The sequence below is a fragment of the Larus michahellis genome, chromosome 2 (genome assembly GCF_964199755.1).
Source record: "Larus michahellis chromosome 2, bLarMic1.1, whole genome shotgun sequence".
NCBI lineage: Eukaryota > Metazoa > Chordata > Aves > Charadriiformes > Laridae > Larus > Larus michahellis.
Window position 1 is genome coordinate 35,867,373 of NC_133897.1, and position 60,868 is coordinate 35,928,240.

The window sequence follows — 60,868 nt, forward strand, 5'->3', positions numbered from 1 at the left end:
AACCAGAGCCACAGCACAAAAAACGTAGGACCAAGCAGAGCAAGGCACTGCAGAAAGCTCAGAGCTTGCATGCCGAAAGCTCTGGTTCCACGAGGTATCTCAGTGCTGGCCTGAAAAAAGCAAATTTGAAAGCCGTTGACATTCAGGTAGTAATCATGCGAGAGGTGAAAGTATATATCCAAAGGAGGAAAGGTAAGGTGGGTGCAATACAAAACACACAATCTAAGATGAAGAACAATGTTCTGCTCTCATGGGCATCAACACGTCCACTCTTCCTGAATTCCAAAGTCAAGAAGTTTGCTGACAGAAAACAGAACACCCACCTTCGTGCCAGGTAAGTGGAAATACCATGAGCAGATACCGGAGCCTCCCATTAAGTGGTGTAAACAGTGACAGGAGCAAGCAATACTGTATCTGAACTACACCGCGCTGGTGGGGCTACGCTGATGAAGTGTTTGGTTCCTGCCTTACATCACGCATGCTGCAATGTCTCCAGTGAGATTCTGATCTCCTGAAATGAGATTAATTCTGTGCTGTCCTTTAGGAGCAAACCTTTCTAGCTGCAGCTGTCGTGAGGAGAATGTGGCATCGAGGGCTCTGGTCTAAATGGGCAAAGTGTTAATTATCCTTTAATTTCCCATCCATGTTGAGTCCTCAGTGTGAGCTACTGCAAACATTTAGACAGGTACCTGACTCCCTGTTTGCCAGACACAGGTGGATAAATGAACGTTTAAGTGGTGTGCTTGCTCCTCTAGTTGAGGGTAGCTGGGTGCTTTCTCACCTTCAAGCAACCAAATGTTGCAAATACTCAACTCCCCTTTTCAACAAAACACCTCATTTTACTCACCAGTTATTATTTAGTTAGTAGGGAATAAAAATTATTAAACACACTGTCTACCATATGCCCAGTCTAATAAACTGTCCTAATAACAGCTTTCCTGGCACCACAAAACGTCACCTTTTTGCGTGACGTCCAATATTGAGCTATCTGAAGCAGAACGGAAGACACGATTGATCTGTGTTGGAAAGTGCCTCCCTTCCACAACTGGCGTCGCTGGCTTCATTAAGCCTGCTTCTCTACCCCGCCGTATCGCCCTTCACGCCAAATACATGCTGTTACCTTCTGGTTTATCCTCACAGATTAGAAGCGCTTACTTGGGGGAAAGTCCGAGGAATGTCTGGCAATATATTCTACTGTGTATATTCCTTACTGTCCTTTTTAAATATTGTTGTAACTACGCCATTATCTCCAGTTCCCAGCGGCTGCAGGCTGCGGCCCCAGCCTCTATTGCACCAAACAACTGGCCTCTCCCAGGTTTAAGGCTTTTGTCTTCATTCCCAGACTCATTTGTGGTATCTGCACGTACGCAGACCCGTCCTCTGGCCTGAAAAATCCGTCAGGAGAGGTGAGGTAGAGGAACGATTTCTATGGCACCCTAATCTAGAAACCACGCTCGGTTTCTAAGCAGTATTTTAAATTGGGCACAAGTATATAATCAACTAGGAAACAAACGTTTGAGAAAAGCAGCCCTTTGGACAGCTCTGCATTTTTATTTTTTTTTAGTGGGCAACCAAAGCTGCCATAGATTAAAAGTAGCCAGTTTCCAGATACCTGGAGACATTAAATCACTTTGGGACAGCTCTGCTTAGCTTCAGGAAGCCTACAGAAAAATTGCACTTGGCAACAGCTCCTGTCTCAGTAATTCTGTGCCTGCTCCTAGGGGATATTTCTGCCACTTCATCTCTTTCTTTTATATTTAAGTCTATTTACAGTAAATAGCAATAGTAAAAATAAAAAAATAAAAAATAAAATTTCACACATTAATACAACACACTAAATATATGTTAGATTCCGGTAGAGATCTGTTAGATGTATATGTTAGATTTCTGTAAGGCGTTTAGTGCAGGGGTGCAACCGCTTTCGGCTCCACCAGGGCAGCGATCAATGACGTGACACGTTACTGTTCTGCCAGAGCAAGTGACATACGGCCACGTAGCTGCACATTATAATTAGCCACTGATTTACAACAGAAAGAGGATAGACTGTTACATTCAATTAACTCGCCCTCCCTTCAGCTGAGAGGCAGCTGAGTGCTGAACACTTAATATTCTTTTTTGCAAATTTCCTTTTCCACAAGCATTCTAATTGCTGTAATTAGCACAGATCAACTATGACAGCAAAACTATCATTTCATCTATACAGTGCAGTAGCTTATAAAAAGTTAGGATTTATCAGTTTTATTAAGTAGCTAACCAGTATTTCTCTTTTACCATACATTCTCATATAGTTCCATGTAACTTTTTTCGGGTAATTCGGTCACCTTCTCTATAACTCTACAGAAGAAAATATTTTCCCCAAGAAATATGAATTGGGATGAGTTCAGTTGATGACAGTCACAGTAGAGCGGTACGTGAAAAGTGATACAAGTGCTCCATGTTTGCAGTTGAATGAGAGCCGGTATTTTCTGTCACGCTGTTTCTTTTCCTACAAACTGTGTATTAGTCTTTTGGAAAAGGGCTGGCTGAGGACCCTGAACCTCCTTTTTTGACTGTGCTCGGTTTTCCATGTGACAGCCTGCTGTCGTAGGTGCTCAGTGCTTTATGCGACTTGACATTTTGGTTTGCCTCTCCGAATATTGTGGATGTTAGAAGAGGTGACTGGCAAGGCTAGGGGAGTTTGGGGGAGTTAATAACTTGCCCACTGAGTAAATACAGAGAGATTTGAGGAAATGTGGTCAGATCAGATCACTATGGGACATCTTCCTTCTGACTGCTAGAAGGACCCACGCAGTGCCTTCAGGACAGTAACCCTGCCATGCCTCACATCATCTGCCCAGGTAACGAAAGCTGCAAAGGAAATGTTTAATAGTATTTCCGTAGAGCACAGCCCAACAAACCACAGGGAGGCTTCTGTTACCTTTGCTTGAAGGAAACGTAATCTGCTGTGATAACTAAAAGCTTAAAGGAGGTCAGCAGCTGCCCTTGTGAGTCACTGGATTGCTCTTCCTGGCATAAAGCATCTGCTCTATTCAGACCACGCACGGTGGTGTGTAAATGAACCTGTGGGGCTGACCCTGGTGCCTGCGGTGGGAATGATGAACAGCTGGGGCCGTGCGCTGCCCAGGACGCCCGGCCTTTCACTGTCAATTCAGAGCAGCAGTTGTGACACTGCCTGTAGGAACGTAACCCCGCCGTACCTTCTGCTTCAGCCTTTGGATGGCCATCGCTGTGTCCTTGTACTGACTGGCCGTGGGGTGGCAATGTCCATCTTCTTGAAACATTTACTTTACAGTCGCTGGTCTCAGCCCCGTTCCTGCTCCTCCCCCATCGTGCTTTTTGTCCTTTTTCCCTTGTTCTGTTTTTATAGTTAAGGAATCTGTACATGTATTTTAATTCCCTTTGCGAAAGTTAAACTCAGTTTTGTCTTCCGGTAATTCACTGCATCACAAAGGCTTTCTGATCCCACTAGACCGTATGTTTTCTTCTGCTCCCCCTTCTTTCAGTTCCTCACAGGTGCTCAAGTACATTTTTAAGGGGAATTTTGTTTCAATGCCAGCTTTCTGTACAAGATTTCTCCTCTTTTTAAGGTGCAAAGGACTCTGTCCCTTGACTAAAGTTTCTTGGAGCTTTTGGGCGTTTTTTTGCTTTCTCTCAGGCCCATAAATGTCTCTGTCCAGCCATCTTCCTTTCTCAAAGTTTACCCTTTTGAAATAAAAAGTCCTTTCATTCCATGTCTATTTTTTATTGCCTCAAACAACAAAGTTACTTCATATAACTCTCTCTTACTCCACTGTAAGTCTTGCACAGTGGTACAATAAGTCTCATGTGGAAGTACCAGAGCCCCAGCTGAACAAGGTGGTTTACGCGCCAGAAGGGTGCTCTGAACAGCCAAGTTCCCACCTAGGGCTGACTTACTTCTATTCCCAGTTTCAGGAATCCACTGCCCACCAGTGCGCAACATAAAAATGCTCAAAGCCTGAAGCAGCACACCCCGTTCTTGCTTCAGGAACATTTTGTTGAATAAGAGTGTCGGTTATGACTTCCAGAAGCAATAAGGACCTGCAATTATTGATAGGATTAGTCCTCCAATCTATAGCAGGAAAATCTAAGTCTCTCCTAACGACAGATTCTGTTAGCATTCCTCTGCCAAGATTCCAAATGCCTCCCCAAAAGATTATAGCAGACCTGGAACATGACGAGAGGGAACGGGTTCAAGTTACGTCAGGGGAGGTTTAGATTGGATATTAGGAAACATTTTTTCACTGAAAGGGTTATTAAACATTGGAATAGGCTGCCCAGGGAGGTGGTGGATTCACCATCCCTGGAGGTGTTTAAAAAAAGGGTAGATGGGGCACTGAGGGACATGGTTTAGAAGTGGTTTTTGTCAGGGTAGGTTAATGGTTGGACTTAATGATCTTAAAGGTCCCTTCCAACCTCAGCAATTCTATGATTCTACGATCCCACTAAAATGTTTTTACTTCTCTTTTCCCAAGAGATTTTAGCTCAAAGACCACATAATCATTTCCTTTTTTGTTTTTTTTTTTTTGTTTTTTTTTTTTTTTTAAATCTGCAGCATTGCTCATGTGCTGCACTAATCCACCAGCCTTATCCTTACCTGGGCCTTTTCTCAGTCCTGTGGCTCTCTCCGTGCTCATACTCCACTTTCAAAAGCTATTCCAGTGTATTATTTCCACTGTAAACATTGTCACATACTGCTGTGTGAGAGGTCTGGGTTACTCCTGTTATGCAAATTCCTTGCGCTATTAAAAAGACCTCTAAGTCACATTACTCTGGCCAAATCAGTGAGACGATCAACAAATATTTTTTTATCGAGATCTCTTATAGTCAGACCTGCACCTCATTCTTGCTCTGGGTGGACAGATCAGCTGTGCCATGCCACATAGGCAGCTTTGTTCCTCCATCACATCAGAGTTGCTGTTTCCATGTACCTTGTGAACTGCAGGCTCCTCATTCTCCCCTTTGGTTGTTATCTGCAAACCTTGAGATGTCCAACTTCCAACCCTCCATCCTTATTGATGCCTCCTTCACACCTCGTAAGGTCAGATCTGACCAAAGGCTGAAGCCTTTGCACTGTCTCTTCCATAAACTCCCTCAGTTATCCAGCTGATGGCTAGTACATTCACCAAGTCCTCTCAACCCCATTGTCTCCTTCATAATGGGCACCTTTGACAGCCAGCCTAGTGGCCACCTCCTTTAAGAAAGAAAAAAATTCTTCACACCCTCGCATTGTCTCTCCTCCTTTTCTTTAACCCTCTGCTAGAAACAGTCCAGAAGTCCCTGACGTTTTGGCTTCAGGTACCAGACATGCAGCCACCAGTGCTGCCCCCAAATGCCCTTCTAGTCCCACGTTAGGTTGTTTCAGCATTAATTCCCTGTATTTGTTCCTGTGGTAGCGCCAGCGCTCAGGTTCCTCTCCAGGAAGGAGACAGAAATTTCCTCCAAAAGCTCTCCCCACTCCAGCGAGCTCTCAGCTTTATGCCTTTCATTTTGCGCGGCTTCTTCATTCATTCAGAACTGCCTACAGAGAGGAAGCGTACTAGACATTTTGAACTGCTTTTAGAGCTTCTGGTTTAGCCTCTCATTCACCTCTTTTCCCACAGCTCAGTACAAAGTGCACTTTATGCGGCGTGTTCCTCCTTTCAAGCATGAAACAAAACTACCCCTCAGTACTTGTGCTGTATAGTGCCTGCTCTTATTAGAGTAGGAAGGAATAATTACAGGGATTCTGAATGTGGTACTGAATGTCAAGCGTACTAAAGCTCTTCAATATTTCAAGATTGAATAAAGATTCTTCCAAGGCGCTGCTTTTCTGCCTGAAATTAAATTATGGCATCAAATACGTTATAAGTGGATCTACCTGGTAACCAATTTTGTTGGCGCATTTAAGAAGTTACTCATCTCACCATTACCAGAATGCGTCAAAACTCTGTGCCCACAAGGATCACAGAGGTTTTTACCCCACACTGCTCCTTTGGTACAGCCCCACTGTCATTCATCGAGAATGGAGCACACGTACCATGCTGCAGTACGTATCACGCAGGCCAGGCTTTACGAAAAAGATGGGTCATACAGCATGGGATCTTGGAGAAATCCATCGCTCAGTAATTTCTTCTTCAAGTTATTTTCCCGTAAGCATGTTTTGTTTTGGGTAATGATGTCAAAGCAGTGAACTAATCCGTTCAGAAGCTGGATCGCAGTGTTTCAGGAGATTGGCAGCTGAAGTGCTGCTTGGCTTCAACACAGTGTCCAGTCCGAGACTTCTGGAATCGCCTCTCCAGCTGGCCGTTTGGGAAGTGCATCCGGGCCCCTGCGATTCCACACCATCGAGGTCTGCCCACGCAAAGGCTGAGTATTGGAGAAGCTGGTGGCCGCGCTGGCCTCTGCCCTCACTCCGATGGCTGCAGCAGGGCTGGCTGCCGTGCAAATGCCTCTACACGACTGGCAGCATCATCACACACCTGACGTTCGGCAGGGAGCCCATCTTGGGCAAAACCTGAAGAAGTGATGAAAATCTCTCCTCAGCTCTTCGCTGAGCTGGGGAGGACCTGAAACACATTCAGGTTCACACTAGATTCAAGGGCAATGCTTTTGTGGCATGGCTTCCTGGTAGCAGGAAAAAGTAAGTTCTCACGGATAACTAAAGAAGCTTAAAGTTACGAATTTGATGCAGTACACGAGGCAGTCGAGAAGCTCCTGCCCAGGCTGAATAGTTAAGAACCAAGCCTCAGATTTGTCAGAGGATTCAGCTACAGCTGAACAAGCGTCATTCCGTTGTAAGGAAGCTTTAGCAGCCTTGCTGCTATTCTACCTTTAAATTCAAAAGCTGCTAAAGCTATTACATACTCCTAAGTGTGATCCTGAAGCGAGAATGGCAGGCACAGGAATGCTATGGAGAGATTTGTGCCCCAGTTCTTTCCTTCTTCCCCGCTTCAGACATTTAGAAATGCAACTACTTTATGATTACGCAAATAATCTGAAGAGATGCAGGTTGAATCTTAGCTCCCAGCACCTGTCAACATTATTTCAAGCTGATCTTCACATCCTGGCCAGCAGAAGTACTACACCAGATCTGTTCTTCCTAGACATCTGCCTGCTTGTAGGGCCTTTGGCAAGGATAGGGCAGCTGCCGGCACTGGGAGCTATGCTGGGGTGACTGATGCCGTGCTAAAGCTTATTTTGGCTTTATGCAGCATGAAGGGAGACGTGCGGATTCAGCTCAGTAGGAAGCAGCACGGAGGCAGGAATGCTCAGCCGCTTGTTCAGGATAAGAAGGAAGCGAGAGACGGGATGAACGCTTTCCGGGTGTCAGAGAGGATCTCCCTGCCTACCTCAGGATGTGCTGAATCAGCCTGACAGTGCCTGTATCCTTCTCCAGTCAGTACAGGCAGAGCTGAAATGAGTAGCTTAGCTAAACAGCAGTTGGATTGGTTTTCTTTAACAGCTGAAATTAGGAATATAAACCCCAATGAACTAACAAGTAAACAGTCTTCTGGGGAATATCAATGCTCTTACCTTGCAAAACTCTTTCCATTTTGTGATTTATTATAGCAGATTTCTCAAGTACCACCATTTTAGGGGCAAGACAGCCTGCCGAAAGCTGACATTTGGTACGACAGTTGGCTCACACTTGATTCCAAAATGTTACCCTATATAATGTTATCCCAATTCAATTATTCAATCCAAATTATTAGCAAAGTCTGAACTGCAGGTTATTAATGATAACAAAACCACAATGCATTTTAATAACAAAATAAATCAAAAGAAAAAATATGAGTATTGTGATTTTTTAAAAATATATATAAGGAATAAGTGCAAGGTCCTTTACCATTTATATTCCAATCAATTTACTCTTGGCAAATAATACCACAAAGAAAATACACCATTGAGTACAACTTTCTAGTGCCTAGTTACGTTTGTTTGAGATGGTATCATCGGTCGTTGACATCAGTGCTGGTTCAAGGCTTTGCCAGCTCCAGTAACGTCCCCAACAATTCTACAACCCCCATACTTTGACTAGCTGAAGAGGAAACCATATACGCATGTATAAATGTATATACATACACGTACATAACCTATATGTGGCTTTATACATATGCTTTAAATGAATCATTGTTCTGTTCCTACTTCGATAGGAATCGAAGATGATATTCAAGTTTCATGCGCGAGTGAAGTCTCTGTTCTGAGGAAGCACTGATCATTTTTTCATTATTTTCGTTCATTTGTATTGCAGAAACTTCAGAAAAATCACATCCACACTGAGGACTTCTTGCGCCCATACCTGACACTCCATTTCCTCTGCTCTGTGTTGTGGAGGTAAAAGCTGGTATTTCTTCTCACCTTCTCAGAAATCTACCCTCTCGCACCAGAAAAATCCACCATCATAGTCCAGACAAAGAAATTCGACACAGCGGACTGCCAGCGTTCGTCAGCGCTGACAACGAGAACAAGAAGTAGGCAGCTTGTCAGAAGTACGGTGTGACTCAGACTAACTTCCACAAGTCTTTCCGCACCATTAAATTTCAGTATTGTCCCAGCATATTTAGAGTAACCGATGATTAAGCACAACCTTGTTTTAAGAATCAAGTTAATGAAGCAAGCACCATGCAATGTAAAGGCTTGTTTCACAAAGGTTTCTGGAGTCACGGTGACATTTTTCCCACTATTCTGAACTAGCAGATGTATTTACTACCTGGCAGCTGTGGGTTGGGAGAAAACCCTCATGCTGAAGTCACCTTTAACACAGAGCTAGATTAACATAAAACATGAAAAATAAGTATTTACAAGCTCAATGTGGGCAACTAGCTGTTGCCTGTAGAAACAAACGTCTTTTCTGTAACTGGTTACTAATTGCTTGTATTACCTTCAAACATCCCTCTCACTGCCAATTGTCCAGCAGGCTGTCGGGTACTCTTATCCTCCACTAAGGGCTGTATTTTGGGATTACTTTCTTTTGTACTCTGCTACACATTTTGGGAAGAGAGAAGGTATTCAAACTCACGTTTTCTTTCACTAATCAATAACAATTCCTGTATGAAACCATGTAAGAGCCCATTCTAGGCATTGCCTTTCACTCACTGTGACTGAAAGTCTCACACGCTTCCAGGACAGTCGCAGCATTGAGTCTAATTTGTACCTTCCGGTAAAGAAAATGGTTATCTTGTTCAAGTGAAATACAAAGAATCTGAGATTTCCTTTTTCACCCATTCGTATAAAGGGAAAATGAGCTTTGCCCACTCAAAACAACAGCTTCAAGATTGACATCTGAGTTTAAAAAAAAAAAGAAAGAAAGAAAAGAAAATGCAGCATTCCCAAAACATAAGATCTCCCACTGCTGCCAGCTACTACAGGTCTTCCATTCATCCAGGTCTCACTACACCATTGCACCAGAGATTACATTTGTAAGGGTAAAGGAAAGAAACCTTGAACAAAATGCAAGATCACAACCCTGGACGTACAGCAGAACAGAACTTGTCACTCAAGGAAACTGCTCAGTAGAAGCCCATGGGAGACCATCCTAGGAGAGCTGGTTGGTGTTCAAGAACCATCTCCTCCAGCCTCAAGAATCCCAACATGCAGGAAAGCAAGCAGCAGCGGCAGGAGGCCCAGACGCATGAACATGGAGGTCTTGACTGAACTTAGACATGAAAGGGAAGCATACAAAGGGTGGAAGCAAGAGCAGGGCACCAAGGAGGATTATAGAGGCACCATCCCTGCCCCCTCACCCCTTCCCGAAGAGGGGGTTTGGAAAGCCAAAGCCCAAATCAAGAGGAATCTGGCAAGGGTGGTGAAGGGCAACAAGAAAAGCTTTAGCAGACGTATCATGAGCAACAGGAAGACTAGGGAAAAATAGGGCATCACACAGCTGAGTGGGGCAGGGGGACTTGGTGACAAGGGGTAGGGAAAAAGCCAAGGTACTCACTGCCACCTTTGCTTCTGTCATCACCGGCAAGCGCAGCCCTCAAGGAATCCCAGGCCTCTGAGCACAGAACATTGCCTCAACTGCCAGGCTCCAGGGGCTCTGACCAGTGGCACAAAGCCCAGATGGAGACCTGGCCTTACTGGGGTACGCCAGGGGTAGGACAGTTTAACCTGGGCCAGGACAGCTTAACATCTTCATTAATGAAGATGGGCGATAGCACAGCACTCACCCTCAGCACATTTCCAGGTAACACAAAACCAGGAGGAGACGTCAGTACCCCAGAGGAGTGTGCTGCCGTTCACAGGGACACCAACAGGCAGGAGACGTGAGCAGACACACGGACCTCGGGAAGTTTACGGGGAAAGGCCAAGTCCTGTCCCTGGGAACAAACCACCCCAGGCACCAGCACACACAGGGGCCAGACAGCTGGAAAGCAGCTTTGCAGAAAAAGTCCTGTCAGTCTTCATGAAAAAGGGGAACATGAGCCAGCTACACACACCCTTGTGGCAGAGATGGCCAACAGCCCCCACATCACCAGCAGGTCACAAACACAGCACAAGTTGCTGGACAGGAGATCTAACAAGAAAGACACATTGCAGATAATGGCTGTGTGTCAAACCACTCTTATTTCAAGACGGTCAAAACTACCAAGTTGCCCAAGTAGTGCCACATCGCTGACAGGAGAGTCATCTACTTCTGCCATCAACTAATTTACAACTCCCCTGCTTGAACGCTCCTTTCACCCGTCAGTCAGTGTTTCTCAGCCAAGTGGTTTAGGCGCCGTGTCTTACCTGACAAGGCTGCATTTGCAGAGCCTACGCTCTGTAAAATGAGTATTCAGCATATTTAAGTCATGTGGGCAACCTTACTGTGGCTTATAGACTTATTTCACTGGACAAATATATTGCTATCTAACATGTATCTCAACAAAGCCTGTAAAGAGGCAGCAAAATTTTCCGCTGTACAAACTATTTACAAAAGCACACAACTTCAAAAAAAACATTTTATTTTACTGCTCAAATTATTGAACACTAAACAAGACAACTTGTTGTTTATACCTTAGGAATGTAAGTTCTCGTGTACAATTAAGAAAACACTGTAAAAAAAAAAAAGGTGAAATACCGCATTACTAGCACAGAAGAGTATCACAGGACAAAGTGAAGAACATGAGGAAGAGGGGCACGCTCATTTAAACTCAGGTTCTCAGGTGAAGACAGACATCTATAAACTGATGCAGCTATTCCACAGACTTTGATGAATATTAAGAAATGTAGACATCTAGTCTTAGAATTGTACAGATACAAAAGGCAATATATTACACACCTATATACAGCACTGTAAGCCTCAAACACTGCCAAAAGATATCAGACATAATAATTAAGTTAGAAATTTCTAGAAACCTCATATAAACCAGAAGAGACCTCTTTAGAGAGAAGTGTGGCTAAAATAGCTATGTATTTCTGTACCTGTCAGGTATTATTCAAGGACATTTGCCTCCTTTCAGAAGAGTCACCGCAGCTCTACAGCAAGTGGTTAGAGACCATATGCTTTTTGCACAAATGTTACAGATTCTCACAATAGAAATAATTCTTCTCCGTTTCAACAGAGTCTTGAAAGCATTGCTGTTCAAAGCCATCATTGGAAACAGCGCCCTTTGATTTAAAACAGTAAGGTCAGTTATAAATGTCAGCATGAAAACAACTTCTCTTATTATAATTTGAGATGATTCACTCCTACATAACATTGTTCCTGCAGAATGTTGCAGCTGTGTATGATGTTTGGAATGGCTTCATCAGAACTACCCACTCCCAGGTAGGCTGTAATATGGGATGTCTTAATAGGTTTTCCTTACGCTGTTAGGAGAAATATACATTTTTTTAATAATCAGTATAAAGCGATCAGTTAATTAATGCTCAAAAGCCAGGAGCTTGACAATTTAAGAAATATCGTGGAAGAATATATCTGCTTCCTGTTGTATTTCACCCCCACTCCTCCTCCCCCAGTCCTGCACCATGGACATTTGGACAACACATAATTCTGCCTTCCCTCTCCCCCATCCTGCCTTTTTTTTTTTTTTTTCTTTTCCATATTTAGGAAAAGAAAGAAGCACAACTGAAATTTTTATTACTCACATCAGGAAAAAGTTCTTTAGACTCAATCAGTATCGGGGCGTGATGTCAGTTCACAAAAAACATGCTCATTGTGTAAGTTACTCCAGAGACCAATACATACATATTTATATGAAGCCACAAGTGTACAGAAACAGCAGCCTTTAGTACCAAGAACCTTTCCTTTCATAATTTTCTCCCCAAAATATGAAGCTTTAATGTAATTGCAGTTGTACCAATATAAGTCCGTCTTGAGTTCAAGCCAGATCAGTTAGAATAATTAGCTGGACAAAATAAAAGGATAAACTAACTTTAACACTGTTTGGCTGGTAGCCAACAGTATTGTAAACATTGTTACATATCTACATTTTATGGCATTTTAGATCCATCAAAATTCTAATTATTTATAGCTGAAGTGACTAAATCTTCCCAGTACAATAAACATCATTAATACCGACAGCCAGCTTGAAAGAGTGTCTACTGTGGAGATAACTGAAAGAGTCATGAACTAGATGAAACAAAACAAAACCAGTAGAATGACTTAAAAATTCTAGTCCCTTAACACTTACTCACAACTAATACCGTCACAACAAACATTTGTCAATTGCAATTTTATTTATCTATTCTAATTTATGACTCAGTTTAAATTGTTGTAAAGTGTTTCCAAAGTATTCTTAAACACTACACTGCAAGAGCAGATCAGGAGGCAGCTGGAAGTCCTGTAGGTTATTTCTTTGTAACACCTAGAACAAATTTCAAGGAGAGAAAGTGCCCTACACTCAGTACGTGTAGTGCTCGCCAATGTCTGCTCTCAGCTGCCTAAACCCCTTCTATGGCCTGTGCTTATGTGTGCTCCAGCAGCCACGCGTACTAGTCAGTCTCAAACAAATACGCTGTCTAATATGTATTGCAGAAAAACCTGCAAAAAAAAAAAAAGAGGAAATTTTTTTCTACTGTACAAAGTATTTACAAAAACATACAACTTCGAAAACCAGTTTATTTCACTGGCCAAAGTATTAAACACTAAACAGGACAAGTGTGGAGTTTATTCATTAGGAATGTAAATTTGCATGTACAATTAAGAAAGCGCTTCACTGTGAAAAGGTGAAATACTGCGTTATTAGAATAGAAGTGTCACACAACAAACAGGAATGAGAAAGTGTGGCACGTTCATTTAAACTCAGACTCTCAGGAGAAGACAAACATCTATAGACTGATGCAGCAATTCCACATACTTCGGTGAATCTCAAGAACTGTACACATCTAGTCTGCAGTTTTAGGAGCAGAATTATACAACTTATTTGTCCCTATCAACTATGTTTCCTCATCTCTTTTCATTAATTAACCAGCTTATTGATTGCTATAAACCTGAACAACATTAGCTGCTTAAAAGTTACTTCTGCTTCGGTTTAAGTCAAAAAGGGATATCTAAACTTATCTCCAGGAAAATAGGTAAGTCTACCAGAATTTTAGTGTTTGTTTTGTTACAAGGTTCTTGATAATGAGGGATCACAAGCTGCAGAAATCTGGACAGCTGGGAATGACTACGCCTTAGATCTTCATCCTATTTCTCCACTCATAATAATATATTGTGTGTTTATCAGCTAATCACTGCTACTGAAGTGGTTTTGTCAACTATTGCTTCTACAAATTTCTGCATAAGAAATTTTAATGCCCAGTTTTAATTAAAATCTTAACATTATAAAAGTTGGTATCACACAAGGTCACCAAATTAACCGAGCGTTAAAGGCTAGGTAGCCTTGAACAGGCTGCTGTTTTTTCAAACTAGAAAAATAATAGATATAAAAGACTAGGAATTACAGTGCTAGTTATATTTACATTGTAATTTCCCTTTGTGCTTGCAAGTTACTGAAAGTACATATCCTTTGGTAATATTCTCTTAGTCTCAGGTAAGAAGTTCATGTTAAACAGATTCACGCTCCTGATTTGCTTCAGTCAGTTCAAAGGGCTCACACCTTATTTCCTACATAACACGGTTACAGAAGCACACCTCTTCCCCATAAATCATAAAAATACTGATGACAGCGACTTTTCAATGGGTAGCTTTGTGCCTGATATTTAAGAATCTGAAAGAAAGACAGTGTCTGTCACACAATTCAAAAGTCTAAAGACTCCCATCCACAAGTACTGCTGCTGTATGGCTTTTTGGCGCAGTTTCAAAGACATACAGACAAACCAAAACATATCTATAATTCAGACTCACATAGGCATAAAGAAGTATGAACATTGCAATGTGTACTAGCTACTGTTACAAAAACCGCCATCACATCAAACACTGAACTGATGCTTCTAGTTTTGACCTTACACATAAGCACAGTTCTCTCATGGTTAACATAAGAGAATGTTTATGTTCTCACAGCGCTGTTCCAAAATTCCATGCCCATACTGTGAGACTCCTCTTAAATAAAACAAGTACTTGCAGTTTTGCCTATGCCAAGCGGTAGAAAAAAGCAGAACCTGGGGAAGAGGCTCTGTTTGTTCCCATACTCTGCACTTGTAAAAAGCCACACATCTTGGTGGCTGGCTAAAACAACCGATCAATGTCTGTTCAATTGGCAAAGCTGTAAACTTCACATGAAGCTGTAAGCAATCGGGTGTAGAAATACAGTAAGTCAAAGAGGAACTTTCCAAGCTATTAAAGTTGATGCAAAATAATTACAACTGTTGTCTATTCACTATTACTGTCAAATGCGAGCCAAACAAGAATTTATGGGCTGGAGTTTTAAGAAAGTAATGTATAGCATATTAAGGAGCTTAATGTACCAATATCAGCATAAATTCTCAATATTTTATTTTTCACACTTGCCAATTTAACATCAATCTGTTGACAAAGTTATGCTAATACTAGGAGGTCGCTGCTGATTAGGTTGTTTGCTTAAAATTGGAAGATCTGTTCTTTCTGTTCCATATATCAGTTTTTCCTCCTGAAGACTGCAAGCGGAAAACCTGTTTGCCTCTGTACCAGACACACCACCGCGATTATTTGGAACTGTGACGCCACTGACCTGTTCAAAGGATTTACTAAAGACAGTAGTGGTCGTTCTGGCCAGACTATGGCTGCCAGGCTTAGGCAGGGACTGGCTAGTTGTCAGTGTCAGCCTCTTCAGAGAGACGAGCTCTAGATTCTCGCTCATGGCTCTCTGAGTTTGTTTTCGTGACAAGTGTTCTCTGCAGGTTTCGCCTTCTTTTTCTTTTCCTCCAGCTTTGCTTCCTCCAGACCTTCGCTGGCTCTTCCCTAAGAGGTTCTTGCTGCTCGTGTTGCTGCTGTTAGATAGGGCAGACTGACTTGTACTAGAAGTAGCCCTAGAGTAAAACCCTTCATCGGGTTCAGATACTTCTATCAGTTCTTCTTGAATTCCTAAATCAGTATTACCTGCACGGTAGGAAAAGAAATAAAGAATTAGCAATTGACTTTCTCACATTTATTGATTTTGTGTATTGCTAGGTTGATATTTACAAGCATGAAGCCATACAGCAGCAGAACAGAGAACAGAAGACAAAACACTTACCTATTCCATTACATTTTGGAATTAAGGTTCATTAGGATAGAGAGTTACAGCAAATAATGCTGCAGTAACTAGATCAAAAAGCATGCCCACAATCTCATTTTGCAGTGATTTTGTAAAATAAAAAATAATGCAGTCTTGTTAATTCATGCAGGAGATTAGAAATTTATAGATCAGAAGATACCACACAGAACAAAAAACTGTAAATCTTATTTTGAGCAAGTGCTCCAATATCTGATTTTGCAAAGCTCATTAATTATAATGACCAATGTCCAGGACACCCAATACGGCACCTCCATGTTTAGCAACGCAAGAATGCTTTAGGACTGAAAGGTCACCTTCTGCATCACAGGTCTGGTGGTATGAGCTGGAAACTCAAGCACAACACCAGATCTCCAGTATAGCATGAAAGATGGAATTTGGGAAGTCTGAGGTACACAGCGAGATACTTTTCACATCCATTTTGATGGATTCTTCATACCTTTGATCGCTGGCTTTTGTAAAGCAAATAAATATGCTTAATAAACTCAAAGGTACGTTGAGTCTCACAGTGTATTTTCTCCAGATTAAATAAATCTCCTTGTAAGTATGTCATCATTGTCCGTGGCACAGACAAAGCTGTGTGCAATACATGCATTTGTGTTATTACACATGCAAATATATTAATTGCATACTTTAATTCTCCAAACATGCAGCAGTGACCCTTTCAATCAACAGTGGTACCTTAGAGTGCAGCTACAAGTGCTCTGCTAAAACTGCACTCTGCCAGATGAGTTTATTCCATCCTCCATCATTTTTCTTACAGATTTTTGCCTCCTGATTTCTGGCATGCCTTTGCTGTCAGTTCTAGGATCTGTAGCTGTCTCCTGTACTCCCTGTAAATGCTGAACATCATTCTCTGCTAGTCCTCTGCTCTTTTCCCCATTCCCGGTCCTTTCTCCAGCCACACTTGTGACACTAATCTCAGGTATGATAAAGTTGCCCAATTCAGTAGCATCATTACCATTCTCTGGTTGTTCTAGAATTAAAGATGGATAAGAAAAAAAAACAAAAGATGTTTGAAATGAAACAAAAGCCAACAGATACAGATGACTAAAGCATTATGAATTAAAGCAGATGTTCATATATTAACCTCTTGTTAATTAGCAACATTAGCAAGTATGGAATTTTGCTTTATTTCTAAATTGCAGGCTTCAATCTTCCAATTATTGGCCTGCACCCACATACTGGAAAGTCCCATGGCTTGATCTTTCAAAACTGAAATTTCTGAGGATCATGAAACAAACATCCAGAGAACTATCAGAAATCAAAGAAGTCTCCATAATTCACTTTTACAACTATATTCTCTGTATCACCATGCTAAAGTGAAGCTTCTTTTTACAATGAAATAGTATCTCATCTTCATGTGTTATCATGTAAGACTAGAAATTCTACAATGTGATGCTGCATAGTGGTCACTCTGAAAACTAATAGTGAAACAGCTAAGCCAACTCAAGCACATTTTGACTTCCATTTTCTTTCTTCATTTCAAAAACCTATTTTCAACCAGAAAGATATTTACATGTAGGAAAATTCTCTAGTTACTAAAATCAACTTATTCAGATAAAACCTATGGAGTTTTACTGCAGTTTTTGCCACCTACTAATAACATAAATGTTGATCTCCTCAGCTTTTTTAGGTTTCTTATATGAGCTTACAGCTAAATTAGTTTACAATAAACTTATTTGTGTCACACAAGACAGTAACTAAGTAACTGAGAAAACAGGGATTAAGCTGGGGGGAGAGAAAGCACCACAACTTTCTGCAGCACCGGAGGGAAGGGGGAAAAAAAAAAAAAAAGAGAGAAATTAAGGCAAAACCCAATGTAGCTTGGTTCTAAGATTACTTCTTTTCATTTGGGTAGGTTATCAACAGCAGATATACAAGTGCTCAGCCTGGCCTAAAAACTATTTCAAGACAGTCAAATATGCCTGCAGCCATAGCCAAACAATCCCCAAGCAAACAGAAAACTCCACTGCTACTCAAAGTGTGAGAACGATGGCTGTGTGTAAACGCAAGAGATTTAATAATGATATTTAGTGATAAGAATGCAATAGTTCTAGAAGGTCCTGGTAAAACAAATCCCAACTGAAAAGATGCATGTCTACATTAGATGAAGACAGGTTTGAAAAGGATGAGCTCTTGAGAGGAGAAAAAGTTAAAACAAAAATGGGAATTGAATCTTTATAGAAATTCCATGTATGTACAAGTAACAAGTCACAATCCTAGCAACCTGTCAGATCCACAGTGTTTGAAGTATTCTCAGTATCTGATGGTCCTTTATGAAGTATTCATAATTGCTTTATCAGCACTAGCTCTACAACCACAAAACTGCATTTAGATAACCTGGCGAAGAAAGAAGAGAAGCCACAACTTTACAGATAGCCATGGCACATCCTCCATGAAGATGTGTACCACAGAAATGTGAGTGAAGAAAAGCAAGAACTGCGCTATATGCTACATAGTTATATATTCTATATGTGTTATACGTGCAAACTATATGCAAACACTATGGCCACAAACTAGACTAGACTAAAAATGCAATAAAAGCACAGCTTGGAATAAAGTTCAATGGAATCCCTGTGTTTTATTCATAACACAGTTCTTTCAGACCTGAGGATTAAGTAAGGACTGCCCAGACCATAATGCCAGTTTGCTACTGCACATGACAGAAGTTGGCAGTACAGACATTTCACTGACAGTATGAAGTCCAAAAGCAGAGGAATTTACGATAAGATGATTTTTCACAGCGACACTCTAATGCTTTTTAGTTGGAGGGGATCCTCTCTGCCCCCATCCCTGCGCTGAGGACCCTTGTGCAGGCACAGTGTACTTCTAGGTCAAGCGGGCTACAGCGCTGGGCTTTTCGTTAGCATTTGTGCTGCCTGCAGTTATCACAACAATGAAATAAATCTCAGAGCTAGAGGTTATTGTGGCAGGGATGGACATCATTGTCTGCTGGTGTAAGAGCTATCCCTGATTTTACCCACAAATGCTAAGTATCATGATTCTTTCTAACTGGTCAACTCCTAGTGAAAGTATCAATTTAACAAGTTGTACTATCCAAAGGCAATGGATTTCTTTGGATTAATGGATTAATAATTGCTGCCATTAGCCAGTAACTTTCTGATTTTTGGCAGGAAACTCAAGTTAGAACTGTTTCCAAGTGTCACTCCTAACAGCGCTTTCTGCAAAAGTCTTATCATCAGTAACAAAGGTAACAACTGAGTACTGTGAACTGCACTAGTCATAATAATAATAATACCACCACCATCAAGTATAGCCTTTTTTCTAAAAACATAGGAGCAGAAAGCTTAGCGAGGAGAGAAGATCAATGCTCTGCTTGGCCTCATTAGTCTAGTTTTACTAGGGTGAGGTACCTGTGTCTCTGCTATGCCAATCTTGAAACTCGTTCCTGCTACCCTGTCAGTGCAGGCACCTACAGGCACCTTATTTTAGCAGAGCTTCTTCCTGGGATCTAATGATCTCCATATGCACAAGTCAACTCTGCTAGTAACTCCATTGAGAGTCAGGACACCAGAGAGGGGAGGGCAGAACAGAGCTTACTGTCAGACCCTTCCCCACCAAGGGCGGAAAAGCACTAATTAACAGCATCCAGCTCCAAAGAAAGGAGACTCGGAGTGCACAGCAGAAATCAGAGGAGCAGAGGAAGATTTTTTTTTGTTACAGATTTTGTATAACAGCGATATTTAGTTATTGTTTGGTGGTGTGCACTTCTAAATGTAATATCCTACTGCGATATCAGCACTTTAATCACCATTGCTGCATTCCCACAGCCGTGTAACCACTACCACAATGAACTGGCAAAAAAACAAAAAAAAACCTTAAAGAGTTTTATTCACCATAATTATGTCTTACCTTTTAGTTAAGTGCTATTAACTACTTCTAATGAAAGGGAATATACTTTTCTCTGAGTTTAACATTGAGCTACAGGATGAAATTAATGGGAAAAATGGGCTACTGGGTATCTCAATTCTTATTAATACTGTCTACCACAGCATCTACAGTCTCACAGCAGAGATAAGACTACACAATCCATGTCCTTCATAGTAGCATCCCCTCCCTATTTTAAAACTTTTAATAACACCTAAAACAAACCTTGAGCTTCGTAGTGCTTGGTTTTGAAGATAACACTGCTTCAAGCTGGACAACTCTGGGGTCTATCCTTTGAGAAAGAGATATTAATACCCAGTGCACAAGGCAATGTAGCAAAAGAGAAAAAGGACACTGCTAAATAGTGCAGACAAAACTTAATAATTATGTCAGTTTGAAAGTTTATACAAATATGCCCATAGTAACTGAAGGAAAATGCAATTGGAGTCACATTTCTGAATGCTTTGAGTAGTACAACCAACCCTGATAAATGCATTTCATGATTATTAGCTACTAAGAATTAATTCAAAAGATATTTCAATCATCGTCTACCTTGTTATGGTTGCCTACATCATTTACCTCAGATTGCACAGGGAAACTGCCCATTTGGATTGTAATTCAATTTTAACCACCACAAGCTCAAGCTGCATATCCTGCACAACAATGTCAGCATTTTTAATTATTCACAAAAGCATCAAGCTTATACTTCAAAATTAACATTCATTCCAGATTCCTGAAAGTTATAACTATTTCAGGAACTAATGCTGTTTCAAAAACAGTAAGAAAATTCTCTCCAGAGATTCAAAGACTAATGTTTCTAAACTTTGTATATTACATGAAAGTCAATCTTTGCAATGGGGAAAAAAAAAAAAAATCTTGTCCTTCTCTCGTTGATGTCTTTGATTTTATGTTATGTATCTTACCAACATCTGCTTAGTTCTTCTTACTCGGTCTGTTACATCTGAGTCTTACATGCGTTACCTTTACGCACAGGAGTTTTTCCTGAGCAACCCTTCTATGGGGCAGTTTGGCAGATTTTACATTAATAAGGAATGTGTTGCTAGGGCTTGCTTTGGTTTTTTTATCTCGCTTCCATAAATAACCATTCAGTTAGCTTTTTACATCCCTTACAAACTGTATGGAGATGCCACTCAAGGCTTGTTTTTAAAACAGAAATACTATAAAAAAAACTAATGCTAGATAGAGGAGCTAATGCTCCTCTTTTTAAAGCTTTATGATTTATAGGTAATCCAATTCAATAGCACTAAATAGTTTGTTGATAAGTCGTGGCTAGTATCAACTAACTCTATAAATACTATTAATTTGTGATTAGATGGATCGTTTTGCAAGTGACCTTCACCTTTAGTACCTCTAAAGTACCTACCGTAGAAGTCCAAATTCACAATACCAATTTGATTTAAAAAAAAATAAAAAATTTTTCAAAGTAGCAGCTCTAACTAACAAGTTACAGGGTCAAGTATCACAACAAGACTAAACGTTAAGTCGACTATTTTTCAGAACTTACTTCAATCTAGAGTTCTAGCAAAGGCTCACACGATACAACATCTGCAGACTTTTAAAGTAAACTGAATTTTTTAGAAGAAAAAAGAAATAAAGCCCGTGCTTCTCAGCTGGAAGTGTGATTGGCTGTAATTCTTTTATTTTATTCACTTTGCACAAATAGCTAGTTATTGAAAATTGCTGCCCTTACTTCACCGAGGGAGACTTTGCTTCATCAGGTCTTTGGGTTCATGTAATACATAAGACCAAACTATCTCTCAGCTGTCTCCTTCTAGCTTCCTAATCCATTTGTACAGCTCATTTTTATTATACTGAAGCACAAAAATAAAACCCCTGAATAAGTTTTTCCCCCTTACACTGTGGGAGAGAGAATAACAGTCAGGAGGTACGAGGTTTGTCATCTGATTACTACCAATTCCAATATTTATTTTAATTCAAACAAGCATCTGTAAGCACAAGCCGTGTTATTCTTCTTGCATGCTGACCCTGAAGATCTACTCCATATCTTTCTTTCATCAGGACTTGTGGGGCACTGAATGTTGTTATCAGGAATTTTGAAATAAGAAAACCATCCACTCTGATTTTAAAAAGGCTTTTTGAGTCACAAACAATAATTTTGTTAGTATTTTATAATGTAAATTTTGAGGAGATTAGCTGCAGTGGTATATGCATGGAACATTTATAATTTAAAAAAAAACCAAACAACATAATTGAACTGTCAGTTAGTCAAAGATACCATAGACTCAGTTTTGGCCTTTAAACTAGCCTGATGTTTCCATAGTCTTCAAATTTACAACTACTCCCACAACCTGCTATACAAGTTCCCCTCCGCCCCTGACCTACATCAAGTGATTTTCTTCCTCTTCATTAAATCCTGTACCATTGAGTCAAATACAAATTTTTCCCAATAACCCAAACAAAATGTTTGGGGTTTTTTTTGTAAGAATCCTTAATCTTTCAATCCTCATCCTTAAACACCGACTGCGCCTCACTTGGGTCATACTAACTAGATTACCACCGTTTCTCTCAACTTGTCCTGCTTTATGACACCCCCATAAAACACATCATTCTCCCCATTTTCTGAGTCCTATAATTTCCCTTTCACCCTACTGTTATCTGTTGCAGGGCACACTTGTCGCACCCATTTTTCCTTGAACTTCAGCAAGCTTCACCCCCTGCAAGGCGGCAATAATTGCAAAAGCTTCTAGATTTCTGTACTTGCTGAAAAATTTGCATTCTTATAAGGATGGTTCCAATATTGATTCTTTAACATTTTTGTTTCATTTTTTCTGCAAACACAAAGGGGATGTTTATTTTAACACTTTCAATTCCTCTGAATGAACTAGCACTCAGTGTCCTTGATTTGTGTTCCCCTCCACCACCTCATTTGAACAAGCATGAGAACAACTCAAAAATGATAGCTGACAAAATTGCCAAGCTTCACAGAGCATTTGTCCATTTAAAAGCTGATCTATCAGACAGTTTTCCTGCATCTGGTCAATAATCCCCGCTTAACAACTGTAAGCCTGAAGAAAAGAAAATAATAAAGACTAAAATGGTTAGTCCTTAGCAAGTCTTGAGATTTCAGTAGTGACTTGCTACTGGACCTCACTCAAGTTAAAGACACTAATGTTTTGATCCTCAGCTTTGTATGACAGTTTTAAGCAGTTTTTAATCAATTTAAAAGAAATTAGGTTATTTTACCTTTCTTTGCCCCTCACCCCGTATGTCAGATTACTATTGGTACTACCACCACCAGCAATGTGTATCATTACTGCTAAGAAAGCTCTATCATTATTTCAAAGTCATCTTCTACCAGCATATTTATAAATAAATTTTCTCAATGCTTACCTGAATTACCTCTTGGTCCTTTAGAAGTAACCTGGCAACATTCTTCTAACCAAATTGTCCATATACTACAAAAGCTGATAGAGTGCACATCATACAGAATTTATGATACTACTTCAAAATCTGTATTGAACCTATTAAAAAAGCATTCTTATCTACACTCACTCAGCCTGTCATCAGAATTACGAACCCAGCAGAGCAAGCCATTGTCAATTTTTATCGCTGGTCCAGTGTCTCTTCCCTCATCTGAAGATGGTAGAAGTGGTGGAACATAATGTTTCTCCTTTTGTAGAACATTCATCCATTCAGCACCATTTTTTCTATGCCTCAGCCCAGACCCGTGTTCTACTTTGTGGAAACCCTTATATTAGTTTGCCCAAATGTGCTGGTTTTGGCTGGGACAGAGTTAAATTTCTGCACAGTGGCTAGTACGGGGCTATGTTTTGGATTCACGTTGAAAACAGCGTTGATAGAGGGATGTTTTTGTTATTGCTGAGCAGGACTTATACAGCATCAAGGTCTTTTCTGCTTTTCACACCATCCCACCAGCAAGTAGGCTGGGGGCGGCACAAGAAGTTGGGAGGGGACACAGCCGGGACAGCTGACCCAAACCGACCAAAGGGATATCCCAGACCATATGATGTTGTGCTCAGCAATAAACGCTGGGGGAAGAAGAAGGGGGAGACATTTGGAGTTATGGCTTTTGTCTTCCCAAGTAACCGCTACGCATGATGAAGCCCTGTGTTCCTGGAGATGGCTGAACACCTGCCTGCCGATGGGAAGCAGTGAATGAATTCCCTGTTTTGCTTTGCTGGCGTGCACGGCTTTTGCTTTACCTATTAAACTGTCTTTGTCTCAACCCACGAGTTTTATCAATTTTACTCTTCTGATTCTCTCCTCCACCCCACCAGGGGAGAGTAAGCAGGTGGCTGTGTGGTGCTTAGTTGCTGGCTGGGGTTAAGCCACTGCACCAAAATGTAATAATCTATCCCTCTACCCTTAAATCCAATTTTTATTTAAGTAATTTAAGACAGATGAGGTTCTGTGCTAAAGTTGTTAAGTATTTGCTTAGCTTCAGGTACTATACAGTACTTTTCAGAAGAAAACAGGAATATCAGCTTCTTTAAAGGATCAATAACTTTGTACAGCTCCCTTTAACAAAAGGGATTTTTGTGGGTGAGGTGTGGGTTTTTTTTAAACATGATCAGGGAAATAAAGAATACACTTCATCATTCACCAGTTAAGAAAATAAAAACCTCCAAACTGCTACTTGCTTACTAGTAATGAAGATATGCAATAACAAAATGGTCCATATTATTTTAAACGTGTGCAAAAAGCTGAGAATTTATTGCAAAGTGTGCTTCTTACCATGCCTTTTCCATCTATGCCCTCGGATAGACATGCTAGTCACAGCATTTCTGGATATTCTGGATGAAGTAGGCGTAATTTCAACCTGAATGCATCTTGTACCTTCTTTACTAGATTTCATGGCACCCTGAGGCAGTGAAGCTTTTATTGCATTAGCAACCTAGAACAGAAAAGATGAAGTTAAATTCTTAACATGAAGATCCAAATTTTAGAAGAAAAATTCTGTCAGGGGATTCTTACTACTCCAAGAAGAATACTGCGTACAATTCCAGTTTAAGGTCAAAAAGCACATTAGCTTTTTCCATGGGTTATAAAGAATGCTGGTTGCAATTACCTCTCAGAACTAAGTTACATTTAATACCCACCACTTTTTAAAACAAAGTTTCCAGTTTAAAGATGTGGCTATTACTTAACATGAACTTCAGAGTGCTTCTGCACTATTATCTAAACTTTAAAGACGAAGAAGCATTCTATTGAAAAGAGCTTGTTCACTAGGGAAGATAACAAAATAATTAAGTACATGAAAACACCTGTGTGCATGTATGTATACCTGCAGATCTAGCTATTCACATGAGCACGGCCACATAGACCTCACGGGATTTAGGTTCCTGGTGTGATGTCACATCATGCACATTCATAGGAAGGATTTCCTAAACTAAAAATTCTACTAAAAAAAAAATATGTTGAAATACAACACCTACCAGCAGAGGTTCTGGATAGAGTTCCAGCTGTGCTCTATACAAAATGTCATCCATAGCTTTACGAGCCAGATCCCATTCTCCGTTATAACTACAAAGGTAAATATATACATAATAATAAGCATCTATATCAACAGATGAACCTTCTTGATCACATAACCGTCACAGAGTCCTTGAGAGCTCAGTTTAGAAGAGTTGAACTACTTGTATTCATTAGGAGTAAGCCTGCTATATAGAGAACTTGTTCTGAAGTAGCATCTGTGGAAACAAGGTTTTATTTTCATTGGCCACCCTGAGCAGTTCAAAAAAATGACATAATTAATTATTGATCAGCTAGTCATGAAATACTCTGAAGTTCAAACTGGATTATTTTAATATTACTCCACCTTTTGAGTATGCCTGTGTTACTAGTCTCTAATTATTTCAGTTAATAAGACAGCTTCACACATTAATATGATTATCAAAGGGTAAATGACACCAGCATTTCAGAGAAAGAGTAAGACCTTTTTTCTTTAACTAGACTGATGTCAAAACTTAGCATGCAAATATGTGGAGAGTAGACAACAGATGGAAAAGGTTTGGTTGTGGGTTTTTTTGGGTTTTTTTTTTTTTTTTTTTTTTTTTTTTTTTAAGATTTTTTCACATCAGCAGTTGTCTGTGCTGTTCTAGCCCTCTCTCCCCAGTATAACTTCAGCTAACTAGTTGGAGAACCATGTTCTCTTCCTGAGGGCCTTATTGCTAGAGACGCCATCTGCCCTCTAGCAAATAAAATGTTTCAAAGGTAGCATACCTAAATAAGAGTAGAAATTAAGATGAAATTTCTTTATTTTGTATGCATATAAAAAAATAACAACTTACAAGGCATAATAAATCCCTGTTAGCATTTGCACCATGAATTCAGATGAAACTGGAATCCTACTGTTGACTCCCTTGTACTTTCTCACTTGTTGGCGAGGATATCCACAGACACAAATTCTAAAGAAATCATGCATTTTTTCATTAGCAAATGACGTAGAACACAGTCATATAGAACTCTACAAAGCTAGGTGTTTAATATATGTTTTAACTACATTAGACCCACAGGAAGGTATCCACCATCAAGCCTGTGCCGAAGCGGAATATTTCTTATAATGGAAGAAGGGTATGCCCTCTACTGGCAGAGTTCAAATCCTTCAAAACAGAGACACCCTAGACACTCATGTTACATTTTCACATTACAGTGGAACATGAAAGAAAACTGCCAGTATAAGCCATTCTAAATCCACTAACTTGCTGCAGAACAGACAAAAAATAAGTTAACAGTATTTAAGGAAATAAAGTAGTACTCCAACTATTAATATTACATACAGAAGCATGTCGTTGCATATAATATGGAAGTTGCATACAGGTTTTCAAGCAAAGAGACCAGAAGTGTCACACTCATAAAAATAGATTCTAAAATCCAGTAAGAGTCAGCTTTAGAATTTACTTCTGAACTAAATTCCACATCAGGTTCCATAGCTAAAACATTTTGGAAATCAAAGATATTGGGTAGTTAAATATTCAATTCATTGGCTATTACTGGACTTCCAGAATGACCTTTAATGACATTAATCAAAGTATTTCCTTGTCCAAAGCATACACTAGAAGGTTTAGTCTCAGAAAGCTTCAATACTGGAGCGTTTATAAAATTTATCTTAAATCTATTTTTTTTCCAGGAAAAAAAAAAAAAAAAAAAGAGTTAAGATTGCATCGTAGTACCTTTCAAATTACATCTGTAATAGAGATTTCAGGAGCCATTTTTTATTAAAATTAACTTTGCCACTAACCTACTGCACTTTTTTCCTGTCCTTCTCTATACTGCAACTCATCTTCTGCTTTGGCTACTTAAAAAAAAAAAAACAAAACAAAACAAAAAACAACGCCAACCACACCAAAAATGCAGACAGTGCCCCCAAGATCTCTATAGCTCAGCAACTCTCTCAGTATGCACGTTATACCTAGTATAATCTAAATTTAACTTTCATGCTGATATCACCATACGTCTAAATAACAACAAGAAAACCATTTTAAACACTTCATCAGGAAAGACAGGAAGCCACGCTAGTGACAACATGCAAGGAAATGAAAACATTATGTTTATAAAGGAAGAATCATAGAACGGTTTGGATCAGAAAGGACCTTTAAAGATCATCTGTTTTCACTGTCTACGCCATGGGCAGGGACATCTTCCAGTAGATCAGCTTGTTCAAAGCCTCATCCAACCTGACCTTGAACACTTCCAATGATGGGGCATCCACAACTTCTCTGGGCAACCTGTCCCAGTGTCTCACCACTCTCATCATAAAAAATTTCTTCCTTATGTCCAACCCAAATCGATCCCCTTTCAGTTTAAAACTGTTGCCCCTTGTCCTGTCACTACAGGTCTTGGTAAAAAGCCCCTCTCATCTTTCTTATAGGCCTCCCTTGTATATATTGAAGGGCTGCAATAAGGTCTTATGGAGTTTTTTCTTCTCCAGGCTGAACAACCCCAACTCTCTCAGTCTTTCTACATAGGAGAGGTGTTCCAGCTCTCTGATCGTTCTTGTCTCCCTCTTCTGGATCCAGAGGTCCACAAAACAGGTCCATGTCTTTTTCTTTTACTGGGAACCCCATAACTGGATGCAGTACTCCAGGTGGGGTCTCAGGAGAGCTGAGTAGAGGGGGAGAACCACCTCCCTGAACCAGCTGGCCATCCTTCTCTTCACACAGTCTAGGACACAAGTGGCTTTCTGGGCTGCAGGTGCATACTGCATTGTATCCCCAAGCCCTTCTCCCCAGGGCTGCTCTCAACCCATTCATCCCTCAGTCTGTACTGGTATCAGGGATTGCCCCAGCCCAGGTGCAGGACCTTGCACTTGGCCTTCTTGAACTTCATGAGGTTAAGATACCTATAGGTATAGGATACGTACCCTCTATGCACTCATCTAGTATTGAAGGTAATTCCATAAACCCTAGGCTTGTGCTGCCACTTGATAGGATTGGTCAACTGCTGAGCATCAGTATTTAGTTATAATTCTCACTGAAATTTACAACCCTAAATACAAACTTCATAGACTGGCCTAAACCAAGATGTAAGTGTCTGAATTCAACAATTCAAAATTATAAATTATTCTAAAAAAAAAAACCCATAAATTATTTTGCTTAGTTTTGAATTTTGATTCTCAAGAGTACCCGAATATGCTAATTTGTAAGTAACTGCAAATTTTCCCCTAGATTTGATATTGTTACTGGCCAGAAGCACAGAGTATTTAAGTACTCCTTGCTTATTCATTCAGATTTTAAACTCTGATTTTATTATTGTTAGGAATACATTACTTCAGATTGCATTGTGATTTGTGTCTCACTATTCAAATAGCTTAAAACTCTAAATTTCTAGAAACGAGAATGCAAATAAACTTGTTTCTTAAAATATAAAAAGTTCACCTGCAAAGTATATGCACAGCTAGCTAAAACAAAAGTCTTGCTTCCAAGTTAAATGAGACTTCTGTTAAATATACTCAGGATGTTGGAACCGAACAAGTTAATCCTCTCATATTTCTTTTTGTCCATACATGGTAAAAGTTAAAGCATCAAAGCTCTTTTTCTGACTCTTACCTAGTCCTAAACCACATGAGCCAGTTACTGAAATTAACTAGGTTGAATAACTCCCTCGCAAAAATCCCATCCTGTTTTCCTCCTCTTTATCCCCCAGAAGAGGCTATTATTATGCAACTTGGGCAACACTTTAGTTCCAGATAGTCCATGATTTCTACCAATGGTTTGGCTCAAAGATAACACTTATAATCCACTAAAATCATAAGCATTTCAGTGTTGTGTAAAGCCTGAGGCGGAGGCAACAGCAAGTAAGTGTCTAGTTTAAACAAAAATGCTATTTTACATAAAAACCATTAAACCAGGTCATTTTTAGGCCAATGTATACATCTATGCATTTACTAGATGCATAGAGATGTACAGGGATGTATATGGATATAGTAAGCGTTTTGGGGGGAAAACAGTGAACTCACAGTAGGAATGTGATCAGTGAACACTGACAGTTATATAGAAAAGACCTTAATACAGACAGTCTATTAATGCCAGTATTAATTGGTTTTTAAAAGCCCTACTCTAATCTGAGTTACTTCCTTTAAAAAGGCTACAACGACATCCGCAGAAGTGCTTTGCTTTACATCACAGTAAGATAATATTCTTATGAGAAGAGACTTAGTAACTGAAGATGCCCAAATACAAAAATATCTGAATTTACAACACTTGAGATCAACGCAAAATGTTTTGTGCTGCAATTGTCACATTTACAGTTCATGTTTGTAAATGAGAAATACTAGAAGCTTTTGCTTCTTTAGAAAAGTCATAAAAATTGAATTAGACTTACTAGAAGAAAGCACATTCACTGTAGATTGCTTTCATACAGATCTTCCAAAAGAAACCTGAATTCAACACTGCTCAAACCAATTAAAGGAGTTATTCTATAGATTCTTCTGAGAATTTTGTCAGCAACACATCCAAACAGGATACTGAAAGACATTCTGGGTCTTCTGACACATATTCCCTTGAATCCCTAAAATGCTGTTAGGGCGAGATTTTCAGTAAGCAGAGAAACATGGATGCCAAAACCACTAGGGAATGAAGAACTAAGATAAAAGTCGAATTGTAGAGTATCAAATAATTCAGTACCCAAACGTTCAACATTTTGAAGTAGAAAGACTTGCTTGCATCTACTGGTAATTTGCTTGGGATTTTTTGGAGGCCTTTTAAATATTATTCATCCCAAATATAATCAAAACCCAATCAAGCAGAATAAGCAACATCAGCCTCATGTCCACAATGGTTAGCTTCTAAATATTTTTTCCCCTTAAAATTTAGACCTGCGTATCTAACAAATACCTTGTAAAGCCTCTTGTAAATATTGCCAAGTGCTCCAAAGCTCTCTCTCTTCCTCCGAAAAGGAGAGAATCTTACAGGCATCCATTGCCATGTTTTGTTTGCGTAAGAAACCTGGGAACTATGACCGGTTAAGAGTTGCTGTAGTTGACTTCTAGGTCTCTCTTGGGTTTCCTGGGTTAACTGGGACATTCTAATTTTTTCCTTAACCCAAAGTCCACTTTCAAAAAATCTAGAGACAGATATGTTTACTACCAGTTCTTCCTCTTTGAAAAAAGAGATGCATCAAAAATAGACACGGTAATCAAAGCTGAGGTGGGTTTGTTTGTTTGTTTTTTTGAAGTATCAGAAGATTTTGGAAATACCCAACGTACCTGTAAGAAATGGATATATTTCTAGTTTCAAGATCTACTATAATTTCAAGAAAGTTTCAACTTGAATGATATTCAAATATATTTAGTAAGCTTGTAATGCAACATTAACCAAGATTTTAGAACACATTTCTGATTTTATTTAGTTAACACACCTAAAACTACTTTGATTAAAAACAAACAGTTCCCTTGATTTGACTTCTCCACTTAACAGCACTGGGTATAAACCAGGTCATTGTTTCCCCTTTTTGAGATCTCAACCCAAAGTTATATAAGAGATACTTTAAAAGTAAATAATGCAGCTGTAAATACTTATGGAAAAGAGTCAAGTTTACAAGCAGCTTTCCGGAATCTAAGCTTTTTTTTAAAAAAAAAAAGTTCAAACTTATTGCATTTCAACTTAAAAATGCCATTTTAAGTGTAATCAATCTACAGAAATTACCTTGAACAAATCTGACACAACGACTGAAGAGAAATTGCAGGCATGTAGCTTAAGGCAGCATTGTAACAGAGCAGAAGGAAAGTCAGCACTTCAAACCTGGGATTTACAAGACACATTAGAATTACATTACCAACTGTATTTTTGAAAAAAAAAAAAAAAAAAACAACAGAACGACCAACAAGCTTATACAGAAATTTGCAAGAGTTATTTGTACAGATTTAGTACTTTGTGTCAATAAAATGGACAATTAAATAGTTTGGTTCTGTAAGCATTTCTACTTAAGACTAGCAATATGCATTGCTAGTCTTTCTGCATCTACATTTAAACATGTTTAAAGACAAAACAAAAAAAAACAAAGCACAGCATACACATATCCACCTTCAGCCTGTAACTATATTAAAAACCCGAGAAGTTAAGATTCATTAGTGATTCTCAAGAAAAATACTATTATACAATTTCACCTGTTCTGTGCTGTTAACATCTCCCTCTGAGGATGAGGTCCACTGTACACAACCCTGGACAAACCATGCTGCGACAAAGCTCCTTCAGTGAGAGCCATGGAGCCAATGCTGGAAGGCTAAAGGAAAAAGGGTCATTCAAAACATGCCCACCTAAGTCTTGCTACAACGCAAGTGAAAATACACAATGATCAGCATCACTATACATGTACATAAATTTTCAACAGGCTTAAGGTTATCCAACTGCTTAGCTGTCTTAGATTTGAGAAGTTATTTTACACCAGATGAGGTATATGACTTCAGAATAGAAAAAAAAAACAACCTAGTTGGTGCATTGAGATGGTGTTAGGATTATTCAGTCTTGAAGAGGCCTCGGAGATCAGTTAGTAAGAGAAATGACTGAGAAGACTGAGAAACGACTGAAGAGACTGAGAAATATGTTCCTATGTCATCAAGCAACACGTTAAAACTACTCTTCACTTTTATGCTTAACAAATAGGCTTCCAAAGCATACTGCCTTTCTCAATCAGTAACTTTATGTTGTACATGTCACTTACTTCATGATAGACTGAAGGTTTGGACAAAGACGGAATTGTGAAACTCAGCACTTTGCTATGTCCCTCTTTGTCAACTATCTCCTGAAAAAGACAGAGGATACCAATGGTTACACTGTACCACAGAAACCAGACATTCAGAAATGTTAAAGGCTGGATGGGGCTGAATGGATAAAGAAAGCCAACAAATTATTATAGGGACTGACAGGGATACTATAACAATGCAAGCTACATGCTAGAAGTTATGTCCGTATTTGCTTTCTATCAGTGCATTCGCTTTGTTTCTGAAAACTATTCAAACGACTTAGCAAAGGGCACGTGCATTTGCATATGTAGTCCACTTTATAAAAACACCAACTGCAAATCTCAATATGTTTAAACAGTTTTATCTTCTTTAATTATATGTTATTTGCTAATTGTGAAGGTTAATGCTTAATAATTCTGTTCTGAAAACTATTTACTCATCAAGTAATGGCTCTACAAGTAATTTGTTTGGAATGATTGCAGCCTCATATAGTTTGATAGTAGCAAACATCATAGCATTTGCAAAAGTCCAAGCCTGATAATTCCACACTTATAGATACAGTTGGATGCAGAGCTCTAGAGAAGCTACTTTCCTGCAAGATACCACCAGAGCACTATGTTAGCAGACTTCTCACTCCTGCAAGTTAGTGGAAGACTAACGGATAAGGCAAAAAAAAATGTGCTTAAGTATCACAGAAGAAAACTAAAATGCTTCAAATAAAAAAAAAAAAACTTCGTAAGTTCCAAAGCAGACCTGATCAATAACCAACACTGCACACACAAGAACTTTTTTTTTTTACCCTCCCTAAATTTCAGCAGCAGATTTCATATATCTAAAGGTAGAGATTAGAGAGGAGCATCACTGTCTCCTAACATCCATGCCTTAGAAGGCAGAAGGACTAACTTCACATAGTAATTATTAAAACTCATGTCTTAAAGTAGAATATGAAATGGTAAAGGAAAACTGAGAAGTATCAAAAAGTCATAGAACTGTTCTGCCTGAAGAGTTACACAGCTCCTCCACTCAAACCACTTTTACTTTAATTTTCAATATTGCTTCTGGATCCATGTGGAAAACAGTTTCCTCGATATATTGGAGGAGAAGGGAAAAGCAACTGGCTACATCCAAACTTTTAAAATCTAAAAATATCAATATTTTGACTCTTCATTCTAATCAGATTTGTAATTAAATTTCAGGAGTGATTTCAAGATCTGAAGCATATTAGAAAAAAACTGATACCTACACCCAAGGAACGCCAAAAATATCAACTGCATCCACTACCACTGTATGTCTCCAAGCTGAAGGTAAAACAAACCAGTTCGTGATTCTCAAGGTTCAGCCACAGTAATTCCATACCCCTGACAATGTAGTGAATTTAAAATTATTCTGAGCAATACTTAATTTTTCTATTTCCTTCAGTAAGAAGCTGCAGGACTCTGAGCCGGTTAATTTCCTCAAGTTCCAAGAGACCACCACACACATTTACAGAAGGATTACTATTTGTATTAGGCTGTATCTTTCCTCTTGCTTTTGAAAACAAAGTAGCTGGTTAAAGATAAAATAAGTATCTAAGCAGGTTACCTACTACTTTTCAACTTTGTATACTGAAGGACAGTACCTTCTTGATTGTTAAAGTTACAAATTTTATACAACATCAACAGAGAAGTCAGTATCATGGCATTACTTTAGCATAAGCAGAAGCCGGGGAGAATATAAATGTTTCCAAAAATCAGGTTGATCTACAGCTTCCTACAGAAGCTTGACATAAAATTCTTATGACCCCAAGTAGCTGGTAATGGACGGCTACCTTACTAATTGAGGAAGAAACTGTTCATAGCTAAGAGAAGACATTACTGGACTGGTTTCGAGCTTAATGGTAAATGTAGTCTCTTCTAGGAGAAAGACAAGTGATGATAGTCACATCTGTCAACCATTTTAGATGACTTCATCATGAAAATAAAGGAGTGAATTGAATTAAGGTATAAGATATACCAAATACTTTTCAGGAATGTTTTTCTTCTGATATACAACTAAGCACACATAAAGCACCAGAAGTCTGTACTCTGCCTGAAGAAGAGATGAACATAAGGGCTCAGGTCTTTTCAACTAGAATCCTGGGTGAAAAAATGTTTTCACTTGCTTATTAAAGATATTTGAGATCATTTTTAGGAGAAGGATGGGAAGAGGAGACAAATTCATCACTGTTGCACTTCCCCAAAAGCCTTCCTAAAACACCCAGAACATACAAACTACACTGAAGAGAATTCCAACGGACATAATAACACTAAGCTTTTTATAATAGCCATAAAAAGACTAAATAACTAAAATATGGTGCTCTTAAAAGTTCCTTCATAATTCTATTCTTCAAAGCAGTAATTTAGTAACAAACATTATCTTTTCATACAAAATATGAAAAAAGATGTCCAGGTTATTACAAAATGAAATGAGACCTTTAATTTCTCAAAGCTAAGCAATCAGTTCAGCAGTTGAATAGTAAGAACTTGTTGAATGTGATTTTTTTGTGTTTTCTAGGCAAGATAAACAATACCCAGAAAATACGGGCAACCAGTTCAAAAGTATCTTCTCTAAAAGCTCTTAAGCAGAATGTAACTTTAATCACCATACCAACAATTAACTAACAAAAAAATTAAAAAGACTCCTTTGGGTCCTTCAGGCATTAATGCATTAATACTTTCTAGGATCCACAAAAAGAGTGGAGGTATTATTCACCAAAATAAAAGAATAAAAGTTCATGTTGCAGATTTCTGACAAGGATACCGGTTTGAAGAGTCAAAAACTGAGATACTCAATCACTTCATTTCAATTCTGAAACAAAATTGTTAATGATTTCCCAGTAAAATACTCCACAGTATCCCCCAAAAGCACACTAATATTTTTAGGCCTGAATAATTACATGCGAATACAAACCAAGTTATAAACTCCTAGGAGAAGAGCCTCTATGCATCCACTGCTCTGCAAATCTCTGCTGGCAGAGACAGCAAGATAGCACCACATCAATTCCGGTAGGAACTGCAGCGTAAATCGTAGCAATTGTTCCTCACCACTGCGATAGAACTCAAAGAGCTGATGGCAAACTGGCTCCAAAAGCTGAAACAGAAATTACAGTTGTGAATGAATAAAACATTACAAGAAACCGCAACTTTGTGTGAATCAATCCTTTGGACAAAACTGTAAACTGATAAATGTTACATTTTAGCTAGTAGGGAATGACTGCTGAAATAACTGCCCAAGTCACCTTTCATCCCTTTTAAAATACTTTGAGACGATAAAAGTAGAGCCCCTTCATCCCATGTGAAAAAAGAATTCCAGTGGCTCCTTCCCCTCAATTTTGGTTCACTTCCTCCAGCCTCAAAGGCATAAATAAAGGATACTTGTTTGTTATCACCACACCTCATACCGTGCCCTCAAACCAGGACAGTATGGAAGTCATATTTTTATTTTGTCACCTAGATTGGAGATTTCCTAACCCAAGTGGAAAATACTGTCAAAACCAGTCGGCACTTTCAAAGCCAGCTGAACTGGACACTGCACTCTCAAGCAAAAACTCAAAAGCACATACTCAAAAATACTTTTTGGCAGCAAACACAGAAAACCATTGATAAGAGTTTGTAACTGTAAAAGGATTTATTCTTAAAAAAAAAAAAGTGGGGTAGGGAAGGGAAAAAACAGGATTTTTAATTAAATCTTCCAAATCATGTATTTCCAAGTAATAACAAGTAGGAGGACCCTATCATATAAGAAACTACTCCCTGAAAAAGAATCTAGGCAGCTGATGCATTTATATTAGTGAACTTTACAAAATGAAATCTGAGATTCCAGCAATTTAGAATTCATTTTATCAGCTCCAGATAGTATATAAAATAAAACCATCACATAAAATGGGACATTCTCTAATTGCAAATTCTGAAAGACACGATTCAAATGTAACATGCCTAAAGGATTGTTTGCTACCTTGCTTCTTACCTCCAAGATTTAACATCTTAACAGATCATCTACTTATCTAACATCTTAACAGATCATCTACGTGAAAAGGGGCCGCTTGGCCCCTTTTCACGCAACAATGACTCACAGAAATAGACTCAAAATTCATTTCAAAACCAGGAATGTTCAGACTAATAACAGACCTTCACTGAAACATATTCCTGCACAAAATCCCCAAAAGTTTCAACCTGCAAATGATGGAATCCCAAACCAGACATACATTTTAGAGTATTTTAGAGACTGCACTCAGAAAAGATCCCTGACTAACTGGAATTGTCACTGCACTTCAGAAAGCAAAGTATTAGTCAGCATCTTTCTGAAGATCATTAAAAACTTGAATATAGATATGTACTTTACTGCTAGCAACACGCAGATCACATTTTCCAGTTTATTCTAACTACAACACTCAGTTTGTCTGCTATTTGTCTAGGTCACACTTTCAGTTTTTCAATGGAGCAAAGCTTTCAAGAAGGTAAGAAACCCATTCTTCTATATTTTCCTCCCTTCATTGCAGCATAGGAGGCACCACCACCAGAAGAGCATGCTAGAAAAAAAAAGTTATCTGCTTGCTTTCCTAAGTTTTTCCTCCTGACTAGAAAGTTGAGTCAACGTTTCTCACCTCCAAAAGTTACTTCTGAACCCAAAGGATCTGAGAAGGTTTTGGTTCTTTTTAAGTAGTAATTTGGGACAACCTGATCCATTAAAAAAAAAAAAAAAGAGGAACTTTTAGCTTCTGACAGATACAATTTCTCTTTGGAAAAATAATTTGTGAAAAACCTACAGCAAAGGCAAAAAAAATCACGCCAAGCTAAACTAGTTGTCAATTTTAAGAGCAGAATAGCAAAGATCCTTCTAGAAAACTTTATCAGCCCAAGTGCTTTCCATTTTCAGCTTACATATTTCGCACAATTTGCATGCTTCCTTTAATGAAGTATCAGTTCAGAATTATGTGCTTGAACTTTAAAAGGCACATAAATAGCTATGACAGGTATCCATGTTCACATCATTATCTCAACTGAGACAGCTTTATATCAGCACATTTAAATGCGTAATCAGTACAAAAACAGATTTTCTTCCTCAAAATGCCACCACATGGTACAACTAATATCAAAATGCACTAATGATTGTTGCTGTTTCACGACATTGTTTTATGCTAAACCAGTTCTAAAAAGTAGGTAGACTGAAACAATTTTTAATGCTGGAACAGAAGAACATTGAAGCAATTTCATCCCTCTTCCTTTTAAGCTGCATCCAAATGTGTTAGACACTCCAAACACTTTCTATTTCCTAATGGAAATGCCTGCATGGCTACTATCTAAAAGGGCAGCTTTAGTAGAAAGTAAAAAGTCTTGAGAATCTGCGAAGAAGCATATCTCAGAATGTTATTATTATTTTTTTAGCTGTTGGGCTCTTGAGTCCATTAAAAGTCCTTTAAATCTTTGCATATACCGAAGATTCTCCTTGTATTGAATTACATTTTTCACCTATCAGTGGCCCAGAAACCTCAAAAGTAACCAACAAACTCTTTACTAACACAGCTACTTCGGATATTTCTATGCTATAGCAAACAAGTAGTTCGTTTATCTCACAAGTTGATTATTAAATTTTTGGAAAAGCAAACCAAAAAAATCCCATATGAAGAGCAAACGCGAACCAGCAGGAAGATGCAGTCACAGATGCAAATACACATAGTTAATTTTCAAATGCTGAAAAAAAGAACACATCCATCCCTCAAAACAAGATTAATCACAATTTTAATTGTAGAGATAATTGAATATATGTACTTCTAATATAATAAAAATATACAGATGGAGTTGGTTAGTTTTAATCTCAGCAGTATTCATAGTGTTCATGCATTAATCTTTCCCCTTTGCATGAGGTAAGAAAAGACAGCACATATCCTACACTGTAAAGCAAGCTGTCATTACAAAATGCAGTCAACAGGTCTCAAATAAGAGCTGAAAGAAATTACTTGTCTTTTTAACTGCTAGTTTATAAGTATTTTCACAATGTGGAAAGCTCCAAGTAGTCCTTTCCACAGTGACAGGTACTTGGAGAAAAGTCCAAGTGGAGACTTTAGGACTGTTCTCCCAAGGCAGCACAACACTCAATGTCAGCACTGGGTTTTCAATTCAATTCAAAGTCTCACCGACAGGGAAATCTTCAATATTTTGCCCCCACAATTATCCCAACAACCTTTTTGAGCAGAATTTGCAGGGCCTTGACCACTCTGCTATTAAGGTCTCTGAGAAACCTAGTATAGCCAAAAGTAGTAAGAAATCAAAGAACATATCAATTTGGCTATCGACAGGGAGACTCAGCAGATTAATTTACATGTTGATGCACATTCTGAAGACCAGACAGGCTTGACTCAGCAGTTGGAATGACTCAGAACGCCTTTATGAGCAGCAAAGTAAAATTACATTTCTTCTTTGCTGGACAACCTGGGAGTTTTTCTACCAGCATTCTCTCTAAAAATGTATATACTGAAAGCATTTTATCCTATAACCACTGCTGGCATCATCTCAAACTTTGGAAAGGTTCCTTATGCTGGGTCTTTTCAGAAGGAGTGCAATTTTGAAACAATACACAAAGGTTTGCTGGATGGTAGAAAGCAAGACAATTCAGTTAACAAAACACAACTAAAACCAGGTCAGTATGTTCGGAACTCACCCGGACACTTTAAAATAAAGTGCAGACATGGGGTATGGAACCATTCCTGACACAGGTACAGAGCAAACCTACCCCCTCCCCCCAGTTTTTTTTCTTTTTTTGCCATAATTTCATCAAGGGTATATCCACTGTAGAAATGCATATACTTACGTTGTATGTATTTAAAATAAAAACAAAAAAACCCTAAAACCTAAGAAATAACTTAGAAGAATTAGAAACCTATCTAACATTGTTCTCTTGGGTTGTAATAGACAAGCTTCTGATAGCTATAAATTCACATTCAAGCGATACTGAATTACAGAAAGAATTCTGTGTCAGTCTCAAACACCTTTTCAATCCCTTAACATATTTCACAATTCTATACCCAAGTCCTGAAGCCCAGGAATATGATCTGCAAGCTTGGCTATGATCAGTAGGTTACAAAACTTATTGTTTCCATGGTAGTATGTCATTGCTAAGAACAAACATTTTGACAGAGACTCTGCATGCGGTTCTATAGTTCACATAGTTAGAACAATTAACTAGCACACAAGGTCTTATTCTGCTGGTGTTATGTCAGCCATTTTATGCAAGAGATCTGATATACTCACTTCACTCTGCGGCTCCTGAATTACTTTGTAAAGAGATGAAATCAAAGCACTTTTGTCTTTCAAGTTTGTAGCATAGCTGGGTATGGATGCTTCTGGTAGTGTCTGAAATAAAAATATTATAACTACTAGAAAAAGCATTTTTGTCATTAAAATATAACAGCTATTTGAACAACAATTTTCCATTACAAGTTATTACTTATCAGAGTTTATAGTAAACTAAAACTTGTTTCACAATGAAAACCTTACTACGGAAATCACCATGTTTTCAGGACAACAAAATTGCCAGAAGACACACTTCATTTTACTATTTTGCAGGCAGTGTCATACAGAATGTAATGACAGTAGATGGGATAAAAATCCAAGACTACAATCCAGGTGTAATCCCAATGAAATTTCACTGTGAAATTTCAGTACTGTGAAACTCAGCAGTTTGCAGCCCCATACTTAAAGGGCTATTCTCAAGGCTGACTGTACCCAGCTAGTGAGCTTTATTACAGGATATAGTATTACTTTGAAAGAACACAAATGTCAGTTGATGTGAACAGCTCTTCTCTAACACTAGACAGATTTTCTGCCAGTACTTAGGAGGGTAAAAATCTAACCTTTTCAACAACCCTTTGGAATCTGTATATTTAAACTTACTATTCATAGCTCTGACAGGACATCATACCTGCAGTCTTTCAGAGGAGTTCATACGCCATTATACAGATAGGAAAACACATTCCCAGTGTATCTAAGCAGATCAGGAGCAAAACCTATAGTCAAGTCTAGTCCATACTCAAACCAACAAGACCATTCATCTGTGATACACATTTTCACCGCTCTCTATCAGGAAGTATGTAATCCGAAAGAGGACAATGAAAAAATTCCTTTCAAGCAGGCATTTGCACATATCACATTATCTCAGCAAAACCCAAGGTTACTATTTTTCTTTATTTTCTACAGCAACCAAGCACTCTCGCGCACTGCTCTAGCAGCAATTCAAACCCTACTGGCTAAACATCCGAGAGCATATTACCTTGAACTCTGATAACCACTCCTCCACAATCCCAGTATCCACAGCTAACATCTTCCAACATCCGCTCCGAAACCTTCAGCCTGAAAGAATAAGCAAACACAGTTTGTGAAAACTATGTAGTCACTGCATTAAACAGATAATGAAAATTAAGTCCCTGGGAATATTTAAAGAATCTTATCATGCTTTTACTTGTTAACATTTCACATGCTGACATTACTTTGAACTTTTATTCTACCTCACTTAGCAAGCTGCTGGAAGCATTAAGCATGGGAGTCTTCACATACAGCAGTTTAATAAATTCCAAATATGTATCGCGTGGGAAGCTCAATAAGTCAAAGATTTGCAGAAATGGCATTTTGAAAACAGAAAAATATTACCTTCTTGATTTCAATTTATTTTTCAGCTTACAGAACTTGAGAGAAAACTGTATGGATTCACTGAAGAGAAATGACTGTTTCGGCTTTTCCTAGTCAACTGCTATTCCTAACTTGGAAAAGGTCACTGAAATAAAGACTGATGGAAAAACCTTTCAATCCTCCCCCACCGTGGCAACTGCAGGACAACAAGCCTGCTGCCTCAGCATGTAGCCTAAGATGGACTCCCCTGTCCAACATCCCGCCCCATCTCAGACAGAGCAAGATCATCAGTACTAAGACCTGAATGCAAGAGATGCAGAGTGGCTTTACTTAAAGAGAAAGTGACCAAAATCTTTCAATGCACAGGACATGTCTTTGAGGAAATGACTATTCAAACATGCATGGCAAAAGCAATAAAATTGAACAGGCTGTCCAGCAACTTCTTGAATCATTTTAATACACAATAATAGTGTAAACAGGCAGAAATTTCCACCCCGCCTCACTAGCACTATCATTAAATAAGTGACCTGGTCAGGTGAAACCATGGGGAACCAGGTAGAGCAATCTCCTCTTATAACCCCAGAAAGATATGCAAGTCTATGCAAACATACAAGAACAGCACTTTCCGAGGATGAAAGGGGAACAAAGAAGGGCTAAGGAATTATAAGCCGCACAGGGCTTCATTTAATTTCTGGAGAGAACAGCAGTAGTAGCTGTAAACACCTCAGAGGTACAATGCAGCAGCAGCTCCACTAAAAGGCTTCTCCTGGCAGGTAGAGGGTTGGGGCAGCTCCATGAGAAGGACACCAGCAACATCAGGGGAGGTAGATGACAACCCGCAGCCAAGTGAGGAAGTGGCAGACCAGGTTGGTAAGCAAAGGGTACAGAGTGACATAGGCAACAGAGACCTCGTAACAAAAAGCAGAGCAAACGAGGGCCCCACCTGAAGTGTAAGCACATATATAAAGTGCTGCCTGCAGGACAGCTTGATGGAGGAAGCTCTAATACCTTTCCAAGCAAATAAGCGTGACTGGGTGCCTCTCTGAAGCCTCCATACACCAACACACACACAGAATGGTGACCAAGCAGGAGGAATTAGTGGTCTGCATGCAAGCTGCAGGGCTAGGATCTCAATGGGATCACTGAGAGACAGCAGCACAGCTCACACAACCAGACTACTGTCATGTCGTTACCAGCAAGCGCAGCCCTCAAGGAATCCCATGCCTCTGAGCACAGAACACTGCCTCAACTGCCAGGCTCCAGGGGCTCTGACCAGTGGCACAAAGCCCAGATGGAGACCTGGCCTTACTGGGGTACGCCAGGGGTAGGACAGTTTAACCTGGGCCAGGACAGTTTAACATCTTCATTAATGAAGACGGGCGATAGCACAGCGCTCACCCTCAGCACATTTCCAGGTAACCCAAAACCAGGAGGAGACGTCAGTACCCCAGAGGAGTGTGCTGCCGTTCACAGGGACACCAACAGGCAGGAGACGTGAGCAGACACATGGACCTCGGGAAGTTTACGGGGAAAGGCCAAGTCCTGTCCCTGGGAACAAACCACCCCAGGCACCAGCACACACAGGGGCCAGACAGCTGGAAAGCAGCTTTGCAGAAAAAGTCCTGTCAGTCTTCATGAAAAAGGGGAACATGAGCCAGCTACACACACCCTTGTGGCAGAGATGGCCAACAGCCCCCACATCACCAGCAGGTCAAGGGAGGTGATCCTTCCCTGTGCTCAGCCCTGGTGAGACACAGTTGGAGTGCTGGGCTCCCCAGCACAACAGACACATGGACATACTGTAGAGAGTTTGGGAAAGGGCCACAAAGCTGATAGAAGAACTGAAGCATGGCAAATGAGGAGAGGCTGAGAGTGCTGGGACTGTTAAGCCTGGAGAAGGCTCATGGGGATTTTATGAAGGTAGATAATTACTTGAGGAGAGGGAGTAAAGAAGATAGAGCCAGGCACTTATCATTGGCGTCCTGTGACAAGAAGCAACAGGGACACATTGAAATGCACTAAAAAAAGTTTAAATATCATATAAGGGTTATTGAACACTGCAACAGATTGCCCAGAGCAGCTGAGGAGTCTCCATCATTGGAGATATTCAAAACTTAGTTGGACCAGGTCCTGAGCAACCTATTCCAATTTTCACTACTTCAAGAAAAGGAGGTTGGACTTGATCTCTAGAGGTCCATTCAAACCTCATCCATTCTGTCATCCTGCATCAACAAAGAAATAGGAAGGATTGTCACGAAGGAAACTCATCTAGCCAAATACCAACTCTTTCTGACCAACGTTGAGGGTTTCTAAAGGTATAATGATGACAATATGTATTAGTGGCCGCTGAATGGTATCAGTTGTGTGTCAAACCCTGCTGCGAAGTGAGGCTTTTAAGGATAATATTGTGTGCTAACAAACACAAAGGCTATTCCTGCTATAATTGTTGAAGCAACAAACTCATCAGTTCCTACAGGTCACATGATCTACCAGCCCTACTTTCACTCCTGTGCAGGCAAAGGCTTTTGCAATGTCTCATGCTTCAGCAGGGTTAATAGTAACTATTCCCTACAGAGCCCCATTAATAGCTCAAATGCCTGTGCTAATATTGACTGTTCAAAGCAAGAAACCCATGATTTTAAAGTGTCTAGAAGAGTCCTGGACACTCCAGTCCATAGTTGACACCACTTATCAGAGATAAATTTTTTTTCCACCTATTTCTACTGATCCATCAAGTATTATTTTCAGATTAAAGCCTCCCAGAGAACACAGGATTCATTTGACCAGTAAAAACAGTAAGAGCACCCTTGGCTGGCATTATCCATTGGACTAAGGACAATACTTCAAGCTTTTATGACTGTGTATTTGAAGGCAAGTCTTTCTTTTTTTTGGCAAAAGCATGAAATGAAATGAAATCTATAAAAAGCTAAACTAAAGAAACAGGACAAAGTTTTAGCTATTCAATCTTTGATTTTTAAAGTAGCAGAGGCATTCCATTGAGAGTTAAGGCATCTGAGATGCACAGAACATAGACTGTCCTTACTTTACCTTCATGCACTAAAAAATGCACATACCCTTCTGAATGCGCTGTTTAACCTCAAGCACATACGCATCTACAGCAATACACATTTGAGCACCATAAAGAAGAAATCTAATTTTATAATTATTTCCCTTGAAGACAAAGACTACGATTATTTGTTAGACTGACCTCTCCCTTGAGGGAAAAAAAGCCTCAATTCCACACATCAGGTGCGTGGGATCTATTAAAACAGGCAGACAACCTACTGTTTTGCTAAGGATTGCCACATTTGTTCTAGTTAAATAATAGATCAAATTGAACTGCAACAATGTATGGACAGAGACAGCAAACCCAAGACTGTTCTAAAGGAAGGATTAGCAAATTTCAGTTAACACCACAACTTTTTCTGAAGCCCATAGAAAGTTTACAAACAGCAACTCTAAAATGGAATTTTTAACACAAAGTAGGCCAAAATAAGGCCTAATTTATAGCATCTGTTAACCTTTTACAGAAAAGAATCCCAAAAGGACTAAACCAGCATGCCTTAATTGCAACTCCATTTGAGTGGATTCAACTGCAAGATATAGGCCACTGTAAGCATTAGATGCCCCCGTCACTATGGAATTAACGCAACATAAAGTGGATGAAGTAAACACATGCTACTCTGAAAAAAAGCTGTAAAATTATATTAAGAATGTACATCATAAATACCAAAACTGTAATGAAAATTCAAACAATACAGCAAGCACTACACAGCATTTCCTCAAAAATGTCTTATTTTAAGGTACATCAGCACGTTATTCCCTTTGAATAGACTTTTTTCTTGGTCTCTTCCTCTTAAGTCCCTGCAAAGAGTTCAGATCAGTGGAGTTTGAGAATTTCTTTAAAAACAGGCTGCTTTTGTCCACACAAATCAAACAATACTTTGACAAAAACTGATGATCAACGTCAAATGTCCCCATGCTCCTCATTCCAAGAGATTAGGACACAGAGTCATTTGGATGTCCTGATGGAAAACAGTTGCAGGAAAGAAGTAGTCTCAAAGATTCAAATGATACCACAAAATTATTTGTGATGGATCTCAGCAACAGTCAGATTGTCACATCTCTGTTCATCTTTTATTAGACACATATATATTCTTAGTTTATATCATACATGAAGTAAAGCACCTTCAGGTGACACTCTTTCATTGCAGGTCTTATCACATTACTGCACATTTGCCACATGATGAAAGCATGCACAGCTACTGCAGCCCAGTTAACACGTGGCAAATTTATCTGTGTTTTTATGCCTTGTGAGTTAAAAGCAATTTTGAGTATTTTCCACGAGACTCCCAACTTGGATTAGCAGCAAGAAATATGATTTACACTAAACAATAATTTACAAACTTGCTTTCCTAGTAGAACATCTACTTAAAGTAAGCATACATAAAGCCATACAGCCCTTACTAATCTCTAACATTGGAACCCTAGGAGATATGCAACTTGAGCTCTAACATCAACAAGAGGAGAATAAGTCTAACTTACATTCCACTCAAAGTCTGCAATCTATTTTGATATAGCTTGAAGTAAGACTGTTCTCTGGATCTGTTCCCAAGTAATAAGCAGCCTCTGAGAGCTGTAAATTGATCTTTCTCTATTCTAATATGACAATAAAACTCTCCTTACATAGGAGATATCAATTTTTGCTTTGTTTCAAGATGAGTAGTACAACTGGAATAAGATATCAAGCAAGCTTAGATGACAAGAGTGAGTCTTGTTTGGAAGACACTTCTACAAAGTCTCTACAAAGACCATTCATTTTTCCATTACAGCACAAATACAACAGGATCTTACCAAACTTACTGATTTTAATAGAGAGGGGAGAAAAAGTTGCTACGCACTCAGCTGGTGGTGAGCAAGCCAAGACAAATTAAGATGTATTCTCTTGCGAACTTACTAATGGATCCATCTACTTAAATTGCTTCAGTTTTTCATTCCTGTCACTCAAGACTTTTTTAATACAAAAATATCAAATCATAGCCTTGAATGAAGTCACAGACAACACATGCACAGGTTGATATTTAAAAAAAAATTCTCACAATAAGTGACTTTCCCATTCTTTAAAGCTACCCAGCCTTTGTAGCATTCATCCACAGAATACACGCGTCTAAATGAAATCTGGATTAAGTACAAGGAGGCTGGACTTGGACGAAGAATATACTCTTGAGTTCTGCAGAACTGACCTTCTGGAACCACAGTATGAGGCATTTACTAGTGGAAGTCACAGAGCTGGAAAAAAACAAAACCAGGAGCCAAAAACTGCTCAAGTCACATCCTCTGGGAATTGCTGGAAAAGGAGGGAAAGCATATAGTGTACCCTTACCTAACCTGAAAAGTATCTGCTTGGAAGTTTGTACTATTTGCTAAGATTTTTTTTTTTTCTTAGCCTAAGGGAAACATGAAGCAGAAAGTTAAGATGAACCAACAGAAAAATTCGTCAACTCATCCCAGAAGAGGAACGAAGTAAATGTGTGAGCATTCTGTTAGGATGTACCAGACCCATAAAGGAACAAGTCCCTGGTACGTGTTGATCTTGTGTTCTATAGTAGTTTGTATACAAAAGTAGGGAAGAGCCAATTAGGACTCCACTTTTATTACCCTTTGAAGTAGTACAAGTAGTATTAAAAACTTTTTAATCAGCTCTACATCATACATCAGGTTCAGTTAAGGACTACATTCTCTGGTTAAAATTCACTTTGCTGAACCCCTTTTCTCTCCCAACTTGTTTCAGAAACAAAGACACAATCCTTGGTAAACCTCAGAACAGAAAACAGCACCCAGGCAAATGTATTTTCCTGATGTTAATGCACAACTCATTCTAGTGATACAGTGATCTGTTCATTTACGATACAATTTTGAATATGATCAAGCTATCCTGTTCAAACAGATACTTGTAGGTGCAGTAATGGCTAGCAAATTATTCAAAGTCTCTTGAGAAAAGAAACCAGTACTACCGTGAACTCCAAAAACCACTCTGGTAAGCTTCAAGAACCACAAAGGCCAGGTCTGACTTCTTCACATTTTTCAAACTTGCACAAAGAAACAAAACCTCCATTGTGCTAAGCGTGAAACAGTCACATGTTCTATTCAAATAGACAATGCAAGCAGCGCTCAAAGACTCAGTATCAAATATTCTCTGATAATTGCCATCTTCACTGTAAAATCAGGCAGTGTCAACAAGATAGCTGCAGTGCACCGAGCATCACTGACTCAGGCTCAAGCAAATTGTTAAAATGACAAGAGATGGGTGTTCAACCTCATCTAACAGGAGAACCAACAAGCATTAGTGGAACTATAGGTGACACCTCAAAACAAACAGAAGGAGTTACCAAAAACAACGCAAAGAAAGTATGTGTTGAGTCCCAAGTCTGAGTACTTGAACTTTACATAAATGCACAGGAAAAAGAAGCCTGGACACATTAATGGAAGAATCCATCCACAGGCACTAAATACATAAGCACTTCTCCCAGTTCAGAAAGCTGAAGTCAGAAGTTGCTTCCCCAGAACACTCTTCCAGCTTCCCCTATCAGTTCCTCTCCAGGCCTCTATTAACACCCACTATTAGACAATGAGGTTTCAGAAATTCTGGTGATTCAGTATGGTCATTATTTCACAGTACGGTAATGAACCTACACAAAGGTAACTATTTTGAACATGTTTGTTCCCAGGGGTTTGTAAAGGAACTGAAACCGCAGCCAATTTGAATTTCATGTTGCCAAGGGCATTTTTCAGTTTTGCCACCTCCCTCCCACATGACCCAAAACATTCATGATGAAAGCTTTCTAAAAGTTCTTGAGTAGATGATAGGATCCCTACAAGCATAGGCTTTGGAAGATTTTAATCCTGATCTTTGACTCCTGGCAATTATATTTCCTCAATTTCAGATTAGCAAACAACAATTACAAATCACCTTTGTACGCAACTAATCTCATACTTGCCCTTTACCAGCAAGGAAATAACTCTTTCAAGACAAGCAAATGAATCATGCCAGTTAAACAATTCACCAAGACAGAGATACGAGATTAGACATTGATATACTCAGTTGAATTTATAGAAGCCATACTAAGTCAGATTTATATTGTTAAAGCAGTACAAAAGCAGCCCTAGCAGTACAGTGCCAAACTGAAGTAAGATGAAGTAACTTCCACAGCTTGATTACTTATTTTTTTTAAATCCTACTTTACTATTTCTTCCTTGTTGCTCTCTGCACAAGAGCACGCTGTTAAGTACAACTGCCTTACTGGTAACCCCAGAGCAAGTCAAAACTGACCACCTGTAAGCCATCTCACTCCAGTTACATCCCATTCTCCAGCTTGCACAAGCCCTAGTCTCTTTCAAGCTATTTCATTTGCAGTATATCCTCAAGTGTTAGCTTTTCTATCATCTGTAATATACCAACAGTTACATTCATTACAGGAAATTAAAGTAAGAGCTATTACTTTTTAAACAGTTTTTCTTAGCAGCTGAACTATATTTGCTTCCTCTTTCATTTTATTCCACGCAAACACTATTGTTTACATCTTATTAAATCTTTAAGAAAGAACAGATATAAACAGTCTTGTCTTAGTTTAAAATAAAAATAAAAAAATAAAATAGAAAAAATCTTGTCTTACAGTATGCTCTTACATATTCTGGATTAATATAGTTACCAGTTTAACATACACAAAGAAATAATTATATGCATCATAAGGAAATAGAATTTAAATTAAAGTAACATTGAAGTGAGTACAACTACAAGCTCAACCAAACATAACTGAAATGACAAAAGAAATGTGTAAAAGGGAACAGTGTGCCAACACTACAAGAATCACCTAATCCACACAGGTTTTCCAGTTTTTGCTTTAGGCACAAAACTCCATAGTATTAAAATAAAGGTATCTTCTTTATGCTCTGATAAAAACAAACTAGAAAGCTTTAAAAATTTTGTCTGCTTTCTATGTATCAGCGCTGCTGTAATTGTGGTCATGCGTCTATGAGCAGACAATACTGCAGTACATGACACGGTGCTCTTACCACTTCTGTAAGGGAAAGCAGTGCTGCAGGAGTTATCTACTTACAGGAAACATTCTCAACAGAACCCCAAGCAAAGTAAACTTACTGTTCTCCTGTGCCCTAGTTTCCCTAAGACCAAAGTACACTCATCCCTATGAAGTCAGGAAGTTTCCCCAAAACTCAAAACCAAATTTAAAATACTGAAATAGAATAAACTATGCTGAGAATCATTATGGTGCAGCTCTTGTTTCAGCGTTGCATGTAAATCTTGAACCAACCAATGGTCTTTTCAAGAGCACAGAGCATTATTTTGGTAGCAATGGTATGATATCTAGTTCCTTGCCTCCTCAAACTACTTCCGTGCTACTGTAGTGTACCTGGACTAGTAGTTATTCATTTAATCTAGCTGTTTGTGAAGTCTGCTGCAAGTGAATTTTAAACAGAAGCTTTCCTTTCTAAGTGAAAATGGCAAGTCATCTCAAGCTAGAGTTTGTTCAGAACTTTCAACCACACATCACAAAGAAAGGCGTCAGGCAATTCAGCTGTTGGAAAGACTCAATGTAAAGCATGCATAAGCAGATGCTGCACAATAGCTTGAGTATGACCTAAAAAGCATGTGGAGAATTGAGCAGAGGCTGTACTTCATCTATGAGCATCAACTGTTAAAGGCACATTTCCAACACCTTCTACCATTACAGCATGTAGTTTCAGCTGGAGCAAGTGGAGAAGCATTCGTCTGACAAGTAGTTTAGCAGTGACTTACCAGAAGAAAAAAGTCTCAGGTCACAAATAAGGACAGGAGTTTGAGCATTGAGTTCCATTTTTCATACTCTTCACCTTTTACTTTTTAGTAGCAACATTAAGAATGCAACACTTTTTGGCCAAAACTTCCCAATTCCACTGGCTGAGAATGAAATTTCAGGAGATTCTGCTTATTTCCAACTCCATTCTATGTATCTGCACCTCATTTAATTTGAAAGGCAGAGATGGCTACCTGCAACCTAGGGACTGACTTTAGAAGATACTACACAAGCTTCACATGAGGAAGAAATTTTGTAGCAGCTTGGGACTTCATTTCAACTGAATGTTCCTCCTGCCTCCGTGAAGTGAGACAAGCTCCACAAACTGAGAATTAGGTTGCAAAAGTTACAGATGGTTCAGAAGTTACTTATTTGCCCAAAACTAGTTGTTGTAAGTTCTAAAAACTTTTCAAACTAGTATTAGTAGCATGAAAACCATTTAAAGATAATTCTGTCTGCTTTGAAGTCATACCCTCCTTCACCAGACCGTTGCCCATGTCCAGTTAAAACTTGCCTTTAAAACCTGGACTCCTATTTAGCAAGCACTCATAAGTTTTCATGTACCCACAAATATGAACTATCTTTTCAAAGCATTTCCACTTGTAGCTGAGAAAGTCCAACACATTGCATTTGAAACAAGCATTTATGCTTTTGGCATAAATCCTGGGAAAGGTCAGTGATTTGGATGTCCCAGAAACAGGCTTTAAAGAACTTCGTATACTGCAAGAATAACCATTATGGTGTGCTTACCCAGGGCAGATCTACAATATAGTGTACTATCAGACATGATCAAATACAAATGCAATGGAAGGGTTTGATTTTACTTTCACTCCAGAGCATTTATTTTAAGTGAGTACTATGATATGTCCCATCACCCTAACTCTACCAATGCAGCAGCATTAGCATTATTGATAACTTAGTATTTGCAAAGTATTACCTACAGTATATCATTCTAGCATTTCCCCAAAGTTCATGAGAGAAAAGTAGGAACCTCGCTGTTAAGAATACACCAGAGATTTTATAGCAAAAAGAGGTTTATGGTGGCCTATTGATATGTGGTTTAGTAGCTCATTTTGACAGAAAAAAAACTATATGAAGGTGCGTTTTCCAGAGGAGGGGGACATCAATACTGAAAATCTTAGGATTTAGTTTGCTTTGAGTGGTTGGTGATTGCTCCCTGTTAAGTTACAGTATTAAAATGCTCCATCAATATATGCACATAATGCTGTGTTAAACAGCTTCAGGAAAAATATGGCAGTTTTCTCATTCTTCCTCATCCCTTCCTTTCCTCCCCCCACAACAGCCCTCCTGCACAAGCCTGTTACACTCATAGGACTGGACATGTTAATTTGAAAAACATCTCAGAGCATCCAAGAACAACTTTATAAGCAACAAGAAAACATGACTACTTAACTAAATTTTTTAAAAAGTAATAGCAGGACCTACACTTCTGTCTCATTCAGAAAAGGTACACGAAATGCTCTGTGGCTACATATAATTTCAATGTTGTAGTACAGACAAAACTTGTGCAACTTGAAGTCTCAGACAATTTACTACCCTGTACGTCTTGCTCTGTATTGGAATTTAAAAAGAAAAAAGTCAAATCCCAAAAGCACAATAGTGGCAAAGCAGAAAAGAGATGTTAATTGTCTTACATCGTAGCGCACATTAATTTAGGTTAAATTCATATGAGATGAAGAAGCTCTTAAAGTAAAAAATTCCCACCTCATGAAAGCATCTAAAGTTCAGAATATTAATTATGCCAAGAAATATAAATCTAATTATTTACATGATTAATTAGTAAATTAATAATTAATGATTACACAGGTTCTAGAGGGACTCTTATTTGAGCAACTCATGTACAGATTTCCAGGGTAAATGGTATCACCAAGTAATCTGCCATTGTTCATAAGATCAGAAAGTTTCTAATGAATTTATATTGATACCACTTAGGTAGCAGAAAACAGTTTAAGATTAAAAATAACAGAGCATGCATTCATTTTCTTTTCCTGTTTCTTTTTATTTGCATTCTTATTAAATCTCAAGATGTCTTCTGCTCAAGACAGGCCTTATTTCCAAGTGCATTCTTTAAGACCCACATATCTAGTATTTCTAAAATAAGTGAGTGATACTTCAATATTCAGTTACAAATTCAGAGCCCTGGTTTAGAGCACAGACTTCATGATTTAGAGCCTGACAAATATTTCTGTAGCCTAACAACAAAGTGGTCAAAATTTGTTCCTATAATAATCTGAAGTCTACGAACTTGGAACTTGATTTAGTGTATTCTGCTTACAAGCGGCAACTGAAGAGTCACTTGGATGGCAGATGCAATTATGACAATACATGGAAATTGGTCATTGACTACACATGCATTTGGGACACAGTGGACTCAAATGAACCAGAGCTGAACAACATCAATACAGATTAACAACCTTAGGAAGAAACATGTCATGTTTGTAAAAACTGTCATATCCATAGGAAAGAGGAGTTGCAAAGAACCAAGAGCAAAACAAGCTATATCACATGGGAGAAAAAAACCAAATATAATCTTGGTGAACGGCCACTTTTCAAACAGTATGCACTGCACAACACAAAAAGATCATATATCTACCATTCAAAATCAGTAGACGCAATTAAGGAACCTCTTAAAGGGTAAATGTGGCGTCGTTTGGTTTCTGTTTCATCACTTCGTTAACTTCCTATTCACACTTTTATCAGTTCCTCTTTTTACTGTACAAGCAGGGACCTTCTTTTAGGTGTTCCTTTTTCCCTTGACATCAAGTATACCCACATCCTACTGCTGCTACTGAATTTATACAGGACTTTATTTTCCCAAACCTAAAAGCAGTTGTAAATTATTAAGTTAGTCCTTGTTGCTGTTTCACTGGATTGCAACTTTGTGAATATAGGGGAACAATCATCCACTTCTCTGCCAGCATAGGACAAAACATCTAAGACACTTTTAGATACCACTAAAATGGGAACAAACCAAAGATTTTCATTACTTCCTTAAGGAATGAATGAATGTATGCATTATGTATGCAAAGGAACTGCACGGTTTAAAGATGCTCTCTGATTATGTCAAGTTTCAGCTGGAAAATCCTTATCAGTTTTCCCTGTACAGCTATAGCTTGCCAGTAACAACAGTTCGGGATAAAATACCACTGCACAAAACATCATTACATTCTAGTAAGAATTCTTGGTAACCAGTGCAAATGCACATGCTTCAGACACTCAAATTTTGGCATAAGACAAAAAGAATAATATTGAAAATATGTATGCCAAACAGAAGTTTCTAAGGCAGAAAAAAAAATTAAAAGTAGCAGAGATTGCTAATGTACTCAGTCAATCTAGCATGATGCAGAAGTGCTGGAAGAGTAGTTCTGCTATATTTGCACACATTACTGAAAATTCAACAAAACATCAACCAATCCTAGCTGAAACAACAAAATTCTGATACTTCAAGCAGTACCATTAAATTCCCTGCAAAACAGATGTTCCCTTTGTTGTGTTTCACTAAGTAACATGACAATTTGATTGTCTGAAGTATAGTGTCTCATCACAACATCACTGTGGTGAAAATACCCATCCTTTTCAGTACTGACAAAAAATGCTGCTGAGAAAACAGGAAGGGGGGAAAGATACTTGATTTTTTTTTTCCCCTCAGCTTTACAATTAAATGTAAATCACATTCTCTCAAGACAGGCAGGAATTGGTAAATACAATACCAGCACCAGCAAAGCTACAGAATGTGTAAGCAGACGTGCAGAATTACTGTCAAAAGCCTCTCACCTGCTCCTCTGGCTGCTGCACTGGGAATTTAGTTCAAAGCAGGAAAAAAATGCAGGAGCCTATTAGTCTTTCTAGACCTGACACATGGAGTCAATATAATTGGGAGAATGAGAGATGCGAGTGGAAAGACTACAGTTTATTGAGCCTAAAAGCTGTAACTGAGTAAAAGCAGTAGCATGTCTGCAGCACATGACATGAAGCAGGTAGGTATTTTGGCACAACCTAAAGAAAGGCATTAAGAAAGGTATTATTTTAACTGAGTAGACAGCAGTTGGTTGAGCCAGATGTGCTACTAACCACAGACTGTAGGAGAGAATACTCAGAATTTCACCGGCAAAATCCAGTGTAAAGTTACTGAAAGGAACACAAAATTGTTGCTTTGGAACTAAGTACCAAGAGCTAAGGAACTCCTTACTATCATTCCTCCTCATGCTTTAAAAAAATTTCCCTTCATCAGCCTAACACAAAATATATGACATTGCAGTCTGATTTTGCAACCTACTTCAGCTCTGGAACAGTAACACGATTTCCCTCAGGCAGCAAACACTGAGCAGGAGTGTTACTGGTGAAAAACTTTTTCATTTTTTACCTGAAGATCCTATAGCCTGCTTTCTCAGACAGAGATGTTATTATAGCATACCCACAATGACTTACATGATAGACTTTGAAAATATTCACAGTAACCTAATTTTCAGAGGTGGTGGGTGGTATTAGAAACCTGTTAAATGCAGGTTTTTTAAGATTTTTTTTAGGTCAACTTAATGCTTTTACCCATATTCCAGTCACTTCCTTTAATACAGCACATACTGTAGGATTAAAAAGAATTTTAAATACAAACCAATTGTCTTTATGTATGAGAATGGGATTCCAGTACTTGAAAACAAACCACAGTGATATAGTGCAGCCTTGTCCATTAACGAGAAGACCTTATATTATCCAGCACTAGCTGCTATACAATACTCAGACTGCTAGACAGCTTAATTATTGAGTATTAGATTTAATTCTCTATCGCATATTTAAAGCGTAACAGGCTTCTTCCCCATTTTCTAAAATAAAAAAAAAAAAAAGAATTGCAATAAAATATAGTAATAGTACTGAATCATGGTGTTTAGTATTAACAAAAATATTAAAGTTGTATGCACTATTCATCAGGTTGAAGTTAATGCCTTGCTGAAGCATAAATATTTATCCAGTGCAAACAGCAGGAAACCTTAGGAGACAGCGTGGCTTTAAGCACTGAAGTGAGTTAATTAGTATCCAGTGCAGCTATAGAGCATACTATGCTATTTTTAATTAAAGGTTAGCTTCCAAATAGAAAAAAGTAACAAAATGCAAAAGATACTTTATCTCTTACCTAAGAGGGCAGTCTTCAGTAGCTATCAAAAGTACCCAAAATATACAGTTTCTGTTGCTAAATTTAGAATGAGAGCTCTTATGCCAATCAGGATAGAAAATAAATACTCAGCGACTTTTGCGTTAGCAATAGGTGTGTTTTACCAGTCAGCTACTATTGCTTTTACCGAATTTCTTTGCTATACTTTGATTGCTACACAGCATTCCATATCATCAGGGGTTGGAGACAGAAGAACACAAACGTACACCTGTTTTGGAGAGATAACCCCTTTCCAGTCTTCCTCTCAACAATCAGATGATTCTCCAGCAATGCCAGTCATATAAAATAAACTTAAGAAATGGTTTTTTGCACAACCTCACTTTTCATGGCATCCTCCATACAGAAGAGTGATGATTATTAAGTATCTGTCCAAATTTCACATGCTTTATTGATTCCAGTTCTAATAAAAAATACTCCTAATAACAACTGTTTATCGAACCAACTTCTATTAAATTTGTACATCACTTAGAAGTTACACTGAAGCCTTATATGAAGCCCATAATTCATCACACTGAAAAAAATACACCAACATTCTCCCACTTCTGGCACTGCAACGACAAGGCAGTGTCGCATTCAGACAATTTCAGTTCTCACTTGGGCTGCTTTCATTCACTACCTTTCCAGTTGTTACCAAAGCATGGAAGTTCACGTGGGGATGCATCTAAAGAAATCGCTGTAAATAACAGTCGCCCTCTCAGACTAAGCCGACATTCTATTTTTATTCCACTGCTCTTGAACATGGTCCTAATTAGGACAAGGCTTCACAGCAGTTTCACCAGAAGTACAAGAAAACATTTCACACCCTGCACTATTTTAGATGTGCTATAAATTGAAAACTATTATAGTTGTTGGATCTTTCAGATGTTGCTTTTTTTTTAATCTAATCCAAGAGTATTTTCATGCTAACAAAGTTCCAGCACAAATACTGATAGAAATTGGATGATTTCAAATAAGTGCAGAAGCATTCCACCACTTAGCCTCATCAAAAACTTTTTAAATTTCACCAATGTTTTTAAATAACTTCAAATATTTTAAGTGTCAGTTATTTATAAAGAAAATCTTGAAAGCATGCAAGAATTTCATCTTAAAAGTGTGTGCATACACTTTTTATAGAGTATAGGGAAGATTCTGATCAATGCAGGAACTAATAAAACATTTTAAGGGCATGCAGAGTTTCAGCAACCTAGAAGCTTTAGGCTAAACTGGGCCTCGCAGCAATACACAGTTGCTACATATTCAAAACATTTTCATACTTTAGTACTCCTTGTACTGACACAGCTTTCAGTCTTTATCCCAACACCACTTTGTTATTGCCTTCCAAGATTATCTCAAGAACCATTTCAAATAAATTAATCTAATTTAAATTCCTAAATAAATGATGACAATAAAATAAGATTTTAATTCCAACACATTCTCCACTCCCAAATACGCATTTAATATGCTACTGTTTCAATTCCGGCAACTGAGGACAGCGAATTGCCAAAAGGGCCATTTTTTTGGAAAGAAAGAAAATATGGATTTAAAGAAAAGATATCATGCCTACAATTTTCATTAGGGTGAGTGTTTGTTCTTTATCTTTATACTCACATAATTAAGTGGAACAGCACTAACAAATCAAAAGCTGTAATTTTGTTGAGCAGGAAAACTACCAGATTCCAGTAAAACAACAAATACTTTCAAGTACATCCTACCAAGCACAAAGCAACACACTGAAAAACACTGCATATAACATGCAGGTTTTAAGCATATGGTATTTTCATAATACCACGGAAGAAGTCTTAGAAATTACACAGAGGCACTCAGGTCATCAAGCTATTACACCTCAGACAACAAGTACAAATTTGCAGTCTTCAGATTTTCTAAAGTGTAAGAGATTCAGACTGTAGTTCTCCTAACTTCAAAGAAGACAAGAGCATACACACAGTGAAGGCTGTATCACCAGGCTTCTCATTCCCTATACAGTATGACAGATCTCCTGCTTCAACTTCATGCGTATTGCTCCTGGAAGACTGACTGCTTGGTAACACCGTAAGTAACACACGAGTGCAGTGATTCATACATATAATCTCTGCCTGTGCTAACAATACCACCCGCACAAATCCTATGGCAGACTTAAGCATAAGCTTTGTACCCAATCTTGCATTTGTGAGAGAGGAAGCATGCCAGGTTACGCACAGAGCGTACTTGTCTAAGTGAAGGCTTGGGAATGAAACCTGACCTGGTGATCCACCCAACGGATTTAAGTCTAAGCTGTTCCTGATATAGGCTTTGTATGTTTGCAGAGTGCCCAGGTGATCCCTGTTAAGAATCCAAGTGCTACTGTATTTTAATATTCTGATCAACATAAATATTTAAGCCTCATGAAATTTAATTTGAAAGCCTCTGTTATGAAGGGTACTCCACAGGCTCTTAGTCCCAAAGGAAAGCCTGGGAACTGTGACTTTTACAAATCATGCAGATTTCTCAAACTATGCATCTTCCACACAACACAAAGCGAAACAGTGTCACATTGGGCCATAAAATGTATGTTTATTTTTTAGTTAAAATAGACAGACATAAGCCAACATTTGATAACTAATAATATAAGTTTCCAGAAGGAACAAGGTGATTTTCACATTGCATGTGTTAAAGTCAATGACAGGTTAAGAAAATACCTAATATTTACTTTAAGGCAGGATTTCACAAAAATGCATTTCCTGACACGAACATACAGAGAGGTTCAAGATACTGCTTTTTTACACTAACGTGTACTAAGAATTAGGCTTTAACTCAGCGATTTACTATTAGTTTTGATATAGTCATAACATATGCATCAGTAAATGGTCTTTTCTCACAGCTTAGCCCTATTGTGTTAAGTAAAATGTAGATGACACATACCATTTGTACTGCCTAGCCTTGCAATATCTCACGCACATTCTTGTTTGCAATGCAAGTCCTTGCAACATTTGAATCCCAGTGACTTAACTACCCAGCTATGCCTGTGAACATGTCTACCATGGACTCTCAAGTGAAAGAAAACCCTCCCATTCAGGAGACTATGGCTGAAGTTCAACACAATTCTGCCCATGAAAGCCTTTTTCCTTCTAAGAAGCATTCTGAATAAAACCTTTAAAACAGCTCAAGACTGAAAGGAAGTGAATTGCTACAGTTAAAAAATCATCCAAAGCGATACTGAACTTCTCCAAAATGGTCACCCCTCTGATAAAAGGCCTGTTAAAAGTACCTTGTCTCACAAAGAGATTATCACAGAAGAGAAGCAGCTGAGTTTTGCATTTCAAAAGTAATATTTTCATATTGTCTTCTTACTCTAGAGGAATACACCCAAGAACAGTGCCAGATGGATCTAAAACTCAACTTCAAAGTACGTTACTTTTACCGAAAGTATTTCACTAGTGAAATAGACTGGAAGTTAATTTGTCCAAGCTTTACAACACTATTTACTTTTCACAACATAAAAGAACTTGTTGGAAGGTGGAGAGGACAAAAAAAGGAAGCCACTCTCATAGAGGAAGGCATTCTGTGAAAAGCACAAGCTTTTGAAAAGACGCAGTAGCATCTAGCTGCGTTATTGGAGGGCTAAACTGCAGAAAAGCCTTTTAGGTGCAATGAAAAGCAATCACCAATGTCATTCTACACTTTGCTACATAAAACTGCTTTTTGCTTCTTTGCAGTGTCATTCGTTAAAGTTGCCTTTAAAAAAAAAAACTAATCATCAAATCTAAATTTGCAGCTAATGATACCTAACAGCAATCACTTAAGAGAAACTTTCCTATTTTGTTCTTCTCGCTCACTAGCAGCGTATGTTAAAAATTATGAAAGATCAATGCTAACAAGACTTAATAATCCTGTAGTACACAAATCTTTTCCTTGTGGACTTAAGACTTGAGGAGCTTTTTTGGGATAGCGTTAGAATTCAATCGGACAGGAAACAAGCGTGATGGCTTTGGGGATTACAGGGAACAAGACAAGCCCACGGGCACTGCCTCTGCTTTTACCTTTACCTTTAAACCACAAAGCAGATGGAAAGCTCCTTCACTTTAACGTGCGTGGAGTTCCGTAAGGAAGCCCACACAGGCACAACCCCCTGCAGTCTGCGGCGCTTCCTACTTACAAACCTCAACCGCAAACTCTCAGCGATTCTAACTGTTGCTGCCACCTCTCGCATCCCTACCCGCGGACACCGAACTCAACGCGGCAGGGAAATAACAACAACAAAAAAAAAAACTACAGAAAAGGTAGGTTAGAACGAACGTATTTCACAGCACGCCACTAAACTATCTCCTAAATCCTGCCAGGAGCAGGCAGAGGCGCCCAGCAGCGGGGCGGGAAGCCAGGCACCGGGCCGGCTGCCCCCTGTTCCGGGGAGCGGAGCGGCAGCAGCTCCTTTGTCTCGCCCTCAGCCCGCACCCCCGGCTGCCTTCTCCCGGCGACACCAGTGACGGTTGCCCCGCCGAGGCCGCCGCTTCCCCCGCCTCTGACCTCCCCGATGGCCGCCCGGGAGCCGAGAGCATGGGCGCGGGAAGGACCCCAGCAGACGGCCAGAGGCGGCCGGGATGCCGGCGGCGCCCCGAGGGGAACCGGTGGGAAGAGCGGGGTGAGGCTGAGGCTGGTCCCCAGAGCGCCACACCGCGGCCCCGCTCACCCCCGCCCCGCACCGGGGGCAGACACCGGCTCTCCCCCGGCAAGGCGAGAGGGAACCCACCGAGCCCTACCCTGCTCCTGCACCACCCCCGGGCACCGGCCCTACCCCCGGCCCCGCCACGCCGACTCTGCCGCCCCCGCCCCGCGCGCGAGCCCGGCAGTTAACGGCCGCTCCAGCCGCGCGCCGACGGTTGCCACCGGGGCGGGGGCTCTACTTCCACCGGCCGTTAGTTGCGCTCAACGGCCGCTAAACCGTCCCGGCGGCGCCGAGGAAACCGGCAAACCGTCCGCCAGCTCCGCACAGGAAAAGTTGGCCTCCGCGAGGGCGGCCGGTAAGTCGCACTCACCCGCTCCCGCCCGGCGACTCCGGCTCCGCCGCCGCTCAGCGGAGTTACTCGCCCCGGCGGGAGCGACAGCGGGGAGGACGGGCGGGCAGCGGCAGGGACTGGCACCGCCCGCCACTGCCTGGCGGCGGCCGCGACCAATGAGAAGGCGAAGCGCGGTGACGCCAACCAATAGGATGGCAGAGCGGACCGTGCGGGCGCCCGCGCCCTCCTCTCCCCCAATGGGTGGTGCCGGCGCGCTCCGAGGGCGGGGCCGGGCGGGTAGAGGGGGTGGAGGCAGACGGTCTGTCAGGGCGCCCCGGGGGGAGGCGGGCGGGTGCCGCCGCGTCCCGTTGCCTTAGGCCTGGAAACGTGAGAGGCAGCGGCAGCCCCGGGGAGGGGGTGGAAACGAGTTATTGTTTCCCCGCCGGGGCTGAATCGGGAACGTGAGTGCAGCAGCGCTAGGCGCGGGGTAAGCTGAGGCGGAGCAGCGGGGCGCTGAGGTGGAGGAGGGGGGGTCCTACCCTGCCGGGAGCTGCTGCCTCCGGGGTTGCGGGAAGGCCCCGCTCTCGGAGCTGTCCTGCGAGGGATGGTGGAGGCTGTCGGGCAGGACGAAACGGGCAGCGGCAGCGCTTGGGGTGGTTTTGGGGCAGCCGGCACCAAAGGCGTGTGTTTTACCGTTGTCCGACCCCCCGCCCCCCACCCCCGACTCCCCGGCTGCCGTCGCTTAGAAACAAAAATAGAGCTGGCGATAGGCCGACTAATGAGGCTATAAAGCAAACTAAAGTCTTTTAACTTCCCCAGCCCCAACAAAGGGACGATTATACTGGCTGACAGTTCCACAAGGGATGCTTCCAGGCACCGTAATGAGAATGCCTCATAATGGAATGCCCCTTAATTTTTATCAGGCGTGCCTTTATTATTATTTAGATACCCGATTCTTATCAGCCTTCCCAAAGTGGAGCAATTGTGGGCAAGTCTCATTCCACAGCACTCTAAGGCCTTTTTCAGTTACAAGTACTTTTCATTTTTTCACAGTTTTTTTTTCCTCCTGACTTCATCCTCGGATTGCTCTGAAGAATGAACTTGAAATAAAACTGAATACTGCATAATTAACTACTTTTTGTTTTAATTAAAGTTCAGTTTACATTTGTTGTTATGGCCAGGGTTTCTTTGCAAGTATGCTTTGAGGATTATGTTTTAATCCTCAGAAGCACATGCTTACAGTAATCTTCAGGATTAATAAAGATTAAATTAATCAGTAATCTAATTGCTGTGTGGTGAAACTGAAGCAAGGAGGTTGTGATTTGGTCAGTGTCAAATACCATGTAATGGCAGCACCCGAATTAGCTCCACCAACACTGTCACAAAGCCTTGTCCCATACAATTACTCATTTAAAACCCCAGGTTTTTGTGCCTTATTAGTCTTAATTTCCTAAATTACTCTGTACAGGCAGATAATGCCTTCACACAAAAGTTTATTGGCTTCTCTGGAGCCTTGAACCTGAGAAAACGACAGGTTCAAAGCATTTC

The 60,868-nt window shown here is 39.5% G+C and overlaps 1 protein-coding gene and 1 long non-coding RNA gene across 6 annotated transcripts; one reads left to right on the forward strand and one right to left on the reverse strand.

Annotated features, from left to right (window-relative positions):
• Positions 1 to 10,929: 10,929 nt before the first annotated feature.
• Positions 10,930 to 59,472, reverse strand: HYCC1 (hyccin PI4KA lipid kinase complex subunit 1). 5 transcript variants are annotated; one of them, XR_012585492.1, is made up of 13 exons: positions 59,360 to 59,472; positions 39,976 to 40,055; positions 38,958 to 39,059; positions 34,621 to 34,800; positions 31,671 to 31,751; positions 31,117 to 31,232; positions 30,656 to 30,751; positions 25,802 to 25,918; positions 24,947 to 25,034; positions 24,246 to 24,405; positions 16,299 to 16,593; positions 15,075 to 15,442; positions 12,147 to 12,967 (listed from the first exon to the last, which is right to left on the reverse strand). XR_012585492.1 is itself a non-coding variant. In XM_074574837.1 (12 exons), exons 2-12 carry the CDS (start codon positions 40,024 to 40,026, stop codon positions 12,929 to 12,931), a joined length of 1,398 nt encoding a protein of 465 aa, XP_074430938.1. In that variant the 5' UTR covers positions 40,027 to 40,055; positions 59,360 to 59,472; the 3' UTR covers positions 10,930 to 12,928. The 5 variants fall into 5 exon arrangements, 4 of the variants coding, with proteins under 4 accessions (XP_074430938.1, XP_074430940.1, XP_074430939.1 ...); XM_074574837.1 differs by lacking the exon at positions 16,299 to 16,593 and having other exon boundaries at positions 10,930 to 12,967; XM_074574839.1 differs by lacking the exon at positions 12,147 to 12,967 and having other exon boundaries at positions 13,065 to 15,442; positions 16,379 to 16,593.
• A 198-nt stretch (positions 59,473 to 59,670) lies between these two features.
• Positions 59,671 to 60,451, forward strand: LOC141738254 (uncharacterized). Its single transcript, XR_012585348.1, has 2 exons — positions 59,671 to 59,807; positions 60,374 to 60,451. It is a non-coding gene; the product is annotated as an uncharacterized LOC141738254 (long non-coding RNA).
• The last annotated feature ends 417 nt before the right edge of the window (positions 60,452 to 60,868 follow it).

Bases quoted from the DNA above. Each gene is read 5' to 3' on its own strand.
- HYCC1 (XM_074574836.1), bottom strand. From the start codon at position 40,026: ATGTTAGCTGTGGATACTGGGATTGTGGAGGAGTGGTTATCAGAGTTC. The intron at 24,406-24,946 runs GTAGGTGTTGTA...TTTCTGTTCTAG, and splicing joins TCTATCCAGAACCTCTGCTG to GTTGCTAATGCAATAAAAGC. The intron at 15,443-24,245 runs GTAAGAAGCACA...CCTACCGTGCAG, and splicing joins GCATAGATGGAAAAGGCATG to GTAATACTGATTTAGGAATT.